Here is a 72,089-nt window from a genome sequence, read left to right as displayed (position 1 = left end):
TCCCTTTTAACAGGAAGAAACCTCCGGCAGAACCAGGCTCAGGGAGGGGCGGCCATCTGCTGCGACCGGTTGGGGTGAGAGAAGGAAGACAGGATAAAAGACATGCTGTGGAAGAGAGACAGAGGTTAATAACAGATATGATTCAATGCAGAGAGGTCTATTAATACATAGTGAGTGAGAAAGGTGACTGGAAAGGAAAAACTCAATGCATCATGGGAATCCCCCGGCAGCCTACGTCTATTGCAGCATAACTAAGGGAGGATTCAGGGTCACCTGGTCCAGCCCTAACTATATGCTTTAGCAAAAAGGAAAGTTTTAAGCCTAATCTTAAAAGTAGAGATAGTTTCTGTCTCCCGAATCCAAACTGGAAGCTGGTTCCACAGAAGAGGGGCCTGAAAACTAAAGGCTCTGCCTCCCATTCTACTTTTAAATACTCTAGGAACAACAAGTAGGCCTGCAGAGCGAGAGCGAAGTGCTCTAATAGGGTGATATGGTACTACAAGGTCATTAAGATAAGATGGGGCCTGATTATTTAAGACCTTGTATGTGAGGAGCAGGATTTTGAATTCAATTCTGGACTTAACAGGAAGCCAATGAAGGGAAGCCAAAACAGGAGAAATATGCTCTCTCCTTCTAGTCCCTGTCAGTACTCTTGCTGCAGCATTTTGGATTAGCTGAACGCTTTTCAGTGAGTTTTTTGGACATCCTGATAATAATGAATTACAGTAGTCCAGCCTGGAAGTAATAAATGCATGAACTAGTTTTTCAGCGTCACTCTGAGACAGGATATTTCTAATTTTAGAGATGTTGCGCAAATGGAAGAAAGCAGTCTTACATATTTGTTTAATATGTGCGTTGAAGGACATGTCCTGGTCAAAAATGACTCCAAGGTTCCTCACAGCGTTACTGGAGGCCAAGGTAATGCCATCCAGAGGAAGAATCTGGTTAGATACCATATTTCTAAGATTTTCAGGGCCGAGTACAATAACCTCAGTTTTATCTGAATTAAGAAGCAGAAAGTTAGCGGCCATCCAGGTCTTTATGTCTTTAAGACATTCCTGCAGTTTAACTAATTGGTGTGTGTTATCTGGCTTCATGGACAGATAGAGCTGGGTGTCATCTGCATAGCAGTGAAAATGTATGCTATGTCTTCTAATGATGCTGCCTAAGGGAAGCATGTATAATGTAAACAGAATTGGCCCCAGCACTGAACCCTGTGGAACTCCATAATTAACCTCAGTGTGTGAAGAGGACTCTCCATTTACATGCACAAATTGGAGTCTATTAGATAGATATGATACAAACCACTGCAGTGCAGTACCTGTAATACCTACAGCATGTTCTAATCGCTCTAATAGGATATTATGGTCAACAGTATCGAACGCTGCACTGAGGTCTAGCAGGACAAGCACAGAGATGAGTCCACTGTCAGAGGCCATAAGAAGATCATTTGTAACCTTCACTAAAGCTGTTTCTGTGCTGTGATGAGCTCTGAAACCTGACTGAAACTCTTCAAATAAACCATTCCTCTGCAGATGATCTGTTAGCTGTTTGACAACTACTCTTTCAAGGATTTTTGATATGAAAGGAAGGTTGGAGATTGGCCTATAATTAGCTAAGACTGCTGGGTCTAGAGATGGCTTTTTGAGTAAAGGTTTAACTACAGCCAGCTTGAAGGCCTGTGGTACATAGCCGATTATTAGAGATAGGTTGATCATATTTAAGATCGAAGAATTAATTAATGGCAGGACTTCTTTGAGCAGTTTTGTAGGAATGGGGTCTAAAAGACACGTTGATGGTTTGGAGGAAGTAATTATTGAAGTTAACTCAGAAAGATCAATTGGAGAAAAAGAGTCTAACTTAACATCAATGGTACTAAGAGTAGCTGTAGATAATATTACATCTGTGGGATGATTACTGGTAATTTTTTCTCTAATGATAAAAATTTTATTTGTGAAGAAGTTCATGAAGTCATTACTAGTTAACGTTAAAGGGATGGTTGGCTCAACAGAGCTCTGACTGTTTGTCAGCCTGGCTACAGTGCTGAAGAGAAACCTGGGGTTGTTCTTATTTTCTTCAATCAGTGATGAATAGTAAGATGTTCTGGCTTTGCGGAGGGCTTTCTTATAAAGCAGCAAACTATTTCTCCAGGCTAAATGATGATCCTCTAAATTTGTGACACGCCATTTCCTCTCCAGATTACGAGTCATCTGCTTTAGGGTACGTGTTTGAGAATTATACCACGGAGTCAGGTACTTCTGATTAGAGACCTTAGTTTTCACTGGAGCTACAGTATCCAGAGTCGTACGTAGTGAGGAGGTGAAATTATTAACAAGATAATCGACCTCTGTTGGGGTAGCGTTCAGATAGCTGCTCTGCTCTGTGTTGGTACAGGGCATTGAAGATGATAACAGTGGGTGGATTATATTCTTAAACTTAGTTACAGCGCTTTCAGAAAGACATCTACTGTGATAAAATCTACTCTCCACCGCTGTGTAATCAATTATTGTAAATGTAAATGTTATCAGGAAATGATCAGACAGGAGAGGGTTTTCAGGAAACACTGTTAAATGTTCAGTTTCTATGCCATATGTTAAAACAAGATCTAGAGTGTGATTAAAGTGGTGGGTGGGTTCTTTTACATTTTGAGAGAAGCCGATTGAGTCTAATAACAGACTAAATGCCATGTTGAGGCTGTCATTTTTAGCATCTACATGGATGTTAAAATCACCCACAATAATTATTTTATCTGAGCTCAGAACTAAATTAGATATAAAGTCTGAGAAATCAGACAGAAACTCTGTGTAAGGCCCAGGTGGACGATAGATGATAACAAGTAAGACTGATTTCTGAGTTTCACAGCTGGGGTGGACAATGTTAAGCATCAGGCTTTCAAATGAATTAAAAGTCTGTCTTGGTCTTTCATTAATTAATAGGCTGGTGTGAAAAATTGCTGCCACACCGCCCCCTCGGCCTGTGCTTCGAGGTTTCTGGTAGTTAGAATGACTCGGGGGTGTTGATTCATTTAAACTAACATAATCATCCTGCTGCAACCAGGTTTCTGTAAGGCAGAGTAAATCAATTTGTTGATCAATTATTAAGTCATGTACTAACAGAGACTTGGAGGAGAGAGACCTAATATTTAATAATCCACATTTCACTGTTTTACTCTTTGGTTCAGATGTGGATACTGTATTGTTCTTTCTTTTTGATTGTTTAAGTTGTTTGTTGCTGGTTTTTAGTTTGTTTTTTGTCTTTTTGGAAGCTGACACAGTCTCTATGGAGATGGGTTTTTGGGGGGGTAGCAGGAGGAGAGAAGCTGCAGAGAGGCGTGTAAGACTGCAACTCTGCTTCCTGGTCCCAACTCTGGATAGTCATATTTTGGGGGGTTTAATAAATTTGTCCATATTTCTAGAAATGAGAGCTGCTCCATCCAAAGTGGGATGGATGCCGTCTCTCCTAACAAGACCAGGTTTCCTCCAGAAGGTTTGCCAATTATCTATGAAGCCCACATCGTTTCTGGGACACCACTCAGACAGCCAGCAATTTAAGGAGAACATGCGGCTAAACATGTCACTCCTGGTCTGATTGGGGAGGGGACCAGAGAAAACTACAGAGTCCGACATTGTTTTAGCAAAGTTGCACATCGATTCAATATTGATTTTAGTGACCTCCGATTGGCGTAACCGGGTGTCATTACTGCCGACGTGAATTATGATTTTACTGAATTTACGTTTACCCTTAGCCAGCAGTTTTAAATTTCCTTCAATGTCGCCTGCTCTGGCCCCTGGAAGACAATTGACTATGGTTGCCGGTGTCTCTAGCTTCACATGTCTGAGAACAGAATCACCAATTACCAGAGTTTGACCCCCGGCGGGTGTGTCACCGAGTGGGGAAAAACGGTTAGACACATGAACGGGTTGGTGGTGTACCTGGGGCTTCTGTTTAGGACTATGCTTCCTCCTCACCGTGACCCAGCCGCCCTCTTTCCCCAGCTGCTTGGGGTCTGCCGGGGAACAGCTAGCGGGGCCTACGCTATCTTCGGCTGCACCAGCTACAGGGGCCTGGCTAGCTACGGGTGAATGAAGGGTGCGAAGCCGAGTCTCCAATTCAGTAATCCTGGCCTCCAGAGCTGCAAATATGCTACATTTGTTACAGATATCATTACTGCTAAAGGAGGCCGAGGAGTAACTAAACATCTGACACAATGAGCAAGAAAGTGCAAGAGGGACAGGTGAAGTAGCCATGGTGCTAACGAGTCGGCTACGAGCTAAGCTAAGCAAGCGAAACAGTACAGAGACAGTGAGTGAATACTTTGGCTATAAATTAGGTAGTGAGTACACAGAAAGTGTGCTTCGGATGAAGCACGTGAAGATTATACTATGAAAGAAGAATGTATTTAGATAAGCTCAAAGTTTTGAACTGGTTAAATTATGATCACAGAAGCTTTATATTACCCAAGTACTTCAATTGTGTGGTTGCATGCAGTCATGACACTGATGTTCAGTTCAGTTTTATTTCTATAGTGGCCAATCACAACAACAGTAACCTCAACACACTTTTTATTGTGTGACCCTACAATGATAATTAAATTGCCAGAATTTATCACAACAAGCTTTTCCACTTTTTCTGCATTCCCTTGTGTCCATTCAACAATCCCCCTCCAGGAATTTGCTGATATTTGTGAGCCCTTATATTGATTATTATTCCTTATACTGACATGAATGTATGTTATTCTCTCTGATTATTTCATGATATGCAGCAAAAAAGTAGCCAGAAATTCACAGAAGGAGCAGCACTGAACAGACCAGAGGTGGCAAAAGTACAGACTTTCTTTACTTAAGTAGAAGTACAGATACCTGGTTTAAAAACACTCCAGTAAAAGTTAAAGTACTGAAACAACTTTCAAGTAAATGTCTGAAATGTACTTAACTTACTTAAGTCTGAAATGTAAGATAGTAAAAAGTAGCCAATTGTAAACAATTCTACCAACCATTTTGGTACAACAGTAACTGAACATTGTGCTATATTAATATAATAATAAAATAATATTAGTACATGAGAATAATAATATTATTTGAATCTATATTCCAATTCTGTATGTACTCAGCTTGAATTTGTTACAGTGAAAGATAATAAAAAATAATTCTGTTGCCTACGTTGTAGAGGGTGACTTTGCCTCCACAACTAAACAGTGAAATAAACACAGTCGGGGGTTACAGTGGGATTCAGCGGGTGAGAGAACACTAATATTGGTTGTAGTGGCTCAGCGAGGAGAAAGGAATCACAACTCAACCTTCATTTCTAATGTGAGCTTCAGTAGATTTTCTTAGCGTGCAGGATGTGATCAGCTGACCTGCTGCTCTTTACACAACTTAATTCAACGAGACGTCAGTAGATGTTTCACAGCTGTGTTGGCTAATGTCCATCCCCTACGCTGTTTATGCTGTCCTTATTTAGACCGTATACAGTTGGTATAAAGTTGAAATTCACTGAATGAGTCTGTGCATTATCAGCTTAAATGCAAATGAAACTCTGCTACACTTGTTGTAACCTAACATGAGCATCACAGCCACTGTGTCCCAGCACAGCTTTACTGTGAACTCACCACAGTACTGCAGCTAACTGGTTTATCCTACACAAAACTATCCAGTGTTTTCATGTAAAATTTCAATAACAAAATAAAGTTAGTAACAGCTAATAGCACCTGGACTTTTAGCTTGCAACACATTGTGTGACAAACTGCACACAAACAGTTTGTGTGTTGAGTTGGGCTGCGTTTGAAATGACTTGACACTTAAAAAATCTCGTTCCCTTCATGCTTCATCCTCTTCTCTAGTGCCAGCTAGATGCTGAGGACCACAAGCACAACTTATGCTCACACGGCCCTCCTTACCGCCGAGTATAAACTATTGATAAACCTAAAGTAATGAGCCTGTTCGGAAAATGTAAGTAGTGTAAAGTACAGATACCTTATGAAATTCTGTTTAAGTACAGTAATTAAGTAGTTGTACTTTGTTAATTACCACCTCTGGAACAGACCAATCACAGTAGTTGTGGGCTGCGTCGACATGACATGCAGTTAAGACTCTAGGGGGGTGCACGTCACATTTTATGTCCCAGGGCTTCAGATGGGTTAGTGGTTACACTCATTTCTTTATCCTTTGCTTGCAAGGAGACAGATCTTCTTTTTATTTAAAAATTATCTTAAGCAATAATTTTCCAGGCACATCTGCTTCACAGTACTCTTTTGTTCACTTTTGCATTAAGAAAGAATAAGGTGTCGGAGAAGAAGAAGTCGTCGCCTATTTATGTACCGACACATAAGTCATTAAAAAGTGGTTGTACACATCAACGGATCATCATGAGGGATTAGAATTCAAGGGATCCTGCATGCTCATTGGCTAGCAACCTGTTAGTCACATGGTAGAGGATACCCTGCTTTATTGTCCTTTTGATGTTGGTGCCATAATTTTAAATTTTCTGGCCTTTTTACAGCTTTATTTGAAAGGGTACAGTGAAGAATGACAGGAAAAACATGCAGCAAATGGCCGCGTGTCAGACTCAAACCTAGGCCGGCCGCTCTCAGACATGCAGTTTATGGTCACCTACTCATCCCAGTGGGTGCCATAATTTACAAAATAAACATCATACATTTAATATGACTTTCAACAAGCAGTTGAGACCGTCATTTCATTAGTTGCTAAACTCACAGAGTTATGGGGCCATTTTTCCTTCAACTTCCACTCTTGTCTGTTACAAAGGATGAAGGTTTAAGGCATATTCACATTTAATCCCAGAAGCTACGTCCATTTTTACACACAGTTTCTCATATAAGCACACGTTGGTGATAGGAAGAGCTCCTAATCATCCTAGCTTGCCTAGTTCAATGCTTCGTTATTGTTTTTGTTAAAAGGAACTTTGTTATTATTTATAAAGAGTAATCGAAAGTCTCATTTCTATTTTATATATTTTTCATGCTTAGTTTCATGGCTGTGTGAATACTTGCGTAAAACAGCAGAAATGACAGTGATTCCAAAAGAAATCTGGTGAGATGCAATATTGCATATTTTTCTTATGTGATTCATAACCAAAACCTTGACTAACCCTGCCATGCAAAACATAAATAAATTAAAAAATCCTGTGTTTGTGCTGACTATGTACTGCTGCCAGGTTGTGGGGAGCCTCATTCTTATATTGGCAGTGGTATGTCTAATTATTTGACTAGTTCTTTATCCTGCTCAGCTCTGGGTACAATGAGTGGATTTTTTATGTGCATAGATAGATAGATAGATAGATTTTAAAATCTTTCTCTGTAAGGAGTGAAACGAGAAGATTTGCACAGCAAAGACACTTACCATTCTCTGAGGAGTCCACTCTGACATGTTGCATCTACCACCCTGACCTCCATTCACTGTGCTTTTAGTTGTGTCGTTTACCTGCTGCCTGCATCCACCTAAGTTTGAGTTTCAGACTCCGATGTCACTGTAGCCCCTGAAGTCTTTGTGTGTGTGTGTGTAATGTAAGTGTATGTGCAAGGGAAAATAGTATGTGTGCACTCAAGCTGTTCAGTGTCTCTATCTAGACTTCATTAGACAGTGATTTCTAATTTGCATCCAATGCTGGCCAGACTGATGCTTCTAGTTAATGTCATCTTGGTCAATTATATTTATATGCTTCCTATATTAAAATGGGATATTAAAATCTTTGGTAGCTCTGTGTATGTGTCTGTGTGCACATCTGTGTGTGCAGGTCAGCCATGACCACTGCAAGCTATAATGACTTCTTGCGACAAAACACATTCATCAGGGTGCTGACCTCAAGGCCAATCAGGCGCTAATGACGCCTGTGGCGTAACGAGGAGCCGAGTAACAGTGACAAACTCGCAGGGCGACTGACCTTGACAACTTTATTCCAGTTGCTACTTTCACATACACACCTACACATATACACTCGCATCTTAGTAGACTCTCGCTCAAGGCAGAGAGCTGGTGTCACGGAGACCTCCTCTTGCTACCTGGTTTGTTTCATATCACGGTTGACCCCCAAAGATCCTCTGCTGCTCTGGGTTTGTGTGTCTGCTGGCCCTGCAAGTCTCACATATGCTGATATTTACATCATCTGTAAGGATCAACTAAAGACATTTATACTGGACACTATGGTTAGCTTGCATCTCTAATAGATGATATTATGTTGGAGTGTATAAACATTCCTGATCAAGATAACATTGTTACTTTGTCATTACAACAACATAAATAGAGCAAGAGATTGTTAGTTGGCATGCCACTACATCATGACCCAAAGGTTTTGTGTTCTTATATAATCATTGGATAGAAGATTGATACTTTATTGATTCCACAAGGAAATTGTTTGTTACAGCAGCATGAGTAAAAAGAACAGTCTACAAAACAGCAACAACCATGATAAAAACAAAGGAAAGTAAAAATGAAGTTTTTAGAAAGAAATTCAAATTGCATTAACCGGCATCTCTGGCACTGATGCTGATCCCCCAGCAGACAACAGCAAAACAGATGGTACTACCGCAGACTGGTAGAAGATCTCTGACATTTTGCTGAATACATTAAAGGACCTGAGCTTCCTTAGAAAGTACATTCTGCTCATCCTGTGCTGGGAGGTTAGGGTTAGCATCTGTGTTGGTCCTCCAGTCCAGTCTGTCATTCAGGTAAACGCCCAGGTGCCCGTCCACTGTTTCTTCGCCCATGATGTTGATGGGCCTAGTCACAGCTTTTTCCACACCATCTATTTTGTCTTGCTGGCATTCAGAAGAAGGTGATTTCTTCTGGACCACTCCATGAAGTTCTCATTGGCTCCAACTCCTGCTCACCCTCAATACACCCAACCCCTGCAGAGAGCTTCAGGTGGCATGTTTCACTGTTGTACTGGAAATCTGAGGAATGGAGAAAAGACTGTGTAGTTTTTGATTTCTGGTTAACTTTGTTGGTTTTATGATGACTTTCAGTTTAGTGATATTATTGTTTTAGGGTTCTGTCTTGATTGTCATCTCCTCAGTCTTTCCATGTTTTGCTATCTATGTCTTTATACTGTAGTAATTCTGTGTTCCTCCAAATCTGGTTTCTTTATACTTAGCATTTGAGTTTCATGTTTCAAGGTGTACTTCTGTTTTAATTTAGTTTTGTGCCATTAAATTTAGCATTGTAATGGGTAAGTCCAGCAATTGTTGAAAATCCATGCCATTTAGGAAAACAGCACCAACTTTACAGACACCATGCTATTAATAAAAAAAAAAACAAAACAAAAACATTCCAATGATCACATTGTTACGCAAAATTTGATGAGATTTGGTTACCTTAATGCCAAAAGAATAATTCAGGAGACTCATATGTAAGTTGTAGAACTATTTATATGGTTTTACTTGGTACCAGGAAGAAACAGCACAACCACACAGAGCCACAATAATTCTGAGGCTGTCCTTCTAGTATTTGCTTACTTTAGGTCCAATCCAACTTAATTTATAGAGCACTTTGAAAACAACATGGTTGACCAAAGTACTTTCCAAAGAATGATGATAAAAGTTAAAAATAAATAGTAAAACATGAATAAAACAGACAATAAAATATCCAATAAATAAAATTAACAAAATGAAGAAGATTAAAAGTGACAAAAAACTGACTAATACGGATTAGAAGCTGACTGGTGCTACACCTAAACTGCCTTGAAGAAAAGGTTTTTAAAAGTGATTTAAAAATCTCAAGTGTAGGGGTCAGCCTAATATGGACAACTTATACCATAATTTGGGGGCCACAACAGCAAAAGCTCGGTCCCCCCAGTGTTTCAGTCTCCACGTGGGGACAGCTAAGAGCGACTGGTCAGTTGATCTGAGAGACCTTTGTGAAGTGTATAGGTGTAGAAGGTCTGACAGGTAAGCAGGAGCCAGGCCATTTAAAACTTTAAAAGCAAATAATAAAATTTTAAAATTAATTCTAAAATGGACAGGCAACCAGTATAAAGAAGCAAGAACAGGGGTAATGTGCTCATGCATTTCCCTGTCTGCAGGCGAGCAGCAGCATTCTGGACCATTTGTAAGCGGGATAGTGAGGCCTGATCAATACCAACAATAATCAAGGCGAGTGGTCACAAATGCATGTAAAACTCTCTCAAAAAGTCACAAAAAGAGATGAAAGGTTTGACTGACTCAGCTGAAAAAAGCTATTTCTCACCACTAGGTTCTTGGTTGTAGGTAGAGAGAAGAAAAAAAGCAATATACACAGTGCAATGGTGTTCTTTATGCTTCAAAAGATCCACCATCATCCCTGTGCCCTTAGAACAGCAAACCCTCATCCCTGAAAGATTACCGACCAGTTGCACTGACCTCGGTAGTAATGAAGGTGTTTGAGAGGCTGCTGAAGAACATCATCTCCTCCTCCATCCCAGACACCACAGATCCGCTGCAGTTCACCTACAGATCCAACAGATCCACTGAGGATGCCATCGCCCACGTCCTACACACCACTCTCAGCCACGTGGACAAGAAACAGGGTAACTATGTGCGAATGCTGTTTGTTGATTACAGTTCAGCGTTTAACACAATAGTGCCCTGCAGACTGTTCACAAAGCTCAGGGATCTGGGACTTAACAGCCGTCTGTGTGCATGGGTGTTGGACTTCCTCACTGGCAGAACTCAGGTGGTGAGGGTGGGTAGATGCGTCTCTAACAGCATCACCATCAACACAGGAGCACCTCAGGGATGTGTCCTCTCGCCACTGCTCTACTCCCTCTACACTTCAGACTGTGTGGCCACCCATGGCTCCAACACCATTGTGAAGTTTGCTGACGACACAGTGGTGTTGGGTGCCATCTCCAACAACGATGAGGCGGCCTTCATGGATGAAGTGAAGAATCTGGCATCATGGTGCCAGGACAACCACCTCCAGCTGAACGTCGGCAAGACCAAGGAGCTGGTGGTGGACTTCAGAAGGGGTCAGCACAGAGACTACAAGCCCATTATCATCAATGGAGCTCCAGTGGAGAGGGTGCAGTCCTTCAAGTATCTTGGTGTCCACATCTCCTCAGACCTGACATGGGCTGCCCACATTCAGGTCCAGACCAAAAAGGCTAGGCAGCGCCTGTATCACCTACGACAACTGAGGAAGTTCAGGGTCTCTCCAAAGATCCTGTCAAGAAGAACATGTTATTTTACGGTCACTTTGTTATCAGTTACATGCACTGTCATTGTTTCATCGTTACTTTATTAGTACAGTTTATCATCACTTTAATTAATCTATTGTTGTTCTCTATCATTCTTTCTATCTGCTTAAGCTGTTGCAAATGGTATCCATATCATTGTATTCACACCTCTCGAAGCTGTGGGTCCAGTAGGGCCTTCTACATTCACCTACACACATATTCAGGCCTACACCAACATGCACATAGAGAGTCATGGAAAATACGCACGTTCACACCCGCACGTATTAAGAACAGGGAGGTCGTCTCAGGACAGTCTCTCGGTTGGACACACAGTCTCACAAAATTGCACAACATTTCACAAACTTGTTTGTCTCTAAAGTAGCCTCGGATGTCGATATAAGGAGAACTTTTTGAACTGTTATCATTTCCAGTAAGATCTAACTGTGATGTCATCAGGGTAATATAAGGATGGGGAGCAGTCTGCTCGAGGAAGATTGTAAGATTGCTGTTGCAAGTTTCTTCCCACACTGTACTGTGTGTTTTAATAAAATAATTTGTGTCGACCCACTATGGACTTCCAGTCGTATGTCTCTTCCTCAAAATTCGAACCACGACAATCCTCAGGATTTTCTATACAGGCGCTGTGGAGAGCATCCTCACACAGAACATGACATCGTGGTTTGGGAACAGCTGTGTTAAGGACCAAAAAGCTCTCCAGAGAGTGATCCGTACAGCAGAACGCTGCTGCAGGATTGCTCTCCCCCCGCTTCAGGACACCTACACCAGGAGATGCCGGACTAGAGCAGCGCAGATACTGAAGGACCCGTCCCATCCTGGCAACAAACTGTTCCAACTTCTGCAATCTGGTAGAAGGTTCCGCATCATCCGGGCAAGGACAGAGAGACTCAAGAGGAGCTTCTATCCCCAAGCCATCCGGGCCCTAAACACACACACACCCGCCCTCTCACATCATCTATAATTGACTGAGACAGGACTCTCTTCCAGACACTCTAAACCAAGGCACAATGTACATTCCAAATTCCTTTAATTTTAAATATGTTTATATTGTCTATCCTGTAAAATAGTCAGATGTCTATTCATATTAATGTACAGAATTCACCTGCTTGCTGCTACTACTGCACATTCACTCAATGTATATACTATATATATATATAATGTTCTTCCTCTACCCCCCCCATTTTTGCACATGTCGAGGAGCGTGTCAGGCTACATTTCACTGTGTGTTATACTTGTATAACTATGCATGTGACAAATAAAGAACCTTGAACCTTGAATGCTGGGGGTGTGCAAGGAACCCTTCACAGACTTGTATTCAGAATGTGATTACTGACTCAGCATACCTGCCAATCAAAGCAGCCATCGCTATCATTATACTGCTAACTTAAAAGTAGCCATCTAAATGAACCCAAGTACAAAAAAAAGAACTGTTTACCATAAATTCATTTTATTTGCATGCCCAGTAAATATTATATATATTTTGCAATCAAATCCTGAATATATAGAATGATTGTCTGAATACATGAATATATGGAATGGAACTTGAATATATGGAATGAAACTTGAATGAATAAAATGAAACTTGAATATATGGAATGAAACTTGAATGCATAGAATGAAACTTAAATATATGGAATGAAACTTGAATATATGGAATGATCTTCTGAATATATAGAATGAAACTTGAATATATGGAATGAAACTTGAATGCATAGAATGAAACTTGAATATATGGAATGAAACTTGAATATAGAGAATGATCTTCTGAATATATACAATGAAACTTGAATATATGGAATGAAACTTGAATGCATAGAATGAAACTTGAATATATGGAATGAAACTTGAATACATAGAATGATCTTCTGAATATATACAATGAAACTTGAATATATGGAATGAAACTTGAATGCATAGAATGAAACTTGAATATGTGGAATGAAACTTGAATATATGGAATGAAACTTGAATGAATAAAATGAAACTTGAATATATGGAATGAAACTTGAATGAATAAAATGAAACTTGAATATATGGAATGAAACTTGAATACATAGAATGAAACTAGAATATATGGAATGAAACTTGAATATATGGAATGAAACTTGAATGCATAGAATGAAACTTGAATATATGGAATGAAACTTGAATATATAGAATGAAACTTGAATGAATAAAATGAAACTTGAATATATGGTATGAAACTTGAATGCATAGAATGAAACTTGAATACATAGAATGAAACTAGAATATATGGAATGAAACTTGAATATATGGAATGAAACTTGAATACATAGAATGAAACTTGAATGAATAAAATGAAACTTGAATATATGGAATGAAACTTGAATACATAGAATGAAACTAGAATATATGGAATGAAACTTGAATACATAGAATGAAACCTGAATCTATAGAATGATCTTCTGAATATACATAATGAAAATTGAATATATGGAATGAAACTTGAATATATGGAATGAATCTTTAATACATGGAATGAAACTTGAATATATGGAATGAATCTTTAATACGTGGAATGAAACTTGAATATATGGAATGAATCTTGAATTCATGGAATGAAACCTGAATATATAGAATGATCTTCTGAATATACATAATGAAAATTTAATACTTGGAATGAAAGTTCAATAAACTGAACGAAACTTAAATATATGGAATGAAACTTGAATATATGGAATGAATCTTGAATACATGGAATGAAACTACAATATATGGAATGAAACTTGAATGCATAGCATGAAACTTGAATATCGGGAATGAAACTTGAATATATGGACTGAAACTTGAATATATGGAATGAATCTTGAATACATGGAATGAAACTTGAATATATGTAATGAAACTTGAATACATGGAATGAAACTTGAAAATATGGAATGAAAATTGAATATGTAGAATGAAACTTGAATACACAGAATGAAACTTGAATACATGGAATGAAAGTTGAATACATAGAATGAAACCTGAATATATAGAATGATCTTCTGAATATGCATAATGAAAATTGAACATATGGAATGAAACTTCTGAATATCTATAATGAAAATTGAATATATGGAATGAAACTTCAATATATGGAATGAAACTTCAACATATAGGATGAAAATTGAATATATGGAATAAAACTTGAATACATGGAATGAAACTTCAATATATAGAATGAAAATTTAATATATGGAATGAAAATTGAATACATGGAATGAAACTTCAATATATAGGATGAAAATTGAATATATGGAATGAAACTTGAATACATAGAATGAAACTTGAATATATAGAATGAAACTTGAATATATGGAATGAAACTTGAATACATGGAATGAAACTTCAATATATAGGATGAAAATTGAATATATGGAATGAAACTTGAATATATGGAATGAAACTTGAATATATGGAATGAATCTTGAATACATGGAATGAAACTTGAATACATAGAATGAAACTAGAATATATAGAATGGAACTACAATATATGGAATGAAACTTGAATGCATAGAATGAAACTTAAATATCGGGAATGAAACTTGAATACATAGAATGTAAGTTGAATATATGGAATGAAACTTCAATATATGGAATGAATCTTGAATACATGGAATGAAACTTGAATATATGGAATGTATCTTGAATACATGGAATGAAACTTGAACATATGGAATGAAAATTGAATATGTAGAATGAAACTTGAATACACAGAATGAAACTTGAATACATGGAATGAAACTTGAATACATAGAATGAAACCTGAATATATAGAATGAAATTCTGAATATGCATAAAGAAAATTGAATATATGGAATGAAACTTCTGAATATCTATAATGAAAAATGAATATATGGAATGAAACTTCAATATATGGAATGAAACTTCAACGTATAGGATGAAAATTGAATATATGGAATGAAACTTGAATACATAGAATGAAACTTGAATACATGGAATGAAACTTCAATATATAGAATGAAAATTTAATATATGGAATGAAACTTGAATATATAGAATGAAAATTGAATACATGGAATGAAACTTCAATATATAGGATGAAAATTGAATATATGGAATGAAACTTGAATACATAGAATGAAACTTGAATATATGGAATGAAACTTGAATACATAGAATGAAACTTGAATACATGGAATGAAACTTCAATATATAGAATGAAAATTGAATATATGGAATGAAACTTGAATATATAGAATGAAAGTTGAATATCGGGAATGAAACTTCAATATATAGGATGAAACTTGAATATATGGAATGAAACTTGAATACATAGAATGAAACTTGAATACATAGAATGAAACTTGAATACATGGAATGAAACTTCAATGTGTAGGATGAAAATTGAATATATGGAATGAAACTTGAATACATGGAATGAAACTTGAATATATGGAATGAAACTTGAATATATGGAATGAATCTTGAATACATAGAATGTAAGTTCTCTAAAATTAGAAATATCCTGTCTCAGAGTGACGCTGAAAAACTAGTTCATGCATTTATTACTTCCAGGCTGGACTACTGTAATTCATTATTATTAGGATGTCCAAAAAACTCACTGAAAAGCCTTCAGCTAATCCAAAATGCTGCAGCAAGAGTACTGACAGGGACTAGAAGGAGAGAGCATATTTCTCCTGTTTTGGCTTCCCTTCATTGGCTTCTTGTTAAATCCAGAATTGAATTCAAAATCCTGCTCCTCACATACAAGGTCTTAAATAATCAGGCCCCATCTTATCTTAATGACCTTGTAGTACCATATCACCCTATTAGAGCACTTCGCTCTCACTCTGCAGGCCTACTTGTTGTTCCTAGAGTATTTAAAAGTAGAATGGGAGGCAGAGCCTTCAGTTTTCAGGCCCCTCTTCTGTGGAACCAGCTTCCAGTTTGGATTCGGGAGACAGAAACTATCTCTACTTTTAAGATTAGGCTTAAAACTTTCCTTTTTGCTAAAGCATATAGTTAGGGCTGGACCAGGTGACCCTGAATCCTCCCTTAGTTATGCTGCAATAGACGTAGGCTGCCGGGGGATTCCCAAGATGCATTGAGTTTTTCCTTTCCAGTCACCTTTCTCACTCACTATGTATTAATAGACCTCTCTGCATTGAATCATATCTGTTATTAACCTCTGTCTCTCTTCCACAGCATGTCTTTTATCCCGTCTTCCTTCTCTCACCCCAACCAGTCGCAGCAGATGGCCGCCCCTCCCTGAGCCTGGTTCTGCCGGAGGTTTCTTCCTGTTAAAAGGGACTTTTTCCTTCCCACTGTCGCCAAAGTGCTTGCTCATAGGGGGTCATATGATTGTTGGGTTTTTCTCTGTATCTATGAAGCGCCTTGAGGCGACTTTTGTTGTGATTTGGCGCTATATAAATAAAATTGAATTGAATTGAATTGAATTAAGTTGAATATATGGAATGAAACTAGAATATATAGAATGAAACTTGAATATAGAGAATGAAACTAGAATATATGGAATGAAACTTGAATACATATAATGAAACTAGAATATATGGAATGAAACTTGAATACATAGAATGAAACTTGAATATATGGAATGAAACTAGAATACATGGAATGAAACTTGAATGAATAAAATTAAACTTGAATATATGGAATGAAACTTGAATACATAGAATGAAACTTTAATACATGGAATGAAACTTCAATATATAGAATTGAATTAAGTTGAATATATGGAATGAAACTTGAATATATAGAATGAAACTTGAATATATGGAATGAAACTTCAATATATAGGATGAAACTTGAATATATGGAATGAAACTTGAATACATAGAATGAAACTTGAATATATAGAATGAAACTTGAATATATGGAATGAAACTTGAATACATAGAATGAAACTTGAATACATGGAATGAAACTTCAATATGTAGGATGAAAATTGAATACATGGAATGAAACTTGAATACATGGAATGAAACTTGAATATATGGAATGAAACTTGAATATATGGAATGAATCTTGAATACATGGAATGAAACTTGAATATATGGAATGAAACTTGAATACATATAATGAAACTAGAATATATGGAATGAAACTTGAATACATAGAATGAAACTAGAATATATGGAATGAAACTTGAATGAATAAAATGAAACTTGAAAATATGGATTGAAACTAGAATACATAGAATGAAACTAGAATATATGGAATGAAACTTGAATGAATAAAATTAAACTTGAATATATGGAATGAAACTTGAATACATAGAATGAAACTTCAATACATGGAATGAAACTTCAATATATAGAATGAAAATTGAATATATGGAATGAAACTTCAATATATAGAATGAAAATTGAATATATGGAATGAAACTTCAATATATAGGATGAAACTTGAAAATATGGAATGAAACTTGAATATATGGAATGAAACTTGAATACATGGAATGAAACTTCAATATGTAGGATGAAAATTGAATATATGGAATGAAACTTGAATATATAGAATGAAACTTGAATATATGGAATGAAACTTCAATATATAGGATGAAACTTGAATATATGGAATGAAACTTGAATACATAGAATGAAACTTGAATATATAGAATGAAACTTGAATATATGGAATGAAACTTGAATACATAGAATGAAACTTGAATACATGGAATGAAACTTCAATATGTAGGATGAAAATTGAATATATGGAATGAAACTTGAATACATGGAATGAAAATTGAATATATGGAATGAAACTTGAATATATGGAATGAATCTTGAATACATGGAATGAAACTTGAATATATGGAATGAAACTTGAATACATATAATGAAACTAGAATATATGGAATGAAACTTGAATACATAGAATGAAACTTCAATACATGGAATGAAACTTCAATATATAGAATGAAAATTGAATATATGGAATGAAACTTCAATATATAGAATGAAAATTGAATATATGGAATGAAACTTCAATATATAGGATGAAACTTGAAAATATGGAATGAAACTTGAATACATAGAATGAAACTTGAATATATAGAATGAAACTTGAATATATGGAATGAAACTTGAATATATGGAATGAAACTTGAATACATGGAATGAAACTTCAATATGTAGGATGAAAATTGAATATATGGAATGAAACTTGAATATATAGAATGAAACTTGAATATATGGAATGAAACTTCAATATATAGGATGAAACTTGAATATATGGAATGAAACTTGAATACATAGAATGAAACTTGAATATATAGAATGAAACTTGAATATATGGAATGAAACTTGAATACATAGAATGAAACTTGAATACATGGAATGAAACTTCAATATGTAGGATGAAAATTGAATATATGGAATGAAACTTGAACATATGGAATGAAACTTGAATATATAGAATGAAACTTGAACATATGGAATGAAAATTGAATATATAGAATGAAACTTGAATATATGAAATGAAACTTGAATACATAGAATGAAACTTGAATACATGGAACGATCTTCTGAATATATGGAATGACACTTGACGTCACGGGGGTACTTGTGCCATCTAGTGTTTTCCTTGTTTGTAGCTGTGAGGAATGGCAGTATGAGCCAGTCCACACGGAATTTTGTGGCTCAAATTCTAAGTAATGAGGAGCTAATTAACACCCTGGCAAATGCAAGTTCTGGCCAACCTAATATTAGTACTAGTATACCGCATCGTACTAATGATGAAGAAATTTATTCACTGTTTTATCGTGGAAGACCAAATGCAGTGAACCTCACTGGTCAGATAGCCCCTGGTTATCCAGCTAACCTTATGGAGAACATGCCTTCCACATCACAGGAGTCCCCCACAACGGGTCCCATCTACAATCTTAGACCTTTTACTTGAAAGGGCCCAAGGCAGAAGAGGTAAGAACAGAACTAAATGCATTGAAATTTCTAGTGGAAGGTTAGTAATTGCCCATAGGTTTCATTTGCTCAACGAAGCTAAGTAAACAAAAATGTCACAAAAAAACAAAACAAAAAAACTGTTCAAAGGACTGACAGCATGTCGATGTGGAGACTAAACTGTGCACAACAGTTAATTTGTTTAATTGTGGAAACATGCGATTTCTATAATATTTCACACCCCGTAAGCTTAATCTGCCAACATTGTGTAAAAGCAAAGCACATCGGTTGTTACAATACATAGTTTTTGGCAGTATATAATTTAATGAAACTTTTTTTAAAGCAACAAAAGGTAAATTTTAAATTTTTTTTATGTTGTTAAGTTAAGTTGTTAAGTTTCTTCACCCACCCATCCCACTATCTTCCATCATGTATCCATCCAGTCATCCATCCATTCTCTTCCACTTACACACACATACACCGATTCAGGATTCCAAGAGCCTATCCTAGCTACCATGAGGCTAGAGGGTGTTTATTAATGCAAATTGGACATGTGTACAGCATGGTGTATTTTTTTTAAATTAAATGTACTTCATTGATCAGAGAAGTGTGAGTATATTACATGCAGAAATGTTTACTTTGCCTTTATCCTCTATTAGGTTTCCAGCACAGCTAAGCAGGTCACATTCTGTGGCTCAGTCTTTCACCAAAGAAGCGATTCTCTTGCCAGACCATCTAACTGCACATGTGCCAAGGCGTAACAAAAACGCTTGGCTTTTTGAAAATGGACATATAAAATCTGCACTGGAGTTTAGCTGTGACTGGGACTCAAAGTAATGCAGCCAATAAGGACTGCCTTCCAGCCAGTTGTGGAAGGATGTAGGTAAGCTTTAGATCCTTTTTCATAAAAAGATTTGTTTTTGTTACTTAGATTATTAAAGGTCAGCTTTGGGTATTTCCAAAAAGGATCTGGGAGCACTGATCAGATGACTGGATTGATATCTTTTAGAGTTAACAAAAATGAAACATTTTAATGTACTGTATTGTATTGTAGTCTGTTGCCCTTAACAAAACTTTGATATACACTGTTTTCTTCTTCCCTAGGCTACAGATTTTGCTGGCATGCCACACCAAATTAGTTGAGCCATCACTCACTTCCAAACAGACTTTGAATGGAGACCTTCAAAGGTCAAACTACTGTTCTTTGTGTTGTCACAGTTGAAATTTCTAAAGAAGTTACCTCAGCCATTCCCATTGTTAACACACAGTCCATGTCTGTTGATGATGAGGTCATCTGGTGCGTTGCTACCCAAGATGTTTGTACTGTTGAATCTTCCATCTCTGCTGACGCCCTCACAATGTCCACCAATCCTTCTGTCATTGCTACTGATGAGGATAAGCCTTACTCCAGTGGAACGTCTGCCACTGTCAGTGACAGCACACCTGGCTTATCAGTGGGTTCTTCTGCCAGTGTTACTGGTGACACACGTGTCTTCTCTAGTAACACCTCCAGTGTGTCCGAAGGACCTACCCAGCCTACAGGTATGTGTTTTGTACATGTTTGTATCTTTTAATCTTTTGAGCTATATTGTGCAAAAGTCATGAGCCACCCCTCCTTTCTTTGTATTTTGCTGGAAAAAAAGGAAATAAGTGCATTGATTTACTGCAGTCTACAAAATGATGTCTACAAACAGACATGGAAGCACAGTATATTAGGGTAGAACAAAACTTGTAGAATTTTAATGAGCTTAAAATTCAAAATGTGATATGAGCTACTTTAGTCTTCAACACAGCTTGAACTCTCTTAAACAAGCTTTCCTGATGGCGATGTCTTCTTTTCATTGAATTTCTTTAAGCATGGTTCAGGAAAAGTTTTCCAGGCTTTTTGTTCTGTTCTCTGTCAAGATGATCCCACACAACTTTAATAATACTGAGGCCAATAAATAATTTACAAAACATTCTGGCTTTGCAGTACATATCTTGGCCTGTTTGAGGAAGAATACCTGTCAGATGACCCCGACCTCCAAGAAGCCATTTCAACGTCTTTAGACTCAAGTGCAAGTGAAAGGTCAGTACAACAAAAACTTTTACTTGTCATGTTGAAAGGTCAACATATTAACCATTATTTGATGTTTGTTGCAGAAAAGGAGTCACCTGCTGTCTAGTTTTGGATTAGTTTGAATAAGCAAACTACAACCTGCAATTTCTGTTGTCATTTGAAGATTACCAAGACTATCAGACTAATTATATTTTATTTGATATATGTTTTGGTTTATGTTTACTTTTTTGAATGGAGGTTGGTTGTCAGTGTTGGATCTTGTTTTTTTTCATGTTCTACTTGTATTTATGTAGTGTATTTATGACAAGATAAAAATTTAAACTTATCTTTTTTCCATTATCACAAATATTCTTGATTTGTATCTCTTTTTTGTTAAATATCAATTACAGTCTTAAGGATGGTACATCATTATTCTGTTGGTGGGTTATTGGCATTGAGACTAGTATATTTCTTTACTGTTTGTTTTTTTTTTGTGTGTGTATGTGTGTGTGTGTGTGTGTGTGTTTCAGTGACGTCCAGAGCTTAGAGAGAATCTTGGAGCAGATTGTTACTTATTATTATTGAGTAAATAATGACAGCACTGCACGCTTCAATATCATAAGGCGAAATGTGTGGGATGGAGCATCCAGAGCCACGGGCACATGGGCAGATCCAATTTTTCACCAGAGAAAAAAATAGTTGTGAAGTTTACTGATGACTATGGAATATCTGAGGGTGCTGTTGACAATGGAGGACCTACTCGGGAGTTCTTCGACTTTGCCTCCGTGAAGTCAAGGACAAACTTGCCATCTTTGAAGGTCCACCCAATGCTAAAGTTCTTACGTGCAACTCTAAAGGTACTTATGATTTAATTAATTGTTGCCATTTGATTTATTTTACATCAATACATTATACATCAGTTGGTTTGTGATTACATGTACGAGTTTAGTATCTCATACAGTTAACTAAACACATTTTTTCGACAATGATAGAATTTTTGTACCACCATCTCTGCTTTGATTGAAAGGTTTGAAACAGTACTGCATATTTAGAAATTCTGGCCATTTTTATACATGCTCTCTCATTTTCAAATGTGATTTCAGTTTGACTTCAGTGTATTAACAGGATAAATAAATAACAGGATAAATAGGAGGATAACTAAATAAATAAATTATTACCAATCCTGTGTACTGAGTACAAATAATAGGCTATTTCTGCATCCACGTACGCTTAATATGTTGTGGTCTCCACTAAATTCTTTTTTGACATTATGGTTTCACTGTATAGACTAAATTAGCTTCATGTGTGCCTTTCAAATTAAAGCTTAATTTTAAAAATATACATGTTTCACTTTTGCTTTAATCTTTTGGTAATTTAATGTATCTGTACACCAGTAGTCTTAGTCAGAATCTCATTTTCATTTTGTATTTTTCTATCTTATAGTTGAAAATGATGTCTCTTTGGAAGATATTCTTGTTTTCTGCACTGGATGTGACAGCATACCAGCCAGTGGCCAATACTTGTGAAAATATCCTTCCTATACCAGTTCATGCAGTGTACACTACTTTCAAATCAGACATGGATTTTGCAATAAGGAATTCACCAGGATTTGGAAGAGCATGATGTGTTTTCTCAAGGATTGTTGACATGATGAGGATTTGGGTGTTTCTTTTTTCTATTTTGCATATGCATTTTTTATTTTCTTGTTTTTTTGTTAATGTTGTTAACCCCGCATCAGAGTACACCCTGGACAGCAGTCTGTCCAGGGTGTACTCTTCCTCTCGTCCCGCGGTAGCTGAATAGGCGCCAGCCCCCCAGCAACCCAGATAAAGATAAGCAGAAGAGAATGGATGGAATAATTTTGTTTCAGTTTATACATGTGAGGCATTTTTTGTTTTTTGATTGTAGTTAATTTTTTTTCCTGCTTATATACAATACAATACAGTTTTATTTATATAGCACATTTAAAAACAAGGTCTATGCCAAAGTGCTTCACAGAAACCAAATAAGAGCAATAATAAATACAAGTAAATAAAATAATAAAATAATATAAGTACAAATAGAATATACTAACAGGTGGGAGACATAACTAACCAATGATACCAGGCATAGTTGGCACGAGTCGAAAGGCTAAAGGTTAAAACATAAAAACATTAATAAAAGCAAAAAAGATAAGTTACAGTACAGTTAAAAATGCATGGTCTAGGAGACAGGGAAGGCAAGGCTAAATAAATAAGTTTTTAATCGACATTTAAAAGATTGAATTGAATTAGACGCGCAGATAGCTTGAGGAAGATTATTCCAGAGGTAGGGTGCAACAGAGGCGAATGCGCGGTCACCTTTGGTCTTAAGGCGGGATCTAGGTCGCACCAGGAGCATTTGGCCTGCTGATCTAAGTGCTCTTCTAGGGGTATAAAAGCTGAGGAGATCCTTAAGATAGCTGGGTGCTGTGTTATTTATGATTTTAAAAGTGAGCAATAAAATTTTAAAATCAATGCGATGTTTAATTGGGAGCCAGTGCAGGTTGGAGAGAACTGGAGTAATAGACTCAAACCTACCAGTTCCAGTTAAGACAGCGGTCCCCAACCTTTTTTGCGCCACGGACCGGTTTATGCCCGACAATATTTTCACGGACCGGCCTTTAAGGTGTCGCGGATAAATACAACGAAATAAAACTAGTACCGGTACCGAAAAAAAGAAAATGTATTCATAACACACGTGAAAAGACCAAGGAAAACCGAGTAAACGAGAAAAATGATAACAAAATAACGCTGAAAACCGATAAAAACCCTGAAAACTATACATTTCACACCTGAGCCTCAACTCTCGCGGCCCGGTACCAAACAACTCACGGACCAGTACCGGTCTGAGGCCCGGGGGTTGGGGACCGCTGAGTTAAGAGACGCGCAGCAGCGTTTTGAACAAGCTGCAGTTTGTGAACAAGGGCAGAATGGAGACCAGTATAAAGGGAATTACACTAATCTAATCTTGATGTAACAAAGGCATGGATATGTTTTTCCAGGTCCTTACGTGGTATGTAGGGCTATGTAAGAAACCAGATTTAACTACAGAGGACACATGTTTGTCCAGCTTGAAGGAACTGTCCAAGACAACACCCAAGTTCCTCGCAGTATCAGAAAGGGAGTCAGCAAAGGGCCCAAATATATCAATTAGTTCAGCCCGCAGGATGGGAGTATCAAAGATTACAATTTCTGTATTCTTATCATTTAAAATGAGGGAATTGCTCAGTAGCCAGTTTTTAACTTCACTCATATAATCAAAGAAGTGTTGCAACGACGACGTGACATCCTCAGCCAGTTCAAAATAGATTTGAATGTCATCCGCGTAAAAATTAAAGGAAATATTGTATTTATGAAAGATTCGGCCCAAGGGTAACAAGTATAAAGAGAACAGCAAAGGACCCAGCACAGACCCCTGGGGGACACCAGAGGTGACAGGGGCAATGGAGGAGGCGTAGGTACCCATGGTGACAGAAAAGGACCTTTCTGATAGATAGGACCAGCTAAGGGCACTGCCCGTGATGCCCACCAGACGCTCAAGCCTCATTAAAAGGACATTATGGTCCACCAAATCAAAAGCAGGGGACAAATCAAGCAAAACTAAGACCACCTGAGTCAGCAATTGAGCGAAGGTCATTAAAGACTCTCAGTAATGCAGTTTCCGTGCTATGGCGTGGCTTAAACCCAGACTGAAATTTTTCCCCTATATTATTTGCATCCAAATAAGTTTGGAGTTGGGAGTGAACAATCTTCTCTAGAACTTTAGACAGAAATATATGGCATGTTTTGTCTCTGATATGACCCATAGTAACATTAGATTATTTAGCACCCTTGCAGTGAGCAAAATAATATGCCACAATCTCATTGTTATATAGAATTCAGTTTTCTCAAATGCTTCCTGTGTTCAACTATTCCACACAATGTGAATTTTCAAATGAGATGAGCTAAGCTTCATTTCAGTGTCCCATTTGAACATTGATGCTTTACACAGAAATTCGTATTAATATCATTTAATTTTTAGCTTAACTCACAGGTTTAAAAAACCGTTTCTGTTAGGTTTTGGTAAAGTTTTGAAAAGTATTATAGTAACCCTACATACTGAAAGGTGGAAAGACAGTATCTCCAACACTGCCAGCAAAGTTGTCTATAAACGTGACAGACATTGGTTTGGTCAAACCTGGTTATGTTACAGGTTGAAATATGAACATTATATCACACTATATGACATTACAATCTTATCAAATTATTATATGTTATCAAAGTATCATAAACAACAACAACAACAACAATAATAATAATAATAATAATAATAATAATAATAATAATAATAAACATAATCTGGTTTGCAGGGAGTGTTTAAAGGATTTTGTTTGCATATTTTACTATACTACTTGATAACACAGGCTCATTGTAGATTGTTTGGGTTTTTTTTTCTCTTTCCTTTGTTTTTTTTAAGCCCAGCCCTATTACTACAGAATATTATTTCCTTCCTCTGGGTACTGGAAATACACAAATAAAGTGTTCTGTGTTTCTACTTTTTATGCACTTTGTGTTTTTAAAAAAAGAGTTTAAAGAGTTTAAAATGTATAACATATTTTATTTAATGAACAAATCATAATTCCTGTTTATTAACAGATAAATTAGTACATAATACAATCATATGTAACATATACTGTAACATTTTGCACTATGACAATTATGGTTTGTGTAGTCTAAACACTTTATTTGTCTACTTTTATGATTTAAATGGCACAAGTGAATATGAAGATAAAACCAGTCTTTTTACCTTACCTTACCTTTACCTAAATAATAGCCTTTCAGTATCATGATATTTCACAATTTTTAGTGTCTGGCACTCAAATACATTTTTTAATTAACACAAACAAATTTACTAATAACTTAACTGAAGCATGTGGCATGCTGTCAAAAAAAACTTCTAATCTGTGATTTCCATCGTCACTCAAGGGGTCGATCTGCCTCACAGCCGTCAACTGCTGGTGAAGGTAAGAACGATGTCTGAAGTGCACTTGACTGAGCGGTCTGTGATGCTGAGGAAGCTGCAACATTCCAACAGTCCACAGCTGCAGCAGGGAGTTATTTTCCATTGTCCTTAAGCTGTGATGGTTCCACTGATTTACAAATTCATCCACAGATCTGTTCATTCTTGGAAGATATACATGGTGAAGAGCCGTAATATGACATGGGTCAGTGCTATCTAAAATCCCAACATTTTCCATAAAGAGGAAAAGGTCTTTGAAGTATGCTGACACAACTCTGTTTAGTTCAACCCAAAATCTTTCAATTCTTTGATTTTGCACACTTCTTCCAAACATAAAGCTTCCTCTCTTTGGAACTTGATGTTCAATCATAAACCATGCAATATCAATATTCTCACTGCCAGCATCACTCCTGACACGTTGTGGGAGGCCAAAAAGATCAACGGCACTCTGGAAAAGTTGCATAGCAGTTGATGCTCTGCTATCTGTGCAGCATCTCATGTAGGTAATGCAGTGACTATAGCCGTCAACTCCTCCATGAAACACAAACCCCCAACCTCATATTGTGGATGGATTATCTCAGTTGTTCTCCTGGCTGAAGTTTGATCCTTTTACAGCATCCTGCCATGCGATTACACTTGTTCCTGACCACCGAGAACACTCACGTTAACTTTTATCGAGTGGAAAAAAAGTTAGCTTGTTTATATTATGCTAACATAGCTGTGTCGCTAGCGGTCACGTAGCACATCATTATATACCAGCTAGCCAAACTTCAGCAACCCTACAAACGTCACTGCTGTTTAGTTTTCTGTCTTCATTTATGTTGGAAGTGATAACAGAGCTGTATGTTTTAATTTGTTTCCAAAACCCCGCAGTCAGGACATGCTATATTGTATTTAGATAGAAGCTAGCGAGCTAACTTCCTGCTAACTTCTAACTCCGTTAAATGTCATAAATTCCATTTTCATGGATGCCTGGATGTTAAACTCAATTGTTACACCCGGTAGAGCAGAACACTGATCATTTTATTAAAGATGAAAGACTTTAGACAGTTTTTCAACTCTCAGTAATGCCATAGTGATCGTTTGATATATGGACCTGCAGCGGAGTTTAGGCCCAGACACGGCTAGTGACGTCAGACTTAACGACCAGATATGCCTGGAATAAGAAGAAATATATTATTATGATGACACTAGATGTACATTAAAATAAAGGTCTATGACTTTGACATTGTACTTCTGTCATGTAACCTATTTCTGGAGATAAACAATATTTCAACCCAGACATACAACATTGTTTATTAAAACACAAACAAAATATTATATTACTGCCATGCAGGAAGTAATAGTTAACATTAATCAAATTTAAAAAGTGAAAAAAGGCATACCACACTTGATTTGGGACAGTGACATTGTAGACCCTCCGCTGAATTGCTCTCCGTCCTCTCAGCTCTTCCCACTGGATCAACTATTCTTAAACGTTCTCGCACTCGCCACCACTGAAATCTGATTCCTCTTCCTCTCAAACTACCACTAGTGTAGGATTCTCCTGAGCCAGGGGTATGTGTAAGAATCGCAGTAATGAGATGATCAAGATCCACATTTGAAATATTATTAAAAGTTTCCATAGTCCACTAAACCTAGTTGTATCCTGTGGTTGTACAGTGTTCGAACATCTTGCATTCATTATCTTGTTTGCCATCTCTTGACTCTTTCAAGTGCCATAGACATTACGAATAAATTTGTTTCCATTTTTATCACTTACCTTGGCCTTCCTCTTTGAGATGTAGAATGGTATAACGAGCCCATAACATGTGTTAGCTCAGTTGACATCTCCATCAGTGATTGATAAATTCCCTCAAGAAGCGTGCGTAATCTTCTCCCAGACACGTTTTGTTGAACATTATTCATGAGCACTAGAAATGTTGCAATAATGAAAAGGTGACGTAGTATAAATTCCAAATTACTATTTGCAGTTTGAACAGCTGTCGCAAAACAGTTGTCAAGCTCTATAAAACTATAGTACTGAAATAGTTCAGCTGATGCCATTTTGTAAAGGCAGAGAATTAAAAAAAAAAACTCATCTCTAAACATGAGGTTCATACATTCTATATATTCAGACTTTGATTGTGCATTCCATAATATATATATATATATATATATATATATATATATCATGTATGTATGTATGTATGTCTCAATTTGCAGTGTGTAAACGCAGCATGTCCTTCTGACACATTTGATTTCTCTCAGATTTCATAAGCAGCTTTCAGTCAGATGGTAATGACTATCTGCTTTCCTAAGCTGATAGCCAGTGTTTACAACCTTCGCAAAATCCTCAGGGAAATATCTTCAGAGCAGACAGCTGTTGCACCAATTCATAGTTGGCTGTGTCTGTTTTGTTCTCATCAGAACATTATATCTACAAAGGTTTTATGACACGTGCAGCTACCCAGTAGGTCAAAATGATACAATTATTGGAAAGTGCATCTGCATTACAGGCTCTCTGCTCTCTCTTTTTGATCTCGGCTTTTCAGTCCCTCTGCCTTTCTCTTTGGCTTTTTTTTTGTCGTCATTTGTTCAGTCTAGTCTCTGAACCTGTTCAATTTATCTAAAACCTTTCATCTTGTAAAGGAGTTACTGGCTTATGTCCTTCCACTTCAAAAGATTCCACTACAACGACTTGGGCCTGGACTCTAAGAAGTTGCTATCTGTAAATATGACAATTCACATTTATAAAGTGCTAGTCATTTAGGACTGCATCAAGTGTTAGCTCAAGGTCACTCATTCCGATATTTGCAGAAATGTGACTTAGGTGGCACAACAGACAAAATAAGAAAAAAACAAGGGAAAAAACACTCAAACCTATCTGTAAAGTTTAAGGCATGAAGTGGGCCTGTATGGATGAATCTGTCTAGTTAAACATGCAGATTAAAATGGTAAAAGGAACAAAATGATCTTTTTATAGCTCTTTGCTAATCTTGTCAGGGTCCCTGGGTCATTGGCCCAGAGTGTTTTGTCTTTACTTTTATAGTCTCCTGTCTGGTGTGCGTCATGTTCAGTTTTGCTTGTCCTGTCTCTCCTTCTAGATCGTTTCCAGCTGCGCTTCCCAGGTGTATCCTCTTAGCCACAGTTCCCTCATGTGGTTTGTTCCCTCGTTTGCCCTTGTGTGTATTTATGTCTGCGTCTCCCTCTGTCAAGTCTGCATTTCGGTTCCTCAATCATTCTCCTTTCACATCGTCACATGACAAATCTTACTGATCACTCAAAGCTTTTTCTATCCTCCACCTGTGACTAAGTTGAAATCTGTGTGGGAGGATACTCTTGTACAGTTACTAAGAAGGCAACAGAAGGTTACAATTTTTTTAAAAAAAAGGTAAATATGAGCATTTTACTGGCTGAGAACATGATGTCATTACACTTAAGATGAAGTATTTCAAGCATCCCCCCGTTTTGATGATTATGGCTTACAGCTCACTCAATGAGAGTTCAGGTACCTTTCATCATTAGAATCTTGCCTAAGATTAATCAAATAAGGAGTCACAATATAGAACTGTTGACTTTGAACTTGATAAAACACAGTGGACTAAGCGCCACCACTGCAAGCATATTACATGACACCCAAGTCGTCACAGAGTCTATTCTACAATTCTTGATAATCCTTCATGCCTGTTGTCCATGCACCATCTGCTACCACATTTCCTCTTCCTGTCAATTTCCCATTAATATGCTTCCATATCGCGTGTGGCTCTCTGAGCAGTGACCTTCTGTGGTGTAGCTTCCTTGTCGAGCATCTGGATGGTCATCATATGGAAATCTGACAAGTCAGTAGTCTTCCCAATGATTCAGGCCTGAATTAGAGATACAATATACATGTTGTCTAAATTTTCATGTCTGTGGTTTTTCTAATAGACTCAAACTCTGATTCAGTACATTTATTTACAATGAAAAATGTAACAGCGATTGAGCACTATAACATCTGTGTCAATGATTAACAGAAGCTCCAAGCAGCGTGATCCAAAACTTCTCAGTCATGAAGAGGCCCCACTTAAACAGATCATTAATCCTGCTCATCAGATTACTCACTCTCAGGTTTACTCAAACCACAAGTCCAGATATCCTGCACAGAAGTGAGCAGAAGGTAAGCTGCTCTCTCTCGCAGAAAAGGGAGAAAAATTCCACTGACTCTTCATTGCTAACAATCCAGCATCAAACGGACGGCTTCCTCCAGCTTAAGTAGGGGGACAGCTGATCATCGGCTTAGCAACAGGTGAGGTAATCAGCTCAGATGCACAGGAGCTGGAGGAAGACCCTCCTCTAAAATACAGGCTGTGGTTTGTGCACAAACAACACAGATGGATAGAGAGAGAGAGGGGAGCGAGTCGGACTGGAGGGCCATCACATAAATAGTAATTTATTCAAACTCAAAATGAAATATTTGAGATTCTGGATTTCTGATTCTGATGAGCCATAATCATCAAAATTAAAGCATAAAAGGCTTAAAATGTTCCACTTTACACATAATGAATATTGAATACATGTCAGTTTACCTTTCTTTTAATTAAATTATGAAAAAATGAACTTTTTCACAGTTTTCAAATATTTTGAAATGCACTGGTACATGAACCTTGGAAAGTCTTGGAAAAGGTACACATAGGTACACATAGGTACCTTAAGGTGCAGTAGACTTGGGGGGGAATTCCCATAGAGCTGGGAATGCACATAAAGAAGGGAAATAATACCAGTGTCTTAGATGACACCCAACTTTGATGCAAAAGCCACGATTCCCAATGTGCCCAAGTTGCACAACTACCAAAATAACTGTATTGTGTTGTGGCAACATCTGCTCAAAGACTCGCACACTTACACAGTTTAGCCCAAACCAAATGTTGCGAATGACCATTCAGCTATAATGTGACACAGAGCTTCTCTCATGATCAAAAAGCAGAATGCATGTGTGCTTTAATGGTCCCATTTCGATCTCAGCCTTAACTGCGGACTGGCAATTATGGCAATTATAAGACATTTAGATGCTGATGTGTAATGGATCTGTGCAGACATCCTATTATATCCATGCCTTCTATCTATCAGCAGACAGCTGGGAAAGAACTGACTTGTAAATTATGCTTTTTTTTTAAAATACCTTTTTTCTTTTTATTTCTTTTTCCACCTTTTTTGAGAACACAATTATTGTCTTTGTATTTGCTTTGCACATCAGGTTTTTCTTTCACTTTAATCAAGATAAAATCTGTTTTGTACAAAGTTCTGAGTTTTTAATCTGCAAACCTTTTCTTCACTGATGTAAAAGTGTGTTGGCTGAGCCATTGTTTTGTCTGCATTGATACCAAAGCAAATGATCCCAAGTGATTGACCTTGCACTTTCGTCAATTTGCTATTCGTTTAGAGACCAAAGGTTGGTCTGGGCCTTTGATAATTTGGTTCCTCTTGAAGTAATTATGATTTTTTTTTCTCCTTTATTAGCTCCGTGCACTGCTGGTGTCTGATGTGTCCCAGTGATTGATGATGAAATACAGATACCTTAAACAAAGAAAAGTACACCAACTCCCCTGATATCTCTGCATCTTTAGTATGCTGACCATCGCTGATCATACTTGCATTACACAGCCAGAGCATTAATTACAACAGACCCTGTGGAGCAAGCAATTAAGTTGAAAGTCTTTAAATGAAATTCTGTTAGTTTCTGTTCAGTTCAGCCAATAACTGGAGAAAATGTTTAATTTCGGAGGCTGATGATGGAGCAAAAAGCGAAAAAAAAAAAAAAGGTTAGATGTTCATTTAATAATGTCCTACTGGCCTAATGGACTGCTCTGCTTCCATTCCTAGCTACATATTTTATTCATGGACTTTACTCAAGTAAATTAGCATGATGCAAAGTTCAAAATAATCTTTATTTAGCTTATACTGCACCTGGATGCAACCTCTCCATCCAGTTCATCCTCTGCGTGAAACAAGCTGTTTTAGCTTCCTTTAATGCTTCCCTTTAATACAAGAGTCAGCTCATTGTTCCTTTTAAATGAAAGGTACAAACAGCAGGTGAATTGGTCTTCTGTGCTCACAGTATAAGGTGTGTGCCTGAGAGGACCATGTAGAACTTTGGCATCATACAGAGCCAAAGGAAAAACCTTAAGCCTGAGCTTTTCTCTCGCAGTGAATATCATGATAGAAAATTAGCAAAATGGGAATTTTATGCTTCTTCTGACCTCTGAACTAAAAAAAGAACCATGCACTTTAATGTAAGACTTTTATCTAAGAAATTTTATATTTGGGTTGTGAGTGGGTGGAGAGGGATTACTCTTTATATAAACTGAACTTTTCTTTCACCAGATCAACCTCTCTGACTTTTAGCGCTGCATCTCGAAAATCTACAGTGAAAACAACAACAGTGTTGTTGCAAACCTATGCCAACAGAGATGACACTGAGTGGTGAGGGGGTGAAAACTACTGTTAAATAAACATTAATTTAAGTAAATAAAAGCTGAATAAACTGGATCCAGAGTACTATATATATATACAAATATACCTATGTGTGAGAACTACTTACCTGATAGCTGACATCAGAATAAGGTGTGAAGGTGTGAAGCTGCGGCCATGCACTGGCTGCTGTTTGCAATTAGAAACTCTTGCTATGAAGGGCATCTGTCAAGAAATTACAGGCACGGTTTGCTGCTTTTCAAGTAATGGTGCAGCTGCTGTGAGGGGTTGATAAAGAGGAGCAGCTACACCGCTGTGTGAAAACATCGTGCTTAACCCAACTGTCATTCACTGCATCGTTCACAAGTTAGAACCTGTGGATGCTGCAGAACACCTCACAGTGCTGACTTTTTGCACATTTATTTATCCTCTTAGAGTCCAGCAGATCTAAAGGGTGTAGGACTCCCAGTACAGAGACTGGCAAATGTGGGAGGGATGAAGAAGGCATCTCATTAGCCCAAACATTATTCTGGAGCAGGAAAACAGGCCACATCATCCAACATCCTTTTTTTTTTTCCTTTGGTTTATTGGGAGGAAGGAAGATTAGTTTATTTATTTATTTTAATCGAAGTGGCAGTAGGACATTGCAGGACTTGTGTGATTGTGCTTAACTGTAAACTCTCCATCGTCTGATTGCTGCAGCTCTAATGGCTTTCCACGCAGGCCTAACTCAACGCTACGAATCACAAAAGGAACTCAATGGTGTTTGTCGGAGTCGTGAAACGGGAGTCGACACAGTCGGAGGAAAAATCACGCTCCTGGTAAAAAGAGGATGATTGCTTCTGTTTTGTTCCTCAAGACTTCTCATCAGTGTCCTCTGATCCACATGAAAACAATTGACTCACTGGGGAAGAGCGAGAAAACAAAACAGCTAATGAGGGATTAAATGGAAGAAACACGGCTTTCTCACGAGAGACGACATGCGTCAGTGGGGCTGTGTTTTCTTCTTTTAAGATTAACAGGAAATAAATTTGCAGTTTTTTAAATGTGACTTATTAGATACAAAGAAGTGTTAAAAACAAAAAAAAAAGAGTTGGATTACTTGAAAGCTTGAATTGTTGTGTACTTAAGTCACTGAGGACAGTGACAGAGGAAAACGAGGAGGAGGATTCGGGGGGCGCTGATTGACACGGCTCCCCGCTGATGCCGGGGTCAAGTCAAGCTCATCGTTGTGTTTGTGTCTCCCCCTCTTCATTAAAAATCCATTACACTTGTGCTAATGGAGGCTTAATGAGGACAAGCTTGGTGGATCGTCCTTCATATGTGGCTCAAGGGAAACTAATCACTGCCTGATTCCCCCAATTGGGCTTTTTGGCAGGATGGGAAGAAAAAAGGCAGACGGAGCAGATTCACAGATGCTTGTTCTGGTGATTGGCAGCGCCCTCGCTCGTGGCGGTCTGTCTGAAGACGAGAGGTTCAAAAGGTTGGAACAGCACTGCCTGTTCAAGGTGAAATGCACCGACCTTGGAACCTTGATTTTTTTTAAAGAAAGTTCTTCTCTCTCACAGGCTTCGTATTTTCTTTTATGTGGATAAATGAGCTCATTTGGTGTATTAACATGCACACATGCAGCTGAGGTGCTTCGACCTTTCAAGCAATAACCTGCTGACTACAAGCATAATAAAATCAGCTCGCAAAAAGTTCAGCAGCTCCTCGACTCACTCCCCACTTTGAGAATCCTGAAAGAAATGAGCTTTGTGATGATTTCTGCCTCCCACTGCTGATTCCCAGACCCTGTCCCATGAAATTTTGTGAAATGAGCACTATGGCTGGAAATGCAAATAACCTGCTGCTTGCACCAAAAGTGAGAGAAATCCATTTCCACACAGTGGGAACGTTCGGGTGGAGGAGACGCAGCTGGAAAAGAGGAGGCAGATGCAGGAAAAGGGAAAGAATCATGTAAAGGAATCAGCAGAGACGCCTGTGTTCTGTCCTCAAAGCCAAAAAAGGAACAAAACTTCCTGCGATGAATGTGACTGGAAACGTAATTATTAAGCGGTGATAATGTTTACGATGATGGGCAAATCCAGCCATCGGATTAGCACGGTGAAATAAAAATTACAATATGTTTATAGTCTGAGAATACGTAACTTCATCTGAAATGAATAATTAGGGGAGAAAGAAAGGACACTGCTTTTCACCCAAACATGTCAGGTAAGAGCCAATCAGCAGTGTCTTCTTCAACATGATATCTTAAATCTTATTGGCAGCACTGAGGAAAAGCTGCAAGCTGTGACTCAAGGTTACCTCCACCTTTACCGGGACACTCCATCGCTGTGACAGCCGGGCTTGGCAAATGGACTTTGAGTTAAGACTGGAATAATTTTCTGCTGTGACGCATGCTGGTGATGCCAAAGATGAGAGCATGGTTAAAGGAACATTGATGAATACAATTTATCAATAATGTTATTTATTAATACAGTACCCCAAACATAAAGGGCAGCTTTTAAATTTGAACATTTTAAATCATTTAATGATGTCATATACATTATGTACTGTCACAGTTTTTAGTATAATGTCAGTGAGAGTAGATATCCTGAGCAAGGAGGAGGGAAGAGAAGGAAACCACTTACATGTCCTATTTCCTTCTCTAGCAGAATCCCGTTATGTCTACATTGTCTAAGCTTTGCTAATATTCTGCAAACAAAAAAATCACCAAGATTTGCTTTAGTATCATCACCCATCTTCTTTGCTTATCCGGTTCAGGGTTGCAGGGAGGCTGGAGGCCTTCCCAGCTGTCTGTCGCAGGGCTAACATAGAGGCACAGACAGCCATTTATGCCTATGGCCAAATTAGAATGATCAATGAATCTAACTCCACTAATTGCATGTCTTTGGACTGTAGGAGGAAGCCAGAGTAATCAGAGATGATCCACATAAACATGAGTAGAACATGGAAACTCTACATACAGAGACCAGATGGTGGATTCAGACACACGATCTTTATGCTGTGAGGCAGCAGTGCTAACCAGCCCAGAGTCGTCACATAATCATTCATTTTCTTACACAGTTTTCAAAAGTGGCCACCATGGATTTATTGTTGTCTGTATTTGAGGCTTTACTGTTAAAATAAACTGCTGACTAATGATAATGATAATTTAAAATATTTACAGGCTTCTTCATTTATTCATAAATGAATAGAGAGTGTAAATAGAGACAGGACATCCGAACAGCTTCACATCATAAAAAACATTTTCACACCGTAAAAAATGACAAGAACACACACAGATGGTGCAAGTGAAGATCAAGCTGGTGCCACAGATGGCTCCAGTCCCATTTGCACGATTTGTAACAGACACTTTACAGTTTGACCTTTGTGTGGTTTACATGCATGTTAGACTTGTCTTTTTTCTTTTAGTCTTTTCTCTTATTTATCTGTTATTAACCTCTGTCTCTCTTCCACAGCATGTCTTTTATCCTGTCTTCCTTCTCTCACCCCAACCGGTCGCAGCAGATGGCCCCGCCCCTCCCTGAGCCTGGTTCTGCCGGAGGTTTCTTCCTGTTAAAAGGGAGTTTTTCCTTCCCACTGTCGCTAAAGTGCTTGCTCATGGGGGTCATATGATTGTTGGGTTTTTCTCTGTATCTATGAAGCACCTCGAGGCGACTTTTGTTGTGATCTGGCGCTATATAATTAAAATTGAATTGAATTGAATTCTATTTTTTTTATATTTATGAACATGTGTTCAACTTGTGTATCATTTATTTAACTCTGTCAGTGGGTTCTAAGCTGCGAGTATAACTGGAGCGAGGACTGCTCAAACCGCTTTCAGTAGAGGTTTTGAGATGCGTGTTTTTTCTGCCTTAAATGTGAAAGCGCTGCTGCACATAAACTATTACTATTACAACTATTAGGATCAAATCCTTTAAGAAGTAACATCAATTTTCAATGCATAATTCTGTCCAACTTACAACTAAGAGCAGAATGTGTGTAAACCTAAGCTTAACCTACATTAACACTGAGAAATACACTGAAATTGTTAATAATAATAATCACATTTTCATGTCTGCTGTGTATATTTATCTCCCAGACTGAAATTATAGCAAAAGGTGTCAGTTATGTAGTGCTGCTGGTATCATTACCCGATCATTGTTAATGAAAGCAATGTCCCTGAAAACAATGTGCACACTATGATGCGTTATTGCAGCTACACTTGAGTTCTGTTCAGAACTGTGTGGCTAGTCTGAGCTCTTACATTTGGCACCTAAATGAAATGCAAGATGTTTACCACAACATCATATCTATGCACTGCACAGGCCGAAGCTGTAGAGCCAAAATACCAGAGGACAGGAGCAGGCTAAGATGTTCTTTGTGTGGACACAATATATATATAATATATACAATATGCCTCATTCACCCATACACTTTTTTTTTACTATGCTTTCTAACATTCGTTAATATCTTGCCCAAGGATGTTTGGCATGCCGACTGGCACAGCCAGGGATCAAACTGTCAACCTGCTGTAACTCAGCAGGTAGAGCAGCTGGGGTTAACCTTTCTTTGTGCCACTCCAAAGAAAGGTTAACCCCCCAAAAATTCATTCAATTTGTTACGATACGACCACCAACAAGGAATAGCAGTAGGGGAAAATGACACATAAATAAGACATAAAACCTCTGCTAATTTTAGGAGATTCTCTTCTTAGCACTGTTTTCAAGCAGGGGGCACTACTAAATATTTAAACTGAGAGTTTCACCCACATAGCACAATATATCCTTTTTTTGTGGTGTATTTCTTCCTCAGTCTCTGCCACAGGATTAATGCACAATAAAGAATTTCTGCATACCTCTTCTCTTTCATTTCATTCCTACACTGTGCATCATTGCTTCTTTCTAGCAGGATTTCTGAAAGCAGATCATGTTCAACTTAAATTCATTCATGGTTTCAGTCTTGTACACATTTCAAACAAGTTTGAATACACACACAAGCAGCCAACACATAACAGCCCCTTCTCCTCTTTAGCTCTTCTTTCTTCTACTGTACCTTCTTTCACTGTCTCTCCACAGTTTAAATCACATTAAGGTCTAATAGGCAGCTTAGACGAGCACCCAAAGCACCACGGGCCATTACCTGCTCCATTTTAAGAAGAAGATCTCTGCAGCAATAACCGTCCATTACTGGAAATTAAGTCACCTGCCTTCTGGCCAGAAAGAGTAATGTCCAGAGATTGTCAGATTATCGAGCTTTCCGCTGCCATCTCAGTGAGGATCTGGGGTAAGGGCAGGATGGGGTCGGAAGACATCACAGATAATGACAATTTGGCTCCAATTCAGATTGGCTACTGTAACCACAGCTGCAAGTTCAAATCCAGCCTCAAGAGAAAGGTGAAGAGAATGACTTGCAACCGGTCTTTATGGCTGTTACAGGAGCAGGACAGATAATTCAAAAAGTAAGTAATCAACTTTATTTGTACAGCACTTTTCTTGCTTTGGAGAAATAAAAGACACAGAGATCATAAAACATCTGAGGATAGAGTAAAGTAGAAATGTAAAATAGCTGGAGTGGAAGGATAAAACCCAGCTACATGTTAAATATTTATGAACCACTTCCTATAAAAGAAGAGCTTTAAAAGGTGCTCAGGATGGAGACGCTCAACAGTCTGGGGCTCTGTGAGCCTTGGTTTACTTTTGGTCACTAGTCAAGATGGTCAGAGCCGTGTCGACTGGGGAATCTAAGCCTTAATAGTCTAGATTGATATAACTTCAAAATCAGTATGGAACATAACGGGCAGCTTTGCGCTTTAGCTTCCAATAAATAATGTGTGCCAAGTTCAGACAGCAGGGTATTGTTGTCTGATGGGATTTTTCATCTTAGATTATAAACTCGTAAACTCTTAGCAGGAAGCACTCAACCAAACTCACTGGTTCCGTTCATAACTTGCTGTCTTCAACCATCTGGATGACAGACCAACTTAAAAAAAAACAGTGGGTTCCTGCAGACACGTATTCATGAAGCAGTTCTTGTACTTTGAGGCATCCATCTCTTCATCCATCTCTTCCACTTAAACAACAGAGGTTTGCAGTGGGCTGGAGGCTTTCCCAACTATATCAGGGCTTCCAGTCGTATACCCCGGAAATGCTGCCAGACTGTTACAGGGCTAACAGACAACCATTCATACCTATGGGCAAATTAGAATCACGTTCAACCTAACCTCATTAAGTGCATGCCTTAATGAGGAGAACATGGTAGATGATGGATTCAAGACCCTAGGATCTTCTTCTTGATGCATGCTCAATTATTCAGGTAAGTAAATCCCCAAAAGTTGATTCTGTTCATCTGGACGTTTTCAGTGGGAGAAACGTTTCGTCACTCATCCAGCTGACTGCAGGTTTCCCCAATCTTATAAACAGTACATTTGCACAGTGACTGAAACCAGCCTAGTGAAGGAACAATGGGCTGGGAGGTCAGTTCCTTGATCATTGCAAATTCTCATGACCATTGATCAACAGCCACTGATCAAACCTCATTGATCAGAGACCATTGATGGCCATGAGTAGGGAGGAACCAGCATTCCTCCCTGTCCAGGATGTGTATATCCTCATCATTGAAAGAGTGTCCACTGGCCTGTAGGTAAATAGACTGTAGAGTCCTGGTCTGACGAGGTAGCTCTTCTGTGTTGTACCAGCCTCTTCGCCAGAGGTTGTTTGGTTTCCCCGATGTATAAATCCTGGCAATCCTCCTGGCACTTAACAGCATACACTATGTTAGTCTGTTTGTGTCAGGGTGGACTGATGTTTAGCGAAGCGTGTTTTGGGGTTTAAAAGCCACAGAGACGCGGTGTTTAGAAAAAATGCGTCTCAGCTGCTCCGATACTCCTTTTTTTTTTTTTTGCCTGTCCCATTTGGTTCTTTAACCGTCAGAATTGTCGTCTGAAGACCAAATGGCTCATCACGGCCTTGCCGTATTGGTCCATTTGATCGACCTTTGTTGTTATTATTTATTTTATTTTATTTTCAGTTGTTACAGACGGGACAGACATGACTGAGGGAAAGGAAAGGGAGAAAGACAGATGAAGGAAAAGAAAAACAGAAGGGAAGAGGGACAGTCCTGTCTATCTTGCGTGCTGCACAATATCGTTTAATATTTAGTATCTACTGTTATCTGCTAGTTTATTGTGATGGTGCTGTTTTTATTATGTTGCTCTTTTTTGTTTGCTTTCTCTTCTGTTTTTTTTTCTCCATACAGGTGATCCAGGTGTTTTGTTTGTTTTTCTTTCTTTCTTCCCCCCTTTCTCACCGTCTCTTCTCCCCTTTGGTTTTCTTTCTCTCCCTCTCTTTCTTTCATTCTTTCTCCCTGTCCTATCCCCCAGTCATGTCTGTCCCATTTGTAGCAACCGAAAATAAAATAAATTCATAATTATAATAAAGGTCAATCAAATGGACCAATATGGCAAGGCCATGATGATCCACTTGGTAAAATAAATCCGCCTGGCATCTTTCTTGGCCTTAAGACAACAATTCTGATGGCTAAAGATCCAAACGGGACACAAAAAAAAAGAAAAAAAAAGTGATGTGTCGGTCGCGAACGAAATGGCTCTTAGAGCCGGATCTTTGACGTGAACGACGCGAGCCGGCTCCTTATCGCGAGCCGTGTTTTTTTTTTTTTTTTCTCTCTCTCTCTCTCTCTCGCACTTTTTTCCCGCTTCACTCCGCACGCGAGCCTTGTACTTTACGCTGAGCAGAGGGGGGAGGGGCGGTAGTTACACTGGCAGTAGCACAGGAACAGAGCAGGAGGGAGAGAGAGAGAAAGAGAGCCATATTTTAATTTATATTTAATTGTGTTGTGGTTTGCAGTGCTTTGTGTTGTTTTATTTTAAATTTGTTTAAAAGGAAAAAGCTGAAAATTTAAATAGTTAAAAGTTGAACTGTGACTAGTTGGTTTTTGTATTATATGATTTATTTATTACATTTTATGTGGAGTGAATAAATAAAAGTATATTTACGGTGGCCCCTAGAGACAAATAGAATAGAATAGAATAGAATAGAATTCAACTTTATTGTCATTGCACATGTCACAGGTACAGGGCAACGAAATGCAGTTTGCATCCATCCAGAAGTGCTTTAGCCATGATATAGATATATTACAATATATATTAGCAATAATAGCAATAATATAGATATGTAAGTATACCCATATGGAAAAGATATATATAAATCTTGTAAGGTTTTTATCTGTCTTGTGTGAAACTTGCATGTTTTGGATACTTCTTAAAAAAATATATGACATTAACCCGACATATATTATACTAAGAAGAAAAATGTAATATCATACTTATATGAGTTAGACAATCATGAGTGAAACTAAAGTATTGTAAGTTTTTTATAGAGAACAAAAGATTTACTTGTGTTATCACAAACAGGAAACAACTAACAATTAACATTGAATGACAATAAGATGTGGGGGAAAGCCACAAATTTACGAGAAGTTTGCTTTGAACATGTGATTAAATAAAACCCTACTACATTAGAATTTCCCTCTGGGATTGATAACAATGCTTTTCATTCATTTGTGTAAAGTTTATTTATTTCTTTGTTTAGCATTTTTGCAAAACTAGGCATCCTATTCCTGACTTTCAAATAATGTTTTTTCCCGTTATTGCATTGACATTTAAAGAACAAACTTTTCCAATAAGTTTGACAAATGATTAAATCAACACAGTAAATATTCAAAATCCATCTCAAATGTATTCTATATAGACGGAAAAGATGGAAAAGATATTATACAATATTCATATTGTAGAAATATTTTTAATTTTGCACAGAATCAGCAGATTACACAAAGATGTAGATAAAATACATTTTATATATAATTTTTATATATAATATATTTTTGTCTTGTTACATGACCCAGATTCATTATGACAGTGCTTTAAGGACCATTTAAACACCACACCACTAGCTTAATGGAATTACATTGAAATACATAAATGTTGTGAACATGCATTGCAAAATGTTTTGACAGAAATATATTCCACTCAGGTCAGAAACCCATATTTCAATAAAGATGCTGTTCAGAAATGACAGTGTGAATGCGCCACCTTTATGAACCGCTATGGCTTTAGACCTTGTTAGCTGCACATTTCACTCTTAATTAGAATGACATTTGACACAATTGAAAGCCTTTGAATCTCTCCCATAATCAACCCCATAATCAGTAGCTCCACCTTCACATTTAGATTGAATCATTTACAATAAGATTTAAGATGAAATCATTTACAATAGTATGTATTCAGTAGCTGACATACAATTGAGGTAGAGTCTGGACACTGTATGTACATACATGGCCTAACTATCTGAGTAGCATTTATGGCTTTGTAAAAGCCTGTGGGAAAGTGAACAGTTGACATATAGCTCAGCTGAGTTCTGATAAGAGAACCTCTGGCTAACTTTTGCACTGTGCAATTACCATATTTTCCTATAGCATATAAACAATGACTATCCATTTCAACAAAGTGTGAGACAGCAAAAATACTTCCATTTTTTAAAAGCACCACATAATTGTTTCTTTGTTTTGTTTTGCTGTACGTGTAACCGTGAACAATGTCTCCATTCACAGAAATTCTCTTGTAGTAACTCACCACAGAGTTTGTGGGAACCTCTCTAACTGGGTGGAGATCAGCTTGCTCTCTCAGAGATATATGTCTTACATTTGGTGAACCAAGGGCAGTCACCTGAGTAAACTTTTCATGCTTCTTGACATGCTGGGTTCCTTGTCTCATTTCATTGCAGAACTGTTTAACTTCTGCAGCTGCATTTGTTAAGAACTGCTTAGCTAAACGAGGAAAGGCACGGGAGACTGCCACTCGTTTGCATATTTGTTGTGGTACAGCTTGACTACTTTTTATTTGTTTCAAGAGGTACCCATTGAAACTTTCAAACATAAAGGCTGAGTGAGCCCATAAAGGACCCCATTGCACAACACTTTTACTCAAATGCAACAATGAATGAACATTGAATGTCATGTGCTGTTTTCCATACAGAGATTGTACACCTCCAACAAAGTACACTAATGCGTCGTGTGCGTGGCTTATCAGTTCAGTATTTAATTCGGACCCCAAGAGAATGCATATCCCTTCTACCAGTAATGCCCAATGACAGTGATACTTCTGTGGAAGCATGCCTTTCAGAACTGGCAAGCTATAGTACAAAAGCCAATGCTGCCACTCGTGAGCTTTCCAGAATTTGCGTTCAATTAAAGATCTTGGAACTCGAGCGACGATACCTGGAGGTTTAATAGACAAGTAGGGCTGCCACAAACGATTATTTTGATAGTCGACTAGTCACCGATTATTTTTGCAATTAGTCGACTAATCAGATCATGCATCCATTGGACGTAAAACGTACAGCTTATTGCACCAGCATGCATCTGCTCTTATATAACTATCATTAGCTTACAGCTTTAAGTGTTTAAGGTATGTGCTAACTAAAAATAAAGAGAAGATGATAGTTTATTAAATGTTAATGACATTTGCAGATTGTTTCGGTGAAGTTTAATAAACTCCTTGCTATCTAAAATATAACGGGACACCGGAGTATATTCTCGAGCATCTCACACTTCTGATAATCAGTTGTCTGCTTGGTTTATTCAGCTGTGTAAAAACTATAACTTTAATCTCAGCCAAACCGATTTACTCAGGAACAAATAAAATACTGAAAAAAGACAAACAATAACATTTTTAAGTTATCTAAGTGACTTACATATGTTTAACCTGAGTAGCTAAAGACAGCGGTGGGTTTGAAAACGATTTGCCGGGAGTCCGGTGTTCTCACCGGCTCTAGTGAGCCTTGCCCCCGGCTAGCTATCGAGCTAGTGGGTAACAGACTTCTCAGAAAACGTCAGTGCGCTTTTGCAAATATGTGGTGTCTTGATAAACTGAGCAGATATTTGAGGTTTACACAGCTCCATTCTCGCCTGAAAATATGTTAAACTTTATTTTGTGACCCAAAAAGAATAATAAGAGTAATATTAAAACTAACTAGCTGCCGCCATTGTTGACAACTGTTCTGGGCCATGCTATGAATTATGGGACACAGCTTCTTCTTCGGGGTTTAACGGCAGCTGGCATCCTTGTACATGCAGTGCTGCCATCTTCTGTTTCAGTCCGTTATTACACTCTTAAATTCTACTACTCATTCCTGCGTCTTTTGGGATCTTACAAAGCTTCAAAGACGTGTTGACTATTAAATTAGTCGTCGACGATTTTAATAGTCGACGCAATCGTGACTAGTCGACTAATCGTGGCAGCCCTATAGACAAGAGGTGTTTGTCTATGCTTGCTGTTTGTACACCAATGTACCATGGCTCAGAAGTGTTTTTAGAATCCATCCATAAAGATGCCATGTATCTGCACACACCAAGCAGTACATAGTGCATGTAGTCAGGGACCATTCCATTGATAAGATCAAACAATGGCAAATCTGCAAGAGGAGATGAGCCCTTTATCCCCAATATAGTCTTCCCTTGTCTTTCAGCTATTTGTCCTATTTCTACTGTGGTTTTATGATTTCTGTCACTTGGCTTTTCATCAGGACATGCGTAAACCCTTGTGTTTCCATTCCCTTTCCTTGTTTGCATCCCAGGATGAAGGCAAACTCCACAGCCATATTCACCATTAAATTGCTTGAAATGCTGTAACAATGGTCTTGCTACAGCATCACACACACAGCACAATGTGTGTACTTTCATGTGTCTCCGTGCCTGATTGTTAGGATCTTGCCACTCAAAACCAACTTGAGAAAGATTTGCACACTCCTTGACAAATGGTTTAAAGAAGCAGGACATGTCTGGCTTTTTGGATCCAAACCATAAAGCACATAGAAGTACATGTTTGTCTCTACTCTCCGGTGGTATCTCATTAATGCAACACAATATTGGCCAAATACTAAATTTGGAAGACTGAAAAACTGGTACACCATCACAATTAAAAGTGAGGGACAGAAAATCATCTTTACTGGTAGACTTTAAGGTCTGATACAAGCTGCCATCACATATGTCCTTTATTACACGGCTACCACTGGGATCACCTCTGAAACATAGATCATGCACATTGTGGTTCTCAAGAATGTCTTTTAGCTGATCTTTTAATGGTATACTAATAAAAAAGTTACCTTCCTCTAAACTGGCTTTCACTGTTGTGAATGAAGAACATGACACACAATTAAGTGTTTCCTCCAAAGATTGTGAAGACCCAATGTACTTAGTACATTGGGTCTTCACATTGGGTCTTAGTACATTACAGTAATGATGTCGTTTAAACTGGTTTGTAATATCAGCGAAGGGTTTCTCCAGAAAATACCTGCTTGATGGAACTACAGTAGTCCCAGCAGAATGTAACTTGAGCAGTTTCAGCAAGTCCTCCATTACAGTTTTTCTCGATTGGTTTGGCTCATTTCTTGAAACCGAGATGACATTCCCAAAATAACATGGACAAATCTCCAAACCACCTTGCAATTGTTCACAACAGAATGTCATTTTTCATTGGTTTTATCAAATTGCAAATGCTTTAGTACATGTCTCAAGTGACTCTGTGCTTCTTTTCAAATGATTATGTACAAGTAGCTACAGTTAGCACAATGAGCCCACATTTAGCACATTTTCCAAATAAATAGATCTTGGCGATCTAAACTGATTAGTTGATTTTTCAGTGAAATGGTTACTCACTCCAAAACATATCAGCATGGTTTCATTGTGTAAGTCATCATATGCACAATTGTCTGTTCAACTGTCAAAATTAGTCAAAGATATAATACCATGAAAGAATATCTTGGAACATTTGATAAAGTTATGACAGTACTTGACAATCAATCAGGTGAAATTAGAACTAACGAAGGAGCAGTTTCCCACATCTCAGATGACCAATCAAACAGGTTGTTTAGATACCTGACAGGTGTTGTCTATGATTATGACTGCTGCCAAAAGTATATAGACAGAGCTTGGCCCGGGGCCAGTTTCATTTGCAGTGTGAACATGGAAGCACCTCGCCAAGTACAACAGCAACTTCCTGCTCGAGGAAGAGGAGGAAGAAGAAGAGGAAGAGGAGGAGTGAGAATGCGTGGAGGAATAGGGGGAAGAGGCCGAGGAGCACGGAGGCACCATGATGTCCCAGATGAAATCCGGGCCACCCTTATTGACCACGTTATAAACCATCGCCTCACAATGGCAGAGGCAGGTCGCCGAGTGCAGCCTAATGTGCCTCGGTCTACAGTCTCCTCCATCATCCAAACCTTTCGCAGGGAAAACAGGTACAGAACTATGCTATTGAACTATTCAGTGTTGGTGTGTGTGTAGGCCTAGAGTACTGTAATATCTTCATGTGATGTTATATAAACATAAAAATGACAAAGAAAAAAAAATGGAGAAAATACTGTGAATAGTATTCCAGTCACTGTGCAGTGCATCACACTTTTAGTACCATAAAACAGCAGTACAATTACATTGGTAACTCATTTTGTAACAAATTTACAGTGTTGACCTTTGACTTGTATGTCTAGGATTGGACGACAGCCTCAAGTAGGTGGCAGAAGAAAACTTCTAAATGAACAACAAGAACGAGAAATATGCAACATGGTCATTGCAAATAATGCCATCACACTGAGACAGATTCGTAATGCAATCCTGCTAGACAATGTAATGTTCCAAAATATAAACTCTATCAGCATCTCCACAATAGACCGGGTATTGAAGAAACATCAGATGACCATGAAACAGATTTACAGGGTACCATTTGAGAGAAACTCTGACAGAGTGAAAGGGCTGCGGTACCAGTATGTGCATGTAAGTCAACTACTGGTTGTCTATCATTGTAACACTATTACAGTAAGACATGGTTACCACTGTTTTTTTGTTTTGCGTTATCCTTTTTACCTTCAGAATCCAGCTTTGTGTGACTAGAGCATTTTGCCTAGAAATTGTCTTCAGTTTTCCACTCCCTGTTTTTACAGTACTTTAGATCCTCCCTGCAGTATCTGTCTCTACTTGACTGATTAGATATATTTCTATTCTATTGTAGAGAATAATGGCATTAGAAGGCAACGAAACCCCTCACATCCTAGTGTTCGTTGATGAAGCTGGCTTCAACCTGGCCAAAGGTCGAAGGCGTGGCCGTAACATCATTGGCCACCGAGCCACTGTGGATGTCCCAGGCCAGCGAGGAGCAAATATAACAATGTGTGCCGCTATATCAGAAAGAGGTGTGGCCACACACATTCCCAGTTTAGGGCCCTACAATACACAAAAGCTCCTCAATTTTTTGGACCACCTTTATACTGATCTGATCCCAGAAAATGAGAGAGGTGAAGAAGGACCTCAGCTACCACATTATGTCATTGTGTGGGATAATGTGAACTTCCACCGCGGCCCACGCATCAGAACCTGGTTCACCACCCATCCCCGGATGCTAATGGAGTTTCTTCCACCTTACTCTCCTTTCCTAAATCCAATTGAGGAGTTTTTTTCAGCTTGGAGGTGGAGGGTGTATGAGCATCAGGCTCAAGACCAGAGGGCCCTGCTGCATGCAATGGATGCTGCATGTGAGGACATCACAGGGGATCAATGTAGGGGATGGTTGAGACATTCACGCCGTTTCTTCCCTCGCTGCATCGCAAGAGAAAATATCCGTTGCGATGTGGATGAGAATTTATGGCCTGACAGAGAGCAGCGCGTCGATGGCCAGGGGGATGAGGATGGTGGCCAGGAAAGAGAGGGTGACAATGGCGACCACTGAAAATATTACTGTACTATAGTTCTGAAACTTTATTTACAGTATGGTAGGCTAGAGTTTTTTTTGTTTTTTGTTTGTGTTTATAACTGTTCACATTTACAGAATCCTGTATATGTTTTCTTTTCACAGTATGTTCTCTAATGTTAACATTTCTTTGTACGAATAAAAATGTTTACAGTTTCCTTGAGTATGAGTGGTTTATTGGAGGCTGATTTTACTGTAAAATCTTTTAGTTTTATTCATAGTGGTATTCTGTTGCTAGACCTGTGCCTCAGTGACAAAACGTCTAAGCATTTTGACTTGCAGTGCTTAAACAATGCCGAAGGTATAATGCATTTTGGGGGCATTGACTATTTATATGAGAAGGATATTTAGTTTTGACACATGGATAAACTCTTTTGGGAGAGATATGAGCTTTTGCAGGGGATCCATGGTGTTGTGCTAAACCATCCAGGTTATTTTGACAAAAGCACTAAATGAATGCACATGTGCCAAGGCAATTGAGAAGGATCTGTGCTATTTTGACTGTACTGACCTTTTATATGGGAAAGGAATCTGCTTTTGAAGCATGGACGAAGAGTTTGGGGAAAGATATTTAATTTTGCTAGTGAGCTATAATGTTGGGCAGGACTGTAAGACTGTTTGGCCAAATGACCTTATGGTTTTGAGAATGTCATCTCGGTTTCAAGAAATGAGCCAAACCAATCGAGAAAAACTGTAATACACCTGTAGTGTTGTGTCTCAAAGCAAAGGAGAGGATTGAGATGATGCTTTGATTTTCTGTTAGTCCACTGGAGCAGTTCACATCAACTCCTGCTTCAGGGGTGTTCTCCTGAATGGTTGAAAAAGAATTGTCTTATATTTGAGCAGGTTTCACTTGCTTTCATATGTAGCTTTGTTTTTTTTTTTGCAAAACTGCATTTACAACATAAACAGCAGTCATAGCGACGTTTGTCATAGTTAAAAATGCAATTAACCGCAAGTCTTACCTGCACCATTGTGACCATTTCTATTCTTTCCTCCTGTCTTTGCGTGGCATCTTCATTGTTTCCCTGAGAAGTATTCAAATTAACTACTCTTTAAAGAAAAGAGAGCCATAGAAGGGGAGCACATCTTGCATTTGTTTCTTACCAGTGAAACCGTTTGTGGTTCTGGTATCTGCTCATCTCTTTGGGCAGCATCTTCACTTTCCTGTGAGGAATACAACCCAAGTATTGAATATATAAATGAAATAAATATCCGAATGATATATTCCAAAAACAAGTAGTGAGTCTGTCACTGACATATTTAAACAGCTTAATGGTGAGCTGTACTTTTCACTTTTACAATGTGATGGAGTAGCGTAGAAGAGACATAAGAATGAAAGTAATGCTTTATTATGGCCTTTTTTCTGTATGTTGCTTTTAAAAGGAGAGAGAAAGAGAGAGAGACTATAATATTGTATTTTTATTTACCATTGGAACTGTGAAAGTTCCTTCTCTCTGGCTGTCATCTTTACCATTGTCCTTGAAATGATACAAATGAACAACTTGTTTAAGATACATTTTTCACAGCTCCCCTGAAAACAGTCGGGATGAAATTTCCATGTTGTTATTATTATCATTGTTATTATTCTTAATGTTTTTATTGACCTTTAAATAAACACAATGAAAGAGGTTGGCTTCTAAGTAAAAAACTACATTTTTTTATTATATTTATCATCTCACAATTACTTAAGTAGCACTTCAGATTACTTTCAATGCAGAAACATTATGAATATAGTCTAGATTCTCAAATACTTTACATTTTCTTATCATAACTAACCTAAACAGAATTTATCAGTCATTTGGCAAACACAATAAATTATGTTGCATAACTTATCATTTAAAATAAATATCTATGTAAGTGTATGGAATTATTCATTTGTTAACCTGCTTAGTACACACAACACAAAAATATAAGCCACGTTATGGGTGTCAAATTAGAACTGAAATGTTCCACTTAACCAAAGTATTAAAACCCAAACACTTTGTATCAAGTGCTACTATGGTAGCTGATAAGACATTAACGATATACATTCACTTACTTGTTGTTGTGTGTTGTGCTGTCCGATGTCAGTCAAAGCTCTGTCGATTTTTCTAAAAAAAAAAATAAATTCTTGTAGCTTTCATAACAATGACAGAAACTGACAACTGTATTAACTTATTGGCAAAGGTGCATATACCGTTTTTTCCATCTGGTCAAAGTACGTGAAGGAACGTTTTTCCGCATCCAGTCTATTTCACTTGTGTCAGATCTATAATGTTTTCTTTTCGGCATCGCTGTCTCTTAAGTTACAAAACTCGGTTGGAATGTCAGTATAGTCTATAATCTGTGAAAAACATATTCTACCGCCAAATAGAGAAAATACTGAAGTAGAGCATGAACTCAAAACTTTGTTTTCAGCTGTGACTGCCATGATTGGTTAAGTGTAAGGTCAAATATGAGGATACACCAATCAAAGGCAAAGTAGGGCGGGCCATGCTGCAGCGTACAGGTGGCCAGCTTTCACCGCGAGACCTCACACGGTCCTCATCAGGTAACGGCTTCGTTATGTAATTCAACAACAAGCGGGAAATCGGTCTAATAAAGTGTGTCTTGCAAAGATGGAGACTACGGAGACGAATAAAACTAATATCAGAGGTAAGTCGCCTAAATGTTTTCGAATTTGAATGATTTAGCTTAAGCTAATAGCTTGCTAAAAGTGGTTTGATGTTTTACGGGTCACATAGAAACAAGTGACCAACGTGGAAATGCTCTCTTCAGAGAATTATGCATGCGACATAGCACTTGGTAGCATTAAAATGGTTCAAACGGGAAAAGTATGCCTATAGAAACCATGCCAAATAGAATATTTTTTGATAAGAAAAAGCCTTTATTAGCATATAGCCCATAGCATTCTAGCTAGGAAATAGCAATTCTTTTTTTCCTCCCCCCTTCATTTACTACAGAACACCAGGAGAGGAAGTTTGCAGTGGTGCAGTGGAGTGAAGGGGAGGACTATGGAAAGCTTAGTGAAATAAAAACTGTTAACATACGGGGGTATGATGACTCCAAGATGGACCAGCATGGGAATCCCATTTCCACTTACTCGGCAGTTATTGAATGGCGCCATGGGAAGAAACAGCGAGGAGGGTGGCCACACTACAGGGGCACTGTTGTTTTTGTCTCTGGTAAGTAATTGTTAATATGATTTGAAATGTAGAATGTCCTTCTCTACTTGAAAGTAGTTCTCTAAAGAAAAACTGAATTCACTCTTTCAAGTCATGTGCTTACTTCATTTTGCCAGGGAGCTGAAGACTGTACTACATGTTTACTTAATATACATTAAGTATACATTACATAAAGTCGCAACAGTTTTGTATTTTATCACTCGTCTTTACTCTGCTCTAAGTAAAGGTTTACATATTAACACAGTAAATCTCCTAAACGTGGCTCCTACTCCTTTTAACCCTAACCCCTGACTAATGAGATGGTTGCTTTTAGATGTTGAATAGTTGTATATTTTATGTTTCACATGGATGGAAATTCTGTGAAATAGGAATTGTTTGTTTTTTTGCTAACTGCACTATGTGAATCACAACTCAACACAAAACTAGGCACTGTTACTGCAGTCTTCTTCTTCTCTTTCTCTATCCCATATACAAATGTTCTCTTTTCTTTGTTAGCTCTCTCTTTCACACAGGTCAAAGAACCATTCCAGTGTTCAGGTGTGTTTTTAGTCAGGAGTAAAAAGTAACATTCATTACTGCAATTACCTGAAAACACATAGTCTGGTGATTTAAAAAAAAAAAAAACACCTGTGGAGTAATAAGCGGATTGTTGTAATGTCGTTTTGTTTCCTCCTTTGTGCTCTAGCTACTCGTTTTGAGGCAGCTCGGAAAATTAATGCACTGCTGAAGGAAAATGAACCAGCGGACCTGACCAAGAGGGTATCTGTCCATCCTGAAAACTATCAGGATGATTCTGATGACTCCGATCCAAATGAGACTCAGATTCTGTCGCAGCCATTGCAACTCAAGGTGACATTTCACTTGGAACCGTTTTGTAGTATCCGTGTTTTACATGTTATCTAAACACTCCCTCTTTAAATATTCGCTTCTAGGCTAGTGTCAATCATTAGGAAACCATTATATACATGTTTTCATGTGGAAAATGAAACATTTTAGGTGATGGCTCCTAAAAAGTTGACACTATTGTATTGTACCTCTACCATTGGATGGAGTCTATGCAGGCTACAGCCTTATGAAACGGGACAGTGTAGCCTGCAAGTAGCATTTCCTGGTTATGTCTGAACATCCTCACCATCTTTCTATTATGTTACACACCATTTCTGTCACCAAGCAATGACTGTAGTACTTCTCTTTCCCTAAAAAATATATATATTTTTACTGATTTTTACCTTTTTCAGATCAGATATAATTTTAAAACTGAAACGTATTTACATTTAAGAAAAGGAACTCCACCAGTGGTCCCCCTATTCTACTGCACACAAAGGTCATTTGTATACAATGATTGTCAGGATTTGTTAAAGGAAAAAATCACTTGTAGCCTCCTAAATTGAAGAATGGTAAACTTTTTTTTAAAAACTGTATTCAAATGAGCCCAATCGTTGGAAAAGGCCTAGTTACAGTTCTGTGATGTGCAGTACCAGTTAAAAGTTTGGACACACTTTCCCATTATATTTAATTGTAAAATTGTACAAACTTTTGACTGGTACTGTATGTGGCTAAGAAATCAGCTCTTTGAAGTATGCACCCTAAACTTTGGGGCACAGCTATTGAATCTGTTGTCTTTACACTTTAGATTCATAACTTTTATGGCAGCTTTGACTATTTTATGTAAATTCCTCTTCTCTCTCGCTATCTTTTTTCATATCCAGAAGTCAAAGGCTCCTTCAAAGAAAGACCCTGCACAGGAATTCCTTGCAATGTACAGTCATTCACCACCTTCAGTCGCTTATGGTGAAAAAAGTCCAAAAAAGACAGTAGTTGATCTAAAGCGGAAGATCCAAGACCTGATAAACTGAAGGAGTTGCTTGTCCAAGGTATCACTTCCTATCACTAATTTAACAATTAAACAGCCAATATATTTGAAAAAGTCACTCTAGCCTATGTATAAACCATTCTGGTAATCATTTTTTTATTAATTTACTATATATAGATGTGCCAGAACTCATGAAGACGATGAAAAAGGTGATTAATTTGGCTGAACCTCTTAAGAGATCCAGTTTGGAGCTTCCCCAGATTTCTCCGCAGTCCACGCCCGGTTCATCATCAGATGGTTCGCTGCTGCCCCCTCCCAAATCTACTTCATCCTTCTCAACACCAGCATCTGTCATTCTATCAACAAAGGAATCCCAGTCATCAAAGGTAATGGAATTTTAAAGAATAAATGGATGAAGTGCATAAATTGGATCTACTGTCTTTCTACTTACAGTTGATCCAACCTTGAACACAGTACCAGTAAAAGTTTGGACAGACTTTCCTATTAGATTTAATGGGAAAATATGTCCAAACTTTTAAATTGGTACTCTACTTATAAGTATGATGGATCTAATTCAAGTGTTAAATTCATTGGCTGTGTTTCTGCTGTGAAGTTTCCCTTCTTAACAAAGGAGTCTATGGGGATTGACTCTGTTTTAGAGCCAGCCCCTGGTGGAGCAGAGGCAAACTACAATTTTTCTACAAAAGCTTCATTTTTGCATGGGAATGCCTGTGCGAGTAACAAGTGATGCAGAAAAAAGTTTTGAAATCCAGTCGCTTAGCATCCGGACATTGCAGGTGAACGACGGCTCCGGGAATATACATAAATGTCACTGCCTTCAAAACTAGACGAGAAACAGAGTTTTAAGTCTGGAAAGGTATGTAGTTGTTCTTTAAGTCTCTTACATTGATCAAAATGTCTTTTTGTTGGAACAGGTGGAGATTTATCCTGGGACTGGAGTCATGGTAGAGAAACTGGCCTGGGCCTATGCTACTAATGCAAATTCAGCTACAACCTTTGTGAGGCATCTGCTCACAACAGTCTTCCCTGTGGAAATACTGCTAGTGAGCAATCTTCGAGGGGGAAAACGAGGCAGAGGAGATGCACGTTTACCGCTCGACAAAAATAAATTGGATGCCATCTACAGTAAGTTTTTAGCTTTTTATGGCATGTTTTCGCAGTTGTCCACACTTCTGGCATTTCAAGATAACAAAGGACCAATGAAAAAGAAGGGCCACACATATGAAGAATATCTTCTTAACATTTATGCATATATTATTGTTGATGAAGAAAGGCCTCCACCAAATAGAGGACTCTAGTTGATCTTTTTTGAGTTATATCCAGATAAATGAATGGTCTTTTCATGACATACTATTGTAGGCCTTAGATTTCTCTGGTGTTTCATTTCCTTTATGGTGCATTTTGTTTGTCCAACTTCAAAGTAACAAATTATGGTAGATAAGTATTTTACATTCTGAATGTTCTTGCATTTGATGTATTTCAGTGACTGCGTTTACATGCAGCCGATAACCCATTCAAAACTGGAATGTTAGCAATATCCCGGTCACACATGGCACTAAAATACCGGCAAAAATCCGAATATAAGTCTTGGAGTTACCCTTTTCTCACCAAAATATTTGGTCATGTAAAACCTCTATCGGCATATCGCCATCAAAATGAAAATGGATTTGTGTTTTGCACATGTTCTATTCCCACGGAATCCTGGTCTTTTGAGTAGAGGAACTTTGTGTATGTGCCGTCTGGCTCTCTGTGACTCTCTCGTCTCATGCATGTGAATGAGTTATTCCGAATGTTTCAGAAACCTGAATAGTGAGCCTAACTCGACCATAACCTGAATATTGGCTGTATGTAAACGCAGTCAATGTAGTGAACCTCTCCATGCATCGTCTGCAAATTTCAAAGCTGGCACCATTAGATATTAAGAGTGATTAAAGCAGGATCATTGCACTATTGTTTAAGATCATTGGGTTCTTTTACACTACTAATTCTGTTCTTGTCATCACCCCCCCCCCCCAATGCATTTTTGTACATATATAGGTGCAACCCTTGAGAAGTGGCCTGGGACCCATCCTTCCAGCATTGGTACTACAATCAATGCCAAGATCACAGAACTCCGGGCCAAAAATAAAAATGTCTCTGTCACAGCATCCCCATAACTTGACTTTCAATGTCTCGTTTGGCATGTTTTTGTTATTATAATGCCAATTCATGTTTTATCTATTAAAGATATTTTTTTTGTTTTTTTTTTAAGTGGGCAGGTTTTTTGCCCTCCAAAGTTTTACTCATGTTAGCAGGTAAAAGTTCCACAAATTTGCAGCAAAAAGGTATGCAGCTTAGCATGCTCTTTAAACAATAGAGCTTAGATCAGGTTAAATATTTCTGTGAAATATCAGTATGTGACTGTTATATCAGTTCAGTGAAAATAAAAGTTAATTGAATTTAAAGATTGCCCAGTATTCATGTTTTTTGTTTTTGTTTTCTTCAGTATTACAATACATTGACTGCCGACCTGTCAATGTCAAAGAAAGTTATGTTGGCTTACGAGTTTGTCTTTGCATTGCTAGTTTTTAACTGATGTTGGTCAAGCAGGGGCAAATGATACTGTTGTCTTTTTCATATGTGATAGATTTTTTTTTCTAGTAATGTCAATTTGTATAAAATTAATAATTAAGTTTATAGGTTTTTTATGAGCTGAGATTTAAGAATTCTTAGAAGAAAAATGTAAAAAAAAAAAAACATAGTTCACCATAAAAATGTATTGCCTGAACATAAAGAGAAAACATATGTAATCTAACATATTCTTAGAATATATGTATAAAAAGCATTTAAAAAAGAGATTATTGCCCTGCAAACTACATTTACTTTACATATAAAAAAACTTTATCTAACAGATTTTGTTCATATATGTAAAGCATATGTCTTTATGACAAATATGTACTAAAAAAAATGCAAAAATTATATGGAACATCTATGGAAAACATACTTTGACATGTACTTTCCTTATATAACTCATACTTAGTTTTAACATGATCCTTATGTGATCCTCTTTATTATCATGTATGAAAGTAATGCGAAAGTGGCCACTTTCATGAGTAAATCATATAAGCCTTATATGATTCACTATATATGAAGCAAACTAAAGCTGATGCAAATCTTTTCTAAGTTTTTTCTATTTCTTTAACATATGGGTTTTATACGTTTTTTCTATTTCTTTTCCATATGGGTATTACAGAAAAAGCATGTACAAACTCCAAAACATGTAAAAACTCCAAAACACGTACAAAACACAACAGAAGTGCTCCAGGATGCTAGGGCACAGTGTTGAGCTTTTGTTACCTAGTGGCTACACAAGCCAGTAAGTACCAACGACCGGATTTGGTGTGTGGTAGTAACAGGTAAATTAACATTTTTTTTTAAATTATATGAATATATATGAGTGCTTGTGTATAAATACACAAACAATACACATATGCTTTCAATTGTGTAATTTAAGTGATCTAGGTAGCTCTGTTTTGGAAGTTCAGTTAAAGCTAGAAATATGTTTTGGAGTTTGTATGTGCTTTGTCACTAGGGGCCACCACATATATTTCTATATAAACATATATAAATAAAACCACTTTTTTTTTTTACATTAGTAATTCCTTTTGTGCATAATTTTATATTATTGTTAATAATAAATTAATTAAAGCAACAAAACAACCTGAAGTTCGGAGCTGAAAGAGCCGGCTCTTTTTAGTGAGCCGAGCCGAAAGAGCCGGTTCTCTAAAAAGAGCCGGAAATCCCATCACTACCTTATAATCCCGTGTGCCTTATGTATGAATTCTAGTTGTGTTTACTGACCTCGAAACGATTTTATGTCGTACACGGCGCTCGAAAATCTGTCAAATGTTTTAGTACGACTTTGCTAAGCTACGAACCCGCACCGCTTGATGGATTGTCGGAGCATTACGGCTATATTAGGCAGGAGCCTCGCGGAGTGATATGTACTGCGCTTCAACATAATATTACTGTATTGTGTGTGTATAACCTCTTTTTAAGTTTTGTGGATATTATACATGGTTATGCTGAGGATATGTCGGCCAATTTCCACTGGATGATGCTCCTGGGGAACCCCCCGACGCCCTAAGCCTGTCCCTACACCCACACCAATCACAACAGCGAAGGTGGGACTAAACTATGACCCCCCACCAGGTGATGGAGCTGATCAAAGGAGCCCAGAGCAATTGATCTGATGTAGTGGCAGAGGCTGTATCAAGACTAATGTAATCTAATAGATAATTTCTATATTGGTTAGAATTAAGATTATTTTTATTTTTCCAGTTCATGAGGACCGTTTTCTTGGCTATGCATAGGGCAGTAAAAACCATGTGGACTGTATTCGTTTCTGTAGTGACATCATCCAATTTGCCCAACAAGCACACTAAAGGGGAGGTTGGAATTTTACATTTCAGACACTTTGATAAGTCTTCACATATCCCGCGCCAAAACTTCTGCACTAGTGGACAGAACAAAAGAGCGTGGATGTAATTGTCTGGTGTATTGCCTTGACAGTGTGAGCAGTTGTTGGAAGATGTAAAGCCCATCTGGAACATCCGATGACCTGTATAGCACATATGGAAAAGAAATAGTAAAAACTTATATGATTTACTCATCAAAGTGGCCACTTTCATGAGTAAATCATATAAGGCTTACATGATTTACTCATCAAAGTGGCCACTTTCTCATTACTTTCATATATTGTTTTAGTAAGTATCCAAAACATACAAGTTTCATTATATAATTTTTCAAGGGATCTTATATCTGTTTTCACCCTTGTATGCTTTTCATACAAGTTTCACACAAGACAGATAAAAACTTTATAAGATTTATATATATCTTTTCCATATGGGAGTGCACTCTATGTAGTATTTGGTATTCTATTAATTGCAGACTGGGATTTCTAATCAATTTAAAGGTTTTTAAGCATATCTGAGACCAGAAGTTTTGGTCTAAGCCGACTGATAAATCTGCTTCCCACTTTGCAATAGGAAGGCATATTGATTCATCTATTTTAGAAAGTGTTCTGTATATTTTAGACAATAATTTAGGGGATTTAAGAGTAAGAAAATGTACCACGCTTGGTGGTGTTTGCAATTCAGCTTGACTGAGGTTAAACTTCTTTTTTACTATGGATTTAAATTGTTGATATTCTAAAAATCTTTTCTTGTTGATCCCATATAGTATAACTAGTCTGTCAAATGGAATAAAGTCTGTTCCTTCTAATATATGTTCTAAGTATTTAATAACTTTACAACTCCATTCTGGAAAATTAATCATATTATTGTTTTGTAATATGTCAGGGTTGTTCCAGATAGGTGTACGTCTGCATGGGATTAATGAAGACTCCATTATTTTTAGAAACTCCCACCACGCTGTCAGAGAAGAGCTGATGTTGATGCTTTTAAAGCATTCATGTCTTTTGATGTTTGAGCTGATAAATGGTAGGTCTGAAATCTGTTCTACATCTAGCCAGGGCTCATCTAAGAAGGTATGTTTTAACCATCCTGAGATGTACTGAAGCCTGTTGGCTAAGAAATATTGTTGAAAATTAGGCAGATCTAATCCTCCTTTATCCTTGGTTCTTCGAAGCGTTTTTAAGCTGATACGTGGGGGTTTATCTTTCCAAAGGAATTTAGAAATATACGAATCCAGAGATCTGAACCAATCTTGTGATGTTTTGTTCGGGATCATTAAAAATAAGTAATTTATTTTTGGCAAGATCATCATTTTTATAGTGGCAACCCTTCCCATGAGTGATATGGGTAGAGATTTTCATCTAGTCAGATCGCCTTCTACTTTCTTTAGAAGTGGGATGTGGTTTAATTTAGTTAAGTCTGAAAGCTTAGGAGAAACATTAATACCTAAATATTTAATATTTCCAGATTGTAGTGGGGCAGAAGAAGAATTATGGAAGGAGCAGTTAATTGGAAGAACTGTAGATTTTGACCAGTTAATTGAATAATCTGAAACTCTTGGAAACCAGTTTATTAGAGTAATTACCTCAGAAAGGTTGGTTTGTAAGTTTTGGAGAAAAAGTAACACATCATCCGCATAGAGACTGATTTTATGTTCTACGTTCTTACATTTTATGCCCTTAATTGTTGTAGCCTGTCTAAATGCTGCAGCTAGTGGTTCGATAAAAATTGCAAAAAGTGAAGGGGAGAGTGGGCATCCCTGTTTGGTGCCCCTCAGAAGACAGAAGCTGGAGGATGTCTGGTCATTTGTTCTGACACAAGCTGTTGGGGAATTATATAATATTCTTAGCCAGTTTATGAAAGAGTTTTCAAAACCAAATTTGTGTAACGTTGCAAATAAAAATTTCCAGTTAACTCTGTCAAATGCTTTTTCTGCATCTAGAGATAATATTGTGGTTTCAATGTTTTTACTGTATGAGTAGTCTATTAAATTAAGTAATCTACGTGTATTTGTTGATGAGTGCCTACCCTTTATGAAACCAGTTTGGTCAGGATGAATTAAAAGGGGTTGTTATCTTCTCTAGTCTCTTTGAGAGGGCTTTGCAGATTATTTTGAGGTCTACATTTATAAGGGATATTGGACGATAGCTTGAGGAAAATAAAGGGTCTTTGCCTGGTTTTAGCAGGAGACTAATTTTGGCAGAATTCATATTTGGTGGAAGTCTGCCATTTTCCTTGATTTCCTGCAACATTCCGTAGAATACTGGTGCCAAAATTGTCCAGAATTCTTTGTAGAATTCTGCAGGGTCTGGACCTGGAGCCTTATTATTGGGCATACTCATCAGGGCTTCCTGGAGTTCACCTGGCGTCAGTGGCGAATCCAGTGCCATTGCTTGACTGTCTAGTAATTTTGGAAGAGTTACATTGTCAAGAAACTGATCAATTTCATTTTTAGACGGGTTTATTTGTGGTGAATATAGAGTTTCATAGAAATCCCTAAAAATGTTGTTTATTCTTCCAGGGCCATATATTGTGTTTCCAGATAAATCTTTAACAGCACATATAGTTGTTTTTTCTTTATTTATTTTTAACTGGTTAGCTAGAAATCGACCTGATTTGTTACTTTGTTCAAAATTCTGCAAGCGAAGTCTTTGTACTAGGAATAGTGTTTTTTTATTAAGAATTTCATTTAATTCTAGTTTTGTTTTGCATATTTTGTTCATTATTTCTTGATCTTGGTCGCACACGTAGGCTTCTTCTAAGGATTTGATGTTTTTTTCTAGTTCCTGAATATTTTTGTTTTCTTCTTTCTTTTTATGTGATGAGAAAGAAATTATTTTACCTCTCATCACAGCTTTCCCTGCTTCCCATAGAAAAGAAGCTGATGTTCCGGGAGTAGGGATGGGTATCGAAAACCGGTTCTTGTTGAGAACCGGTTCCCACTGTTTCAATTCCTTGGAATTGTTTGCCATTTTTGCAAACGATTCCCTTATCGATTCCAGTCGCCCCGAATGACGTCACCACGTTGCGGAGCGTCATTTACCTGGCAGGAAACATGGCGCCTAAGCGGCTCAAACGCTCAAAAGTTTGATTATACTTTACGAGAACAGATGACAACAGGGCAACTTGCAATACTTGCAAAGTAGAGATTTCATTTAAGGGAGGAAACACTACGAATATGCAAAAGCATTTGCTCACAAAACACACGATAACCTTAAATGAATGTCATGTTTTTAATTCCGCTCCGGACTCGTGAATCTCAACCCAGCAGCAGCGGTAACGTTTGCACGTCCTCTCCCATTAATGCGGAAGGTAAATAATCAACTAACAGTGCATATTATGTTAGCGCGATCTGCCTTATTACAAAACCTGCCATTACTGTGCGCTGCATTTAGGTGACCACAACGAGAGAGACAGACAGAGTCTGGCTCAGATGCTGGCAGTTCTCACCGCAGTCTACCGTTAGTGTCCCCTTTCAGGCCAGGATAGACGAATGTCACCGAGCAGTGACAAGCAGATGGTAAGTGAATGTGTTTAATTGTAGGCAGGAACATTACTGGATATTCTTGTGTAATTGCTACAGAATAATTTATGTTATACTTTGTTATTGCTACAGAAGAATATTTATTTTATTATTTTACATTTACAATTTTTTTTTCCTGGGGACCCTGTGACACGCCATTGAAGAGCTATAGGCTGGATCTCTTAAGATCTCACTGTTGGGTTTGTAATGCCATGTTACTCCTAAATTTCTATCTCGTTCAAAGAGAAGATATAAAACAAAGTTCTAAGCTAATCGACCTTAGTGTTCTCCTTTTTTTTAAAAACAATCGATAAGAGAATCGATAAAGAATCGAATCGTTAAACAGAATCGAAAATGGAATCGGAATCTTTAAAATCTTATCAATACCCATCCCTATCCGGGAGTGTCATTAAAGTCTAAATATGAAGTCCACTCTTTTTTAAAATATTTAATAAAGTCTTCATCTTTGAACAGCGATGTATTGAATCTCCAGTTTTTACTTGGTGTAGCGTTCTTCTTATGTATTAGTGTTAAAGATACAGGAGCATGATCGCTGACAGCTATAGGGTGAATCTCAGTGTCTGAAATATCACTCAGCAGTGAGCTGCTGACTAGGAAATAATCCAGACGAGAGGAGTGATGGACATGTGAGAAGAAAGAATATTCCTTACTGGTGGGGTGAACGGAGCGCCATGCATCGCAAAGGCCAAAGTCGCTCATATACTGTTATGTGTGGCTGTGTGCAGACAGGAATAGGACCCAAGGTGCAGACTCCGGAGACAAACGTGAACTCAAAACAGCTTTAATGTTAAACTCAAATATAACATAACTGGAAAAAATCAAAATAAACTTAAACCGGAGGACTGACAGAACACACAGCTAGGTAAACGGTAGATCGCGACACAGACACAAAGAAACACAGGGCTTAAATAAACAGAGGGAGCAATCAGGGAATGGGTAACAGGAGGGAAACACAGCTGGGGCAAATCAGAACTGACGAGACAAGGAAGCGTAAACTGAACACACTGAGATGAGACAGAGACCTTCAAAGTAAAACAGGAAACACAAAACACAGACTGAACAAAAGACAAAGACTCACATGCAGGCACTACAGAGGGAACAGAGACGTGGGACCAGGGCAAACACAGACACTGACTGGACACGGGGATATAGCAACTAAGGATACACAGAGACGCGAACTAGACAAGGGGATATAACTGACAGGGGAGACAGAGCGACTAGAGAAGACAGAGACATAAACCAAAAGACAGAACTCTAACAAAGAAACCAAAGACTAGAATTTATAAATAATAATAAACTCAAAAACCCTGGGTCAACGACCCAGGCATCCTAACATATACTGTTTGGTCATATTTGTGGACTGTCAATTGCGCTGAGTTCCTGTTGTGTTGAGCCTATCCATTTCTTCATTTAGCCCAAGGTTTAGGTTGCCTCCAAGAATAAGTGTGCAATCAAGGTGTTCAGAGAGTGCACTAAAAAATCCGTGGAAGAATGAGGGATCATCAACATTTGGACCATATATACTTATAATACATAGCTTTTTGTTAAATATTGATCATTTAATAATATCGAGTACAGTAAAATTAACATTTTTATGTATTAAAATTGCTACTCCCCTTTGTCTAGAATTATAGCAGGCTGCAAACACGTTAGGAAACTCAGGTGTTTTAAGTTCGTTTAAACCTGTGACAGGCCTGTGAGTCTCTTGTAATAAAACAACATCTGCCTGTAGTTTTTTAAGCTGGTTAAATATCTTTAACCTTTTTTCTCTGGTGCCAGCTCCATTTACATTCCATGTGACAAACCTTAGTGTGCCCATAATTGTGTGTGTATGTCTAAGGATGTACGCTGGGTGTTTCGTTTAGACGGGTGAAGAGAATGTGGAAACATCACTTTGTAAATAGAAAGAGAAAAAAAATGTGTGGTGAGAGGCTCCATCAGTCTGACTATGTGTGTGTATATTAACTAATATGAACAAGCGTGGCTTGCGTGTGTGTCCTGTAAGTCTGTGTGCGCTGTGAGGCTGTTGTAAATGTGCTGCCGTTGAGCGCATGTGTTTGCGTGATCGTGGTGTGTGAATATGCAGAAATAGAGGGTGTTGTTTGTAGGTGAGTGGGGAAGTAGGTGATCACAGCAGTGAAAGAAAAGAGAAAGAAAAAAAAAGATCGGTGAGCGACAACAACAAAAAAGAAAAGAAACGGAAACATTCCAATTAAAGCAATGATGGAGGGTGATGGTGTTATATCTGCCATGACATCATACTGATATTACTAGGTTAAACACATGTTAAAGGAGAGAGTGTGAATGAATAAGAAAAGAGTGTAGCGGGTTCTTATCTGGAGTGCAGTCAATATAACCACGGAGTGGTGCCGGGGTCGTGGTAGAGCTGTCCGTCCACGGCGATGACAGCGCGGGAGCCTCTCTGGATGAAGCTACGTCAAACTGGGAACAGGACCTTGCGTCGTTCCAGGATCTCTTTGGGGAACTGGTCGTTCACACTGAAGTCCGTTCCTTTCAGCTCCCTGCCTGTTCCTTCTGTTTGAATTGGCCGAATTTGGCCACAATTGGACGTGGTCTCCCAGTTGGCGACCTCACGGCCCCCAAGCGATGCACTCTTTCGAAGGCGATGTTCTTTACGGTGTCCTCCGGCAGCTTCAGGTGGGTTTTAATGAAGCTTTTCACTGTTGCTTCCGCGTCCGTCCTCTCCGGCAGATTCTGGAGTACCAGAAAACACAAGGTTGTCTCGCATGCTACGGGCTTGTAGATTGAAAACGGATTCTTTTATTTTTTTATTTTCTATGTTTAACTGGGTCACGTTATCGGTGAGAGATTTGACTGACTCCTGTAGCGTGGCATTTTCAGCGGCAACCATTTCCACCTGCTGCCGGCTGAATTCCAGGGATTCTCTCAGAGATTAAAATTCTTGGTGTAAAATCTCCACCAGGGACAGCCTCGCATTGAAACTGGACAATCGCTTGTCGATTGACTCCAGGATGTCTGCAATGTCTTTGCCGGCAGGCGATGTTGTGCCGGGGGAGTCTGCCGGGCGACATCTCTTTGATGACGGTGTCTCAATTCTGCCCGGGGAAGATGCACTCTGAGCCTTCTTCATTACTAAATCTTGGAAGCACCGGTCGATGTAATCTTGGAGAGCGTCTAAACTCTCCCCGTTGTCCTCCAGGGTGTTAGAGATGATAGGACAGATGTTGTTAGTTATATGACAATTGATTCGTTTATTTGGCAATACTGAAGCTTAAAGAAACTTTGTTAAATTCTACGCTACCATTCGCTTTTTTTCCGCCAAATCTCTGGCGTCTGACGTCACCTACAACATGGGTCGCTTACCTTTTCCCGTCACTTCCGTCACTTACCTCTCCTGCTCCGATACTCCTGACACGTACGGGATCACTACAGGTTTTCATTTAGGCAGCAGTTGTCCTTCTCTCCTGGATCAGCTGCAGCTTTCTTTAGGCGCCTTCCCAGCTTTGATAAATGTCCAGCTGGGATAACCTCATTTACACAGGGCCTTCTAGATGTGTGTTGTAGCGTCCTGATGACACCCAGTTTATGCTCCAGTAGATGATGAGAGTCAAACCTTAAATACTGATCTGTATGCGTAGGTTTACGGTACACATCAGCTTTTAGGATCTTCTTGCTGCGAGGCAATAATGCTGACACCGTTGTCACCATGCTGCCCTACTGTGAAGCTATAACAGTGGTACAGTGGTTAGCACTGCTGCCTCACTACGGTTCAATTCTCCGTGGTCCTTAAACCTTTCTTGGTGAAATGCCTGTGCAGGTTTCCTTCAGGTACTCTAGGCTTATCTCACAGTCAAGAGATGTCCATAGTAGGTTAACTGCTGATTCTACTTTGGCAGTGAATGTGAGGCAGAATAAACGTATACACACTGAAGTGTTATGAATGTATGGGTACATGTGGCTTGGAGTCCGAAGGGTGATCAACTTCATTTTTGCCATTACATTTCATGTTATTTGACAGAAGTCAAAAATGCTGCCTTCCTAAATGTGAAAATTCATACTTTTCCATTAAAGTAAACACAATATATTTGGGATTTTTGACAAACTCAAGACATATCAATATCTTAACTTCAGCTTCAGGGTATAATGATGGGCTTTTTCACTATTCTCTGACTTTTGTTCACTGAACAATCGAACAGCTATTAAAGAAAATGTCAGCAGCATGAATGTTTGTTGGGTGAAACCCTGCAGTACTTCAATAGTGAATCATTATCACCCTGCCCGCGGTTTTCTGCAGACATAACTTTGCAGACAGAAAGAAAGCACTTTGATGAAATGAAAAACTTAAATAAGTCTTCAAACCAGGTTTTGATGCAGTTTATGTCCAAGTCAGAATGTTTTGTTTTTGAGGTGGATTTTTTTCCACGCAATTCTCTGTTGAGGATGCTGCCTCTGAGAAGTGTCATTACTCCCAAGGTGTGTGCAACAATTTTCCTCATAAATGCCAATCCCTAACATGATTATCAATGCTATCCACTTTACATGTCAGAGGTTTAAAGGTTTTAGTTTGGGCATCTCTCTTACATGTATTATTAATCAGTTACAGTTTACCCATAAATCTGATGTGACTGTGCTGGTAGTTAAAAGCTATCATATGAAATGTCTTACAGAATTCTTGTACCATAAACATAATCTGGTCTTTAAGTGATGATGTATGAATTCTGCTTCCGGGTCCAAACTACTCTGCATTTAATAAGGCTGTTGTGTTTTTAACATGTTTTAATGCTTTATATCTTGTTCTATTTAATCTCAACAAGCCTCTAAAAACAGTCAGTGATCACTGTCGGCCTCTCTCGGTTTTTATTACCACTGTTCATTTTAAAGCTCAGTTTTTAAACCTTTACGATGTAACTACAGCCCAGCCCATGCAGCAGTATATTAATGACTAACCTCGTATTGTGGATGGATTATCTCAGTTGTTCTCCTGACTGAAGTTTGGTCCGTTTACAGCATCCCCTAACCATCGGGAACCCTCACGTTAACTTTTATCAAGTGGAAAAAAGTTAGCGTTCATCCTCCAGCTTCACTGTGTTTATGTTATGCTAACATAGCTGTGTCGCTAGCGATCACATAGCACATCATTATATACCAGCTAGCTCAACTTCAGTAACCCTACAAACGTCACTGCTGTTTAGTTTTCTGTCTTCATTTATGTTGGAAGTGATAGCAGAGCTGTACGTTTGAATTTTTTCAGAAATCTCTCAGTCAGAACATGCTATATCATGTTTAGCAGGAAGCTAGTGAGCTAACTTCCTGCTAACTTCTAACTCCACTAAATTTAATAAATTCTGTTTTCATGGATGCCTGGATGTTAAACTTAATAGTTACACCTGGTTACGCAGCAACACTGATCATTTTATTATTTATTTATTTGACTTCGGGACCCGGAAATGGCTAATGATGGCAGACTTAAAGACCAGATTTGGGTAAAAAAAACAAAAAAAAAAACCCCTTCACAAGGACATGTTCCAAGTCCTCTCACATGATGTGATGATTTGAAAAATAAGATAGTTGACACTACTACAAAAAACTCATAGCCATATATTTCATATACATGTTTTCACAGTGCCACAGTATTTAAATAACAGCAGTAGTAGATTTATATTAATAATATTACATGAAATAATAATAATAAATACTAAAATGATAGAAACAAGTAAACATTATAATAAGATATTATTCAAGTACATTAATATTAGGTTTAAATTAGTTACTGATAAATATTAGCACTACTAGTCGACTGCATGTAGAATTTGTCTTCATATTCTCATCGTCATACTCACGAATACTGAAACAAAAATAGTGTATCTGGCAGTTTGATGATTATATAACACTTGAGCAGTCGAGAAAGTGTTACAAAAATAAAAGCGCAGCAGTTGGCAGTGGATAATATTAACTAAGATCTTATATAACAGGAAAGAGAACAACCAACGTGTCATTCCATGTTTTGTTACTCTGTTTCTCACAGTTTCATGTTTCTCAACTGTTTCTACACTCCTTTCCCAATCGAGCAGGGAAACTGTGCACAGTCAGATTTAGGCAGAAACAGAGATAGTATTTGTAATAGTAACAGTAATACAGTAATACTACCAGTCATCCATCAGTTTCCTTCTGTTGATCCAATTCAGGGTCATGGGAGGGCTGGAGCCTTTCCCAGTTGCCATAGGGCAGAGAGGCTAACAGAGGGCTTAAAGGGAGACAACGACAACCATTCGCACTCACATTCACACATACAGCCAATTTGGAATAACCGATTAACCTAACCCCGCTAATTATATGTCTTTAGACCAGGGTCGGGCAAACTACAGCCCATGGGCCACCTCCAGCCCGTTGGGCGTTTTATTCCGGCCCGCCAAAGATTGATGTGTCTCATCCGTGTCTCGAACCATGAAGTCGCACGAAATGTGAAGTTACTCTAATTAAGTACGCATTTGCGCTGTGAAAACTGAAAACTGTACCAGCCCGGGCTACCCTCTGTTGTTACTCTGCTACTGCTCTGAACCTTTCTGCAACAATGAGTGGGCCAAAGAAAAGAAAAGTCGACAGTGAGTGCCGAGTGCTTAACAAGGAATGGACAACAAAATACTTTTTCACAGAAGTTCGGTCAAAGGCTGTATGTCTTATTTTCCAAGAAACTGTTGCGGTTTTTAAGGAATACAACATCAGCCGTCACTTTTCCACCAAGCATCCTAATTATGCTAACAACTTGTTGACGCAAGAACAAACAACTACTGCTCAGAGATTAGCAGCTAGTTTGCAGGCTCAGCAAAACACCTTTATATGACAAACTACCATCCAAGAATCAAGCACGAAGGCAAGTTATTTACTGGCATTTAAGTTAGCAAAGGCCAGCAAGCTATTCTCTGAAGGGGAGTTTCTCAAAGAGTGCATGGTAGAGACAGCAGGTATCTTGTGTCCTGAGAGCAAGAACAAATTTGAAAAAATTAGCTTATCATGCAGGACAGTGACTCGCCGTGTAGAGCTAATCAACAAAGACTTAGCTAGCAAGCTAAACAAAAAAAGAGTCATTTACATTATATTCCTTAGCACTGGACGAAAGTAATGACATAAAGGACACCGCTCAGCTTTTAATTTTTATTTGAGGGATTAATGACAATTTTGCGATAACAGAGGAGATTTTGCTCATGGAATCCCTAAAGAGGAAAATGCAGGGAGAGGACTTGTATGACAGCGTGTCAGAGGTCATCAAGAGGCACAAGCTACCTTGAAGTACACTCGATAATATCACAACAAATCTGACTGGAAAAAGTAGTTGGGTTGTTCAAAAGAATCCAGGACAGGGTAAAAGAGGACAACCCTGAGCAGGAGGTAATTTTTTTTACACTGCATAATCCACCAGGAAGCACTGTGTAAATCCGTATTGCAGCTTGATCACGTAGTGTCGCGAAATCGATCAATGTAGAGCAGTGTCACAAACCACGGAGGCCCCAGAAAAGTGCAATCAAACGGTGAGTTTATTAACAGCCAGGAGAAAACATCAACATATGTCTTCTGACCAAAATACATGTTGTGGACACTTATAAAGCAGTGGGGTACACGCCCCCCATGGCGTCAATTACAGATTAAAATAGGTTCCAGACATTAGTCACAGTTAATGGTACATCTTGTACATCTTTAATGGCTATAAACAGACATAGGACTTCTTATTTTGATAACACCTTCCATACAAGGTAATAATCTTAAGCCCTCAGAGTGTCTGAGGGCTGGTTATCACCTCCAGTCATCTGTTACCAAGTAGAATAAAATATAGTAAGACACCAAATGAGTTAAGGCCTCAGGCCTGACACATTCCTAGATTATATGTATTATATGTACTGTAAGCATGCATTGCAGTTATCCTTCTATGTTCTAGTTTCCCTCAGCATGTATCACCTGGACAGTCACGCCAGTGAAGCTTAAGACCCTTAATGAACCGAACATCAACTCAAAATAAGCACAAATATGCAATGTGTATAAAATACTTCTAGCCGTACTTGTAATAAAAGTTAACATAATGGAAGGATCCTCAAATGGACATCTTCAATAAACAACTTTAATGCAATATCAATACTGTGAGAAATATTATTAAATGGAATAATGCTGTAAAGAATGTTATTAATGCAATTATAATGATGCAGATTATATGGCAGCAATAAAAGAATTTCTGTATCTCCACAGTAGTCAAGCCAGTTGTAAAATGCATTAATTTGCTTTAATGCTTTATTAAAGCAAGGGGACTTTAGCATCCTCAGTATATTAAGTTTATTGAAGAAACTGACGCTGATCACCAGGACTTGCTTTACCACTCCAATGTCCGCTGGTTAAGTTTGGGGAAAGCATGTCAATGAGTGTGGGAGCTCAGAAAGGAGATTGTCTCATTTTTGGAGCTACTTGAGAAAGATGGTGATTTTCCTGAGCTGAGTGACACAGATTGGCTTTGTGATTTAGCTTTTGCTGACACACATGAATGAGCTGAACGTGAAGCTGCAAGGGAAAGACCAGTTTGTGCATGAAATGTACACAAACGTCAGGGCTTTTAAAACCAAGCCAGTTTTATTCTCAAAACAAATGTCAAATAAGTCATTTGCTCATTTCCCCACACTGGCTATGCTGAAAGAGGCACCTCAACATGTGAAAAAATACAGGAAATCTCTGGATGAGCTGCACAAGGAATCCTGCCGCTGGTTCTCTGATTTTGGGAAAACTGAAAAGTCACTTCAGCTGGTGTCATGTCCCTTCATACAAGACAACAAACAGTGCCACAGGAGCTGCAGTTGGAACTGATTGATCTCCAATGTGACACTGTCTTAAAGGAGAAGTGCAACTCTCTTAAACTGGATGAGTTTTATGCATCACTAAGCGCAGCCAAATTTCCAACCATCCACAAGATGTCACAGAGGACGCTGGTGTTGTTTGGCTCTACAAATGTATGTGAACAGACTTTTGGTGTGATGAACAACAACAAAGCATCCCACAGACCCCAGCTGAGTGATGAACACCTCAGATCTGTTCTGAGAATTGCCACAACAAAACTAACACCAGATTTCGATGCACTGACAAAAAAGGGTGATCAACAACACTGTCCCCATTAAAAGTGAATGTAAGTATTAACACTATAAGGCCTTCTTAATGTTTTTGTTTGATATGTATGCATCTGGTGCTGGCCTGGCCCGTTTTTAAAATTTTAAAGGTCAGTGTGGCCCCTGAGCCAAAAAGCTTGCCCACCCCTGCTTTGGATTGTGGGAGTAAGCACGAGTACCCAGAGAGAACCCACACAAACACAGGGGACAACATGCAAACTTAACACAGAAAGACTCTGGCCAGCTGATGGATTTGGACCTAGGACCTTCTTCCTGTGAGGCAACTGTGCTATTAATGTTACTAATGTATCATTAATAGAAAAGTAATATAAAGAGTTGAACACCCGCATTTGTTATTGGAGTAACACTCACGCTAACGGTTTTGCTTGCAAAAGGTAGAGTTGGATGTCTCGAGACCGGTCTTGAGACCACTTTTACGTGGTCTTGGTCAGCGGTCCCCAACCTTTTTTGCGCCACGGACCAGTTTATGCCTGACAATATTTTCATGGACCAGCCTTTAAGGTGTCGCGGATAAATACAACAAAATAAAACTAGTACCGGTACCGAAAAAAGAAAATTTATTCATAACACATGTGAAAAGACCCAGGAAAACCGAGTAAACGATAAAAACGATAATAAAATAACGCTGAAAACCGATAAAAACCCTGAAAACGATACATTTCACACCTGAGCCTCAACTCTCGCGGCCCGGTACCAAACGACTCACGGACCGGTACCGGTCTGAGGCCCGGGGGTTGGGGACCGCTGGTCTTGGTCTTGTCTTGGTCTCGCTGTCTCGGTCTTGCTGTCTCAGATCGACATTAGTGATGTGTCGATTGCGAACGAAACGGCTCTTAGAGCGTACGTTTTTTTTTCTTTCTCTCACCCTCTCTCGCACTTTTTTCCACTTCACTCCGCATGCGAGCCTTGTGCTTTGCGCTGAGCAGAGGGGGGAGGGGCGGTAGTTACACTCAGTAGCACAGGAACAGAGCGGGAGGAAGAGAGAGAGAAAGAGAGCCAGGGACAACAACGTCACATTAGAAAAGTATAGTAATCATCCACAACTATTTTCAGTTGCTGATGATAAAGAATTCAGAAAGTTTATTCATGCAGGTCCATATGACAGAGAATATGCATCTTCTTTTTGTTTTCATATTTTAATTTATATTTAATTGTGTTGTGGTTTGCAGTGTTTTGTGTTGTTTCACTTTAAATTTGTTTAAAAGGAAAAAGCTGAAAATTTAAACATTTAAAAGTTGAAATGTAAATAGTTGTGTTTTGTATTATAAGATTTATTTATTACATTTTATGTGGAGTGAATAAATAAAAGTATATTTACAGTGGACCCTAGAGACAAAGCACGTACAAAATCCAAAACACGTACAAAACACAACAGAAGTGCTCCAGGATGCTAGGGGGCAGTGTTGAGCTTTTGTTACCTCGTGGCTACACAAGCCAGGAAGTACCAACGACCGGATTTGGTGTGTGGTAGTAACAGGTAAATGAACATTTTTTTAAATTATTTGAATATATATGTGTGCTTGTGTATAAATACATAAACAATACACATATGCTTTCAATTGTGTAATTTAAGTGATCTAGGTAGCTGTTTTGGAAGTTCAGTTAACGCTAGAAATGTGTTTTGGAGTTTGTACGTGCTTTGTCTCTAGGGACCACCGTATATATTTCTATATAAACATATATAAATAAAACCACGTTTTTTTTTACATTAGTAATTCCTTTTGTGATTAATTTTATATTGTTGTTAATAATGAATTAATTAAAGCAACAAAACAACCTGAAGAGCCGGTTCGGAGCTGAAAGAGTCGTCTCTTTTTAGTGACCGAGCCGGTTGTGAGTCGAAACGGAAATCCCATCGCTAATCGACATAGTGTTCGGGAGATTTGGAGTCAACCATCGGCGGAGCTGGGGGTGGGGGTTGCTTACTGGGCTTAAGCCCGGGTCATTTTTTCAGAAGCCTGGGGTCTTTTGGAGTGTAATTTGTTTCATAGTTAGATGCCTGACTGACAACTGTATAAAATAAAAACTACACACATTATTCAAAGCACATAGCGCACAGTCGTAAATTCCCCCTAATTTTGGTATGATCCGAGCTCAGGCACTAGGCAACTGAGCACAGCACTTACGCATGTGAGCGAGGGGGGAGAAGCTGCTGCCTGCGAGTTTGCTGTTGGAGAAGCGCAGCCAGACAGACAGAGGAGAGCTTAAGTTCGACCAGGTACCAAAGCAAATCATTCGTACTGTACAAATAATGTAAATATGACGGTGTATCACAAAAGATTGATATCAAACTGGTCACTTGACCCATATTATGTTACTTGCTGAGAGCTGAGAATGGGTTCCAAGTCTCATAAAATGCAGATACATTGCTCTTATAGGTGAATGTTATTCTCTCTAATGTGATGTATTATAAGAATTGATTGACACAGTGATTTAAACAGTAAAGTGCAAATGTCTTGAAACATCTCTCATTTGTTTAGATTTTTCTAGGAATATGGAAAATAGGTTTGGAAATGATTCAAACATAAATGGAAAAAATGTTTATACTAAAACTGATTTGGCACATTTTTAATGAGTTTGAAAAGTTGAATG

General features: G+C 38.2%; 2 protein-coding genes and 1 pseudogene across 2 annotated transcripts; 2 read left to right on the top strand and 1 right to left on the bottom strand.

The window, feature by feature from the left end:
• Positions 1 to 14,727: 14,727 nt before the first annotated feature.
• Positions 14,728 to 22,913, top strand: LOC146394202 (uncharacterized; annotated as a pseudogene).
• Positions 22,914 to 35,294: 12,381 nt separating this feature from the next.
• On the bottom strand, positions 35,295 to 45,761 carry LOC146394201 (uncharacterized). Its single transcript, XM_084924289.1, has 3 exons — positions 45,592 to 45,761; positions 43,970 to 45,006; positions 35,295 to 35,368 (listed from the first exon to the last, which is right to left on the bottom strand). Exons 1-3 carry the CDS (start codon positions 45,759 to 45,761, stop codon positions 35,295 to 35,297), a joined length of 1,281 nt encoding a protein of 426 aa, XP_084780415.1.
• A 374-nt stretch (positions 45,762 to 46,135) lies between these two features.
• On the top strand, positions 46,136 to 47,515 carry LOC146394200 (uncharacterized). Its single transcript, XM_084918113.1, has 2 exons — positions 46,136 to 46,388; positions 46,624 to 47,515. Exons 1-2 carry the CDS (start codon positions 46,179 to 46,181, stop codon positions 47,335 to 47,337), a joined length of 924 nt encoding a protein of 307 aa, XP_084774239.1. The 5' UTR covers positions 46,136 to 46,178; the 3' UTR covers positions 47,338 to 47,515.
• The last annotated feature ends 24,574 nt before the right edge of the window (positions 47,516 to 72,089 follow it).

The sequence above is a fragment of the Perissodus microlepis genome, chromosome 1 (genome assembly GCF_051167445.1).
Source record: "Perissodus microlepis isolate ML-2025 ecotype Zambia chromosome 1, ASM5116744v1, whole genome shotgun sequence".
Taxonomy (NCBI): Eukaryota; Metazoa; Chordata; class Actinopteri; order Cichliformes; family Cichlidae; genus Perissodus; species Perissodus microlepis.
Note: the sequence above shows the minus strand (reverse complement) of the source record. Positions and strands in the feature narration are given on the sequence as shown.

What these genes read in the sequence shown, in the direction of transcription:
- LOC146394201 (XM_084924289.1), bottom strand. Translation starts at nt 45,761, where the DNA reads ATGGTTTATAACGTGGTCAATAAGGGTGGCCCGGATTTCATCTGGGAC. An exon ending in TTGCTGTTGTACTTGGCGAG is followed by an intron (nt 45,007 to 45,591) that starts GTGCTTCCATGT and finishes CTCGGTTTCAAG; the next exon opens with AAATGAGCCAAACCAATCGA. An exon ending in CATGCACTATGTACTGCTTG is followed by an intron (nt 35,369 to 43,969) that starts GTGTGTGCAGAT and finishes CCTCTATGTTAG; the next exon opens with CCCTGCGACAGACAGCTGGG.
- LOC146394200 (XM_084918113.1), top strand. Translation starts at nt 46,179, where the DNA reads ATGGTCATTGCAAATAATGCCATCACACTGAGACAGATTCGTAATGCA. An exon ending in TGCGGTACCAGTATGTGCAT is followed by an intron (nt 46,389 to 46,623) that starts GTAAGTCAACTA and finishes ATTCTATTGTAG; the next exon opens with AGAATAATGGCATTAGAAGG.